Source organism: Haliotis rubra, unplaced genomic scaffold, assembly GCF_003918875.1.
Source record: "Haliotis rubra isolate DU_JTF1 unplaced genomic scaffold, ASM391887v1 Scf354, whole genome shotgun sequence".
Lineage (NCBI taxonomy): Eukaryota > Metazoa > Mollusca > Gastropoda > Lepetellida > Haliotidae > Haliotis > Haliotis rubra.
The window spans coordinates 251,664-323,752 of NW_025767029.1; the positions used below are offsets into that span (position 1 = coordinate 251,664).

Consider the following 72,089-nt stretch of genomic DNA (forward strand, 5'->3'; position numbering starts at 1 on the left):
CCATGACAGGATTTACACCCGTTTTTGTCATTTAGGGTTTTACCCAAGATGTTACCCATGACAGGATTTACACCCGTTTTTTGTCATTTAGGGTTTTACCCACGATGTTACCCATGACAGGATTTACACCCGTTTTTGTCATTTAGGGATTTAGCCAAGATATTACCCATGACAGGATTTACACCCGTTTTTGTCATTTAGGGTTTTACCCAATATGTTACCCATGACAGGATTTACACCCGATTTTGTCATTTAGGGTTTTACCCAAGATGTTACCCATGACAGGATTTACCCCCGTTTTTGTCATTTACGGCTTTCCACACAGTGTTACACAAGGCGGGATCCATGAATGGATTGTCTCGCTCTATAATCCATGTCAGCAACATGAACACAGAAATGTCTGTATGGCTGATACAGTCATCCTAACGTTTTCATCAATGTTTCATTAGATAACCTAACTGAGTTAACACTAACCTTAAGACAATGAGAAGAAACACATTCTACTAAGCAACGAAAAACTTTATTGATAGTATTGATAGTAATCATACCACCTCGCTTAAGTCAGAGGCCGTGTTCCGATTGATGCGTTCGTTTTATATGGGATTGTTGGGCGCACTCCTGAAGTCAATACCAGCCTAACCGAACAAATATGAATAATGAAACTGTTGGAAAATAATTTATTAAATACAGTTGTGTGGTGTGTATACCAAAAGGGGAATGACATGAAATAACCAATGAAATGTTGCAATCGACAGGTACGAAGCTCATTGATTTAAATCAATTATATGCTGGAAATAAAATAGGCCTACACTATTGCGTATATTTGCAAAGGCACATTCTGTAAGGACTAACAATGTATTTGTATTATAAGCTGGACACACAGAGACAGACGGGGGCACTTCTGTCGAGCTACTTAACCAATCACAAGAACGGTTCCAGTAGCTCCGTAAAGCAATCCACCAATTATTGTCAATGCAAAAGACCAGCTCAAGTCATATCCCGTCGACACTTCTGTCGCCTTGGCAGCAAAGACGATGATTCCAACAATGGTAAATCCAGCTGCAAGACACGAACGTAAAACCACAAAACACGTAAATCAAAGAATCAAAGATAACATACCGACTATTCTATACAATAATACAACTTTCCACACAGATTCCCACTTACAGGCATCCAGTAACAATTATAAAGGTTCAAGATAAATCCTTCGAAATTCCTTTACATTTTTTTATTATATTTCATTCATATATAAATAAAATCACAAGTTACATGAATATTAGTCCTTTTGTATAATATTAAATGTGACGCAACGCAACCACCGCTTTGAAATCGTCGGTAAGAATAATTTGTTAAAACACTTTGAACACCTGGCACATGACTGTTTGGTAATGACGCATAAACAAATGCTAATGATATCCTATGAAAAACGGACCATGGACTGTTTCAGCAGATATTCCTCATGATTATGAAATGGGTCTTGTTGCGTATATATGAGTATAAGGGGCAGTGTGTTCCGTGTTTGATTCATAAAAACAAACAAACAGATATTGTAGAGCAATCAAAATCATATTTTGCGCTTTTCAGACTTTCTTTTCTTTTCTTCAATTGTCTTACCCGCAGCAAAAGCCAGAACAAACGATATGGTTTTAAACAACATTTGGTCTGTCTTGAAAAACAGGTAGATGATGATGAGAGCCAGAGATCCCAGGCCTAGCAGGAATCCCAGAATCACCAGAGCCTTGGTAGCAGTCTGCCAGTCCGCTGAAACATCAGTGGTAGCTGATATATTATCTACATGTACAATTGCCTTAGCTATGCAAGGATTACACGAAACTATAGTGTGACTTTAAGATTTAAGTAAAGTATTCACATGGATCACTAATTGTGGTTGAGAGCGGTGTGGACGATGCTTCCATTTATTGGAGAACTGCAGTTACCTTCCAATATTCAATCCCATTCATTCACATAACAGTTTCAATCTATTGCAATGATATACCCGACGAAAGCCACTGTACAAATGTTTCTTTCATGGCAGTGATTTTGGTGTTTGGGATGAAGAAGCTATTGTAGTTCAGTGCAAAGACTGCTCTGCGCTCACCTTTTCACGAACACTTAGCCTTGGTATCATCACTATCTGGTAATGAGTCAAAAACTCATGAAATGCTCATTAAACAGACGGGTGTCTTATGTATACTCTAGGAGTGATGGCTTGGATCGATCAATGTTAATGTGTTTGTCCTCTTTGAAACCTCTTTGCAGGGGCAGCTTTTTGAGTGTGTGTGTGCGTGTGTGAGTGCGTGCGTGCGTGCGTGCGCACTTAATTTTCACCCGTTTTCGCGAGCGTTTCAGGACAAAAGGAGGGGGTGGGGGCTGCGCACCTCTGGATCCGCCTATGCTTTGCTGAATACTACTTGGCAGTGCAACAACACAGGATTTCATATCAAATTTTATTATCAAATTCCAATTATGTAGCAGTACATAACGCTTCTATCACCCAACTGTACATATACTGAACCACCTTCCCAGCGAAGTGTTTATCATTTTTAAAGATAATTATTTAAAAATTATCAACAAAATGCCTCCTTCTAAAGTGCCAACGAATCCACGCGCAAATGTAAACATAGAATATCACTTCCTGCATACCAGAACATTGTTGCGGCCAAACACAGAGAGCGCAGACATGTTTGAGAAACCAGCAGTTTTTATCACGAATTTTCCTGTTTTGACAAGTACCATATGTTTCGTACTATTCAGGTGAATGTGTTACCTTTGCCAGCAGTCGGACAGATTTATTTTAAAGGGGATTATGTTACCTTGTTAGAAGTTGAACAATGCAAACGGAAGCGATAAACTTTTGTGGGAGTATATAACGATCTGATGATAGGAACAGACATAGTTAACAGTATACTGGACTCAGGATGTCTGTTTAATATACCTCTGCAGAAGAATAATTTACTCTTTTCATTAGTTTTGACAGTTGGTGTTTACACCTTTGAGGTAAAATCGAACATCTTAGTTCTAAAATGTCAAAGAGCGTCATACGACGCTTGCTCTGACTTGCACCATAGGTTTACCATATTTTTCAGATGTACAACTAACTAGACTTTTCTCATGTTTATGACGGGTGCCACCGGTGGGGCAGGATACGCCCACTTTTTCTCGAATACTGGGTATCATCACTATTTGACAGTGATTATAAACACTTGCTCTGTCATCGTATCTAATGTGCATCACTAGATTGTCTGGTCCAGGATTATTTACGTGCCGCCGTCATACAGTAATATAGAATGCAACATTAAACAAATAAACAAACACATTCTCATAATTGGAATTGTACAAATAACTCTGTTTTTTAGCGGTGATTTTTGACGGATGTGGAAAGGATTGTGTCCCTTCTCTGTGCTCTGATCATCCACCTGTGTACTTATGGCAGATATTATTAGATACTAATGCTTTGTGGGATGTCTGTTATCTTCAACCTGATTTGGGATGTACACTTTGTATTTAAACATGGATGTGGAACTGTAGGTGCTGTGGTTAGTTTGGACAGATAATTAGAGCCTGACGTTAAGGGAAAGGAAAAGCTGTATTATTTTCTGACTATTCACAGCAAAAATAACTTCGTTTCCATTTTTGCGGAAACCTAATGGATACTGGGTAATGTACGTTTCCGCTAGGTTTCAGCATCCGGAAACAGACAATGTGAGTTTCCGCGTAGTTTACAAAACTGAAACTAACAAATCTAGGTTTCCGTCTGATTTCTACAACTGAAACTGTCATTATGAGTTTCCATTTAGTTTCAGGTCGCTGAAAGATTCATAGCAAAATGACTTAATTTCCGTTGTTGCGGAAACCTATTGGATACTGGGTAATGTAGGTTTCAGCTAGGTTTCTGTACCCGGAAACTAACAATTCTGTTGATTTCAGCTTAGATGAAATGGCAAACTTAGCTTTGTGTTGTTCCATTGGGGGCTATATTAATTTACTGTTACACTTGTAAAATAATTTCTATATACAGTATCCAGCTTGGGTCCATGCAGGGAGGAAAAGCAATAGCCCATTTTTATACTGTACTGTTAAAGTGTTTATGGTTATATGTTTTTAGTGTACATTTGTGATAGACTTAGTTATTTTACTGTCTTTCGAAGCGACTGGAAACTACCGGAAACCAACAAAGTTAGTTTCCAGAAACGGAAATTTAAAGTAAAGTATCATTGGTAGTTTCCATTGCATAAAGCAGCTGGAAACCATCATTGATGGGAACGTCAATGAAACGAACGAACGAAATTACTCCATATATACCAGTATATACAGCATATAACCGACATTAACCTACGCTAAACTGTCTATGTATTCCATGTATATAAGTTTCAGTTTAGTGATCTCAGTGTTTTTGTACACCAGAATTCAAATAAAAGATACTGTCACATGAAAGAAGAATAATTTCAGGAAAAGTTAAACCATATTACGGAAACTTAAGATTCTACTTTGTCTCCTTAACGATTTGTTAGGTACACTCACAGATGCCTTAAACTTTTAAATTACTGAAGAACCGGTAAGGCTCCATTAGGTTTCAGGTACCCATTGGCTTTTCATTTGTTTTTCTCAAAGTGATACATACTAACACAACTAACTGGGAGTGGTTATGCACATTACACATATCTGTACTAAAAAGGACAATTATTTCGTAAATGTCCAATAAAGAACATAATACAGGCTTCAACAAATTACACAGTAGACTTATAGATATAAAATATGTTTAAGTTTAACGTCATCTGCCAGTGGTGAAAAATGTTGGGATTGAAAGAAAATGAAGTCAATGAACGTTTTGCCTTTTAATTATAGCATTATCATTATTGATCCATTATCATATTTATAAGCACTTTGGAACCTCATAAATTTATTAAATGGCTTTCTAGATATGTCATAGAGTACCTAAAATATAAGGGAATCAGTTTACGACCTGAAAAACTAAGAGATCTTGTTGGGTACGCCCTGGATTGTCAGAAGAGGAGAGGTGGGGCTTATAACTCACATGAACAATGTTGTTTGTGGAATAATTTTGTTGAATGCTACAAGAAAAATGAAAACAAAATACAGATATCAAACTTAAAACCAACTAACGTTATAACAAAACTAATGGGCTATTACCTTGTTCGAGAAAAGTATCCATCAGTATCCACATAATGGAACGATATGCCATTCATCGGCAGCTGCCCCAAAAACTGTTCCATGTCACGTGACCGGGTTTCACTGGACACCAAAGATAATACACCTGACAAGTTTTACATAATGTCACAATTCTTTAAAAACGGTGCATGTTGTTTTAAGGGATTAGCTTTCTGAAATACCTAGCGAAATAGGTGACACGAACTCACCCCTTGTTCACTTACATGATGAAAATCAATGAAATTGAACTCACTTAGCTTGTTTTGATTGATATGAGTAAGCACCAACTCATCAATTTTGGTACATAATATGCTGGCCATACTGGTCATCACTTTTATTATGGCAAAACAGCAGTTACATGTGTAAAGTAAAAGTTCATTCCGACTTCACGAGGCTGTATGTATGGATGGTACATCTTGGATGTCCTGGGTATGTTGTAGAGTCTCAGCTGTCTCCACTGTCGATGATATAGTCACCAAACATCCTGACATACGTAACCACGAACGTGTCAACAATGATATAAAGGTATAATTTATAAATATCCGCTGTGACAATGAATACAACATGTAAGATAAATATATTTTACAATACCACTGATGATTTGTCAACAGGAAGAATAAATGTACTTGCGTTCGCAGAAACAGTTTCATACTTAATGAAACTGCAGTGTAGACTGGATGTGTACTATGTACATGTATTATGAAGTTGTTTTATCATTATGATGATTAAAATAATTTGTCCCAAGATGTCATTTTAATGGATTTTATTGTTGTTGCCATGTCATGAATATGTAAAATATTATCTAACATCTGGTATTTTCTACGGATATCACTTCGTTGTACAATTTATTTTGTTTTCAACTTGGGAATTTAGTGTTACCTGCATGCCTATCATCACAGATTATGTCCATTGTTCTCCAAGTGCGGTCAACCTGAAAATCCCTGTGTGTCGCCCATATTGTTGTTACAAACATCACAAATACTAAAGCTTTTCAGTATACGTTAGTAACTCTACAAACATAAAGACTATCTTTTGACGGGCCCTTTTGACAAAGACGTCGTGCAAGATGAAAGTAATAAATCAATTAGCGTGTTATCGGTTAATCCTTTCATCTGTGTTTGTTTTTTTAACTCAGCTGATAATTCCTTTTGCTGCTCCTGCATGCATATATTACATAACATGTAGTTCACTAGATGACCATCAAGTGAATGATGACAAATAAACGGGTAAAATCGTTGTATTGCATGCAATATTAATTGCCTACAGAATCTTAGGGAACTACGCTGTGTGGTTTTAAAATAATAGGTCATCAACCATCACATTGTTCTTGATATGATTAAATATCAGGTAATAGACAGAAATACACAGAAATAGGATCAAATTGGATCGGTCATATACGATCAACGCATCGGAAAATCTGAAAAAAAGCTTATACTGACTGCTGGAGTACTTTATTACGGGAAATACATCCACTGTTCTTATTGTTTCATTCTTTAGGTTGAGGAAATTCTGCCATGGTTGACAGCTGCCCAGTCCCTGGGTCCGTCACGGTCGAGGTAGCATGTGCTGCAGTCAGACCACATACTAAAATTGTTGTCCCGAAACCGGAAGCGCTTGATTTGGAATGAATGAGGTGTCGCGAGATGTGACGGACATTGTAAAAACAAACAATTTACATAAACACATATTGCAGTTATCAGTGTTTTTCCAAGCTTATGAAGGGTAAGCAGACTATTGGCATGTTAACAATAGAAATGAAAAAGCAACCTAATTGACTACCCATAAGTCTTTGTTTGAAATGCCGCCATCTTTGTTTAAACGTACACGCGCGAGATTGGAAAAAAACTTCGTTGTTGTTTCCAAGTAAGTCTATGAGAGTAAGGTAGTAGAAATGGCAGTCTGTATACTTGCTATAGTTTTCTTGACACATGGCAACAAACTTGACAATCGAAGCTTTGGAAACAAGGATCCGGGAACTCAAGCGATCTCAACGGAAACCCAAGACAGAGAAATTGGCAGGTAGGTTTCAGATAAAATTAATTATTTTCTTCTTATCATAGCAGTCAGTTTGCATCGAATTAAACGTTTTCGGTAGGACCCGGAACCTTTATCGTACATTAACTGTGCGCTCGCATTTCGATTTCTCCCACGGTTATTAATGTGGACATTGCATTTTGGTGTGAAATTTGTTAAAAAACAACATTATTGTTGATACCAACTGAACATTCCGTTAAAATATAACCATAAGACAAGTATACCCTTGTGTTCCTGTACGTTGAGTCTGATGTTTATATAATTTTGATTTCCTGCGGCAGCTCATTTTGTTGCTGGGCACAACCAACACCATAACCAAATATTTATTCTTCAGTCATTTTTCTGAGTGTAATTTTGTCTCAGTATTATTCTTTTCTTGTCGGACTATTTCAATTATGTATCCAGCTATATTGGAACCGTGTACTGGAGCGGCGTTTATATAAGACACTTGGCTTGTTCACCTTTCCAGGTTATTGATGGAATAAAAATATATTTTAAGAAATTGTTATACATGTATCCAGCAAGGCAACAAATATAGATGAAACCAGTAGTTCATGATATTCCGGTGGAAAATATTACCAATCGACATATGTTCATGATCCAAATGTGTGTCTCTTTTTGTTTTAGGCTATTGTGAGAAGGGGCCCGTGAGAAGAATCATGGAAAAGTTCCTGGAGTACCTTGAAAATCCATTAAAAGTTACTTATTTAAGGTAAAAAAACTTACCCCAAGTTTTATTATTGCTCGTCATCATAATCAAGATATATGTTGGGTTTTATAAGATTAGAGACGTCAGTATTACAAAATACAATTAATTCGTTTCTTGTTCACCATTGGGTAAATCTAGCATCTAGTTTTTTCATTGTCAGGTATCTAGTACTAGCAGTAGAATTGACATAGCATACTATTATGTAGTGCATATTTGCTGCATAATCATGTCTGTCATGTTAATAGAAAACTTCTCACGCCCGGGCTGTAATGCATATACATGTAGTTGATATACCACAATTACTTATTACTTGGTTTGATACATGATAATAATCAAACTTATGAATGTTTGTGTCGGATTGTAATAATCTATTATTGGACGAATGAAAATTAATTCATTTGCTTTTCTTAATAGAAACCTTTTGGATAATCTGGAGGAGCAAGACGGACGATCGACGTCGGCAGACTACAGGAAAGAAAAACACAGGAAAGATGCTAAAAGAAACAAAAGAATCTGATCTGTAAGTTCCTGAAACTGGATAATATAATATAATTTGTACCGGTTTATACACTTCCTGACACCAGTTTAAAACACTCTGAGTCACTGACATGATGTGCTACATATTATCACATCGCTATATACCTGTAATAGAATAACTTTCCTTATCACATGTCATTACCCATCACCGTAATGTGCCATTATCTAATTAGAACAAGTGCCGCACTCAAGAATAAATGTTGGACATAACTTTCGCAGTGCAAGAATTTCATTTTTTTCCCCAGAAACTCCAACACCTCCTGAAGAATCTAGCTGGGCAGAGAAAAGAACACAGAAGGTGGCTGCAGTCCTAACCCTAGAATTGACATCGCCAGTGGTGTCTGAAGCTCCAGCGGCAAAATGAAGAACTTGCGACACCATCCAACAAGATTCTTTCCAACCACCTAAAGGTCTTAGGAATAGGATGGAATGTCTAAATGTACATTCAATTATCTCCTGTAGTCACCCTGTTTAGGACAAGAACATCTGTCTCTCTCTCTCTGTCCCTCTGTGTGCTTTGTGTCAATGTTTAATTGTAACATTGAAACATAGATATGATATATATGTTTATGATGAATAAAGAGAAATCGACTGACATGCCTGATTTTGTATTTATTTATTTCTATGTCCATGTGGTGTTGAGGTAACTGTAGTTGAAATGAGTTTATTTTATATTTCAATGTATCATGAATAAAATATATGACCTAATACATTCAAATATATAATACACTCATTTCACCTACAGTTAATTTAGTTGAATAATCATAATTTAATATGGACATATGGTAATCACTGAATACTAATGATTGAAACCAAATGGAGCCATACAGATTCTGATTTACTGAAACTTATGGAACATGGTAAATGTGTTTAATAGAATCGAAATTCACAGGGAATCATAATTGAACTAAGTAAATACAATGTATATGAAACCATCTAAAAGTAGAGGATAAGGGAAACCCAATGGAACCTCATAGGAATCTGCGTAACGGAAACGCACTGGAACCATACAGGAATCTGGGTTACGGAAACGCACTGGAGCCCTACAGGAAAAAGGGTAACGGAAACGCACTGGAGCCTTACTGGAAAGTGGGTAACGGAAACGCACTGGAGCCCTTACTGGAAACTGGGTAACGGAAACGCACTGGAGCCATGCCGGTTTCTGGGTAATTTGTACGTTTCCGTTTTCCGGAAACTTGAAGGAAATGTAGAGAAACGTTCCGGAAACCTAGTTGAAACGTAAGTTTCCATTTTGTTTCCGTTAGGTTTCCGGGGTCCGGAAACCAAGTTATTTTTGCTGTGATTATTACTGTTTGTGTTAACGGGTTAAAAATAAATCAGAAATCCTTGGTGTATGGAGTACATATATTGGCATTTAACTCGCTATGTATAGTGGTGTAAAATCATGTAGTAAATATATAAACGAATACCTTCGTCACAGATTATATTTTTTCAATTTCAGAGGTTTAATTCCCTTAGCCACGACAAGCATGGGTTGCTGAAGACCAATTCTAACCCGGATTAAAACAGCCAAGGCTTTACAGTAATAGTTGGATAGTGTGTTGGGATGTTGTAAATCCTGTAAACTTACAGTCAATATTGAAAGGAATCCAAGTAATCATATTTTTACAAAAACAAAGGCGGCTGACTTTGTGTGCTAGCGATTAGGAGCCTGACTCTGAGGGTGTGCGTTCGAATCCCAAATGGGACTAAACCCCCAAAAGTACTAGAATCTGTACTTTACTAAGAAAGTGTAACCCCAAATATAACATATGTTACATTTGATCACTTTCAAAATGACATTGTGTATTCTTAAAATACATAATTTTGGAATACCGTTAGAATGCGTCAACGGATTTTCCTACTCTGGTCTATTATTCATACTAAATGGTAATTCTCGTACAACTATAGAATTCTTAGCAGAAAACGGACTCCAGACAAGTTATGCACTACGTAAGGACTACGTAAGGTAAAGCTCGGAGGAGGAAAGACATCCTTGGATTTGTTTGATACTTTTGTTGTCCCAGTACTGCATTCTGAAATACCCGAAGACGTCGGATGTTTTAATATTATTTCGACGCAGATCTTGCACAAATGTGTTGTGAGTGAAGAATGGTTCTTGTAATCTATTGGTGTGCGCCAGGTTTGCCTGGATGTCTGCACTGGATGGAAATGTAGGTTTCTTTATGCCACTATTAAAACAACGTACACAGGCTCGGTATTTTAACTCACGATGTGAAGCAATTTAAGGGGATTTAAAGGGTTAAGAAAATGATAAGTATACTCTATGTATACTATATTGAACCGTAAACATACAATTGCTTATTGGATTACGACACCAAGGATCACAGGAAAATTCAAGCGTTCCTTTATTATTTTCCAGTTTTCACCACCACAGCGCTATTCAAAGCTGGTGATGAAAACTGGAAAATATAGGAACGCTTGAATTTTCCCGTGATCCTTTATTTGTTTTTCTCAGTATATAATGAGACCAGTAGATACAGTAGCAACAAGATTACTCGAGAATGAATGTGCACAAAGAGAAGATAAGATTGATTTGGTATTTAAATGTCAATTTTATGCCCACCTTGGATCACGTGACATTTAGAAATATTACAGTAGGAAAATGCGTTCGTTCAGGTGATGGCAGTATGAAAATTTGCGATTCTGAGACGATTGAGTAAATATGTACATTACGCAGTCCAGCTGAAAAAACTAATAAGTGTAACATATGTTATCTTTGGGATTACACTTTCTCCGTAAAGTACAGATTCTAGTACTTTTTTTAGGTTGAGTCCCATCCGGGATTCGAACCCACACCCTCAGAGTCAGGCACCTAATGGTTTAAACATATATTTATTCCGTCAATGCAGAAACCTGGATAGGTGAACAAGCCTAGTGGCTTATATAAATGCCGCTCCAGTACACGGTTCTAATATAGCTGGATGCATAATTGAAATAATCTGACAAGAATAGAATAATACTGAGACAAAATTATACTAACAAAATGATTGAATAATAAATATTTGGTTATGGTGTTGGTTGTGCCTAGCAACGAAATGAACTGCCGCAGAAAATGGGGTATGTAGCTACTTATGTCTACATTAACTATAGAACTGAACTTTGGTCTATGTGTTTTATTTCATGAGGCATGTAGCTACTTATGTCTACATTAACTATAGAACTGAATATTGGTCTATGTGTTTTATTTCATGAAGCATGTAGCTACTTATGTCTACATTAACTATAGAACTGAACTTTGGTCTGTGTGTTTTATTTCATGAAGCATGTATGTGTTTTATTTCTTATGTCTACATTAACTATAGAACTGAACTTTGGTCTGTGTGTTTTATTTCATGAAGCATGTATCTTCTTATGTCTACATTAACTATAGAACTGAACTTTGGTCTGTGTGTTTTATTTCATGAAGCATGTAGCTACTTATGTCTACATTAACTATAGAACTGAACTTTGGTCTATGTGTTTTATTTCATGAAGCATGTAGCTTCTTATGTCTACATTAACTATAGAACTGAACTTTGGTCTGTGTGTTTTATTTCATGAAGCATGTAGCTTCTTATGTCTACATTAACTATAGAACTGAACTTTGGTCTGTGTGTTTTATTTCATGAAGCATGTAGCTACTTATGTCTACATTAACTATAGAACTGAACTTTGGTCTGTGTGTTTTATTTCATGAAGCATGTAGCTTCTTATGTCTACATTAACATTAACTATAGAACTGAACTATTGGTCTGTGTGTTTTATTTCATGAAGCATGTAGCTTCTTATGTCTACATTAACTATAGAACTGAACTTTGGTCTGTGTGTTTTATTTCATGAAGCATGTAGCTACTTATGTCTACATTAACTATAGAACTGAACTTTGGTCTGTGTGTTTTATTTCATGAAGCATGTAGCTACTTATGTCTACATTAACTATAGAACTGAACTTTGGTCTGTGTGTTTTATTTCATGAAGCATGTAGCTACTTATGTCTACATTAACTATAGAACTGAACTTTGGTCTGTGTGTTTTATTTCATGAAGCATGTAGCTTCTTATGTCTACATTAACTATAGAACTGAACTTTGGTCTGTGTGTTTTATTTCATGAAGCATGTAGCTATGTCTAATTAACTATAGAACTGAACTTTGGTCTGTGTGTTTTATTTCATGAAGCATGTAGCTACTTATGTCTACATTAACTATAGAACTGAACTTTGGTCTGTGTGTTTTATTTCATGAAGCATGTAGCTACTTATGTCTACATTAACTATAGAACTGAACTTTGGTCTGTGTGTTTTATTTCATGAAGCATGTAGCTACTTATGTCTACATTAACTATAGAACTGAACTTTGAATTTCATGAAGCATGTAGGTCTACATCTATAGAACTGAATTTTCTGTGTGTTTTATTCATGAAGCATGTAGCTACTTATGTCTACATAAACTATAGAACTGAATATTGGTCTGTGTGTTTTATTTCATGAAGCATGTAGCTTCTTATGTCTACATTAACTATAGAACTGAATATTGGTCTGTGTGTTTTATTTCATGAAGCATGTAGCTTCTTATGTCTACATTAACTATAGAACTGAACTTTGGTCTGTGTGTTTTATTTCATGAAGCATGTAGCTTCTTATGTCTACATTAACTATAGAACTGAACATTGGTCTGTGTGTTTTATTTCATGAAGCATGTAGCTACTTATGTCTACATTAACTATAGAACTGAACATTGGTCTGTGTGTTTTATTTCATGAAGCATGTAGCTTCTTATGTCTTCATTAACTATAGAACTGAATATTGGTCTATGTGTTTTATTTCATGAAGCATGTAGCTTCTTATGTCTACATTAACTATAGAACTGAACTTTGGTCTGTGTGTTTTATTTCATGTACAGTGCAACCAGAAATTATTGAGAATTTAAAGATTGTATTTTTTTCATTTTTTTTCACTCATTACTCACGTATTAAATGTGAATATTAGCAGAACATAACTCCAGATTCAAAGACAGGTGAACAGTTAGTATTTTGTCAAGTCACCATAGGCAGCAATGCAGGTTCAATGCGGCGGGGCATACTACTGATCAAAGAAGTTAGAAAGTCGTGGTCCATGCTGTCCCAATATCGGACCACCTCTTCTTTCATTTCAGCAATATTTGTCGAATTTTTCTTATTGACACTTTCCTTCATAAGTCCCCAAACATTTTCTATTGGATTAAGGTCAGGGCCATAGCTTGGCCAATCTAATAATGTCATATTTGGGGTCCGAAACCAGGCCTGTGAATGCTTTGGACGATGTTTTGGGTCGTTGTCCTGCTGGAAAATCCAAACATTTTCATAGAACACGTGAGCAGATGGAAGTAAATGTCCCTCGAGAATATCTATGTACCGCTCACTGTTCATATTCCCTTCAAATACACAGAGGGGTGTTGCCCCTAACACAGATATGCCACCCCACACGTTAAATTTCGGACTGTACTTTGGGCACTGATACTAAGGTATCACACAGAACTTTCATCTGAGAAAATCACATTGTCCCAGTTAAACTTTCTATGCTGTAAGCACCAGTTCAACCTTCGCTCCTTTTGTTCAGGTTTTATGATCGGTGATGGAATTCCTCGACTTTTCTGCCAACCCATTGCATGCATCTCAGTTTTAATTGTCTCCTTACAGACAGCCACAGTTCCTCTATCAATCATATCCAGCCTTAAGTTTTCTAAACTCCTTCGTTTGCTTTTAGAAACAAGAACACCAAGCCGCCTCCTGTCACCGACAGTCAATTTTCTGGGCCTACCTGCGCCTCCCTGGTGCTCAATGCCATATCCATTTGCAATATTTTTCAAAACACGATAAACAGTGGACAAAGGGATGCCTGTTCTACTTGAAATCACTTTAGCTGATCTGATGTCCTTGTTATAATACTCTAAAATCAACTTCCTCTTCCCTAAATCATCCATACTGAGGGTCACTGAAAATGTCGTCTGCTAGACAGTAAACAAAAGGGAATAACTCTTCACAAACTAATCAAAAAGGGATTAACGGAATTGTCTCTCTTGAATGAAACCAAGCACTTGATAGCTGGTCAAGGTTGTTTATACTAGATATCCAATTAAACATATTCCTAAAATTCTCAATAATTTCTGGTCATACTGTATATGTAGAGGTGATACTCACTGGAAGCGCTTACTAGAAATGAACTGGTGTAATGAGTTGAGAATGTCACAATTTGTTGAGTTATCCAATGCGCCGTTACCGTATAAGGTAGTTTTCACATCGTACTCTTGAATATGAAAATACAACGTTGTTCTTAAATTTTGATAGTTCCGACATGTAAAGAGGTAGTGAATGACGTCTTCGTTATAATGACCACATGAACACTTAGCTGTTTCTGATATATGTCGATTATATCTGTCTGCGTTCAGATCACTACAGCCGAGCTTGAGGCGACAATGGATGATTTGACAAAATCTAGTCCCAAAATTTAAATCATAGTAGTTGTGAGTTTCTGTTGTGTTTATCATGGTTTTAAACTGCCTCACGGAAATAGCATTAACAGCTCCATCGGGCAATGAATTCCACGACATAATTGCGCTCGGTGAAAATGATTTAGAATATCGTTCCGTTCTACAGTTAGTAGTTTGAATGGAAGTACTATTTCTAAGATTATAGTTGCTTTGTTGAAATACTCTACCTGGTACACGATCATTCAGATAATCAGGAGTCAGACGATGATACATTTTATAGAAAGTTATCAGTTTAGAGCGATCTCGTCTTTGTTTCAATGTGCTTTAATTGGTTTCCTTGTATATTTTATCATGACTGGTGCCACGAACCGCACCGCATATAGTTCTTAATGCGTCTAAGTGTAAATTTTCCAGTAAAATTGCCTGTTCAATCGTACAATTATCCCATATGTGACAGCAGTATTAAAAAAAAATTGGTAAGATAAAGGAGTTATATAAAGTATTTATCGTTTTCCGAGATAAACGATATTTCAAACTTCTCAGACAATTGATCTTTGGACTAATTTTTTTTATCATGTCACCTATATGAACTTTCCAAGAACAATCGCTTTAAAGTGTTATAACTAAGTGTTTGTGGTTATCAACTTCTTTAATTTCGCCATTCATTAGTAAGTTCGGCCTGGCATAATTTTTCGTTTTACGAGGGAATGTTATACTCTCAGTCTTACTAGGATTAAAGCTAACTTGCCACTTTCTGGCCCAGTCTGAATGTTTTGCCAAATCATTGTTTATAATTGCGGCTGCTGTAATATGATCATCTATTATAGCATATATTGATGTATCATCAGCAAAAAGGCGAATGTTACTGTCTATACCATCTACAATGTCATTAATATAAATGATGAACAGAAGTGGTCCTAAAACGGAGCCCTGGGGTACACCAGCTTCCACAGATTTGATACCTGGGGCGGTATATGAAAACGAACTTAAGTTTCTGACTAAAGTCAATTTTTCAAAGCTTAAGACAAAACTTAAAGAAAAATCGAAGGTTTTTTAGAATACCGATCCTGAACTAAAGCCTTTTATTACCACTTTCTGCATTCTACTATCTAAATAACTTTCAAACCACTCCAAAAGTTCTCCCCGTATACCATAAGCGTAAAGTTTATGAATAATACCTTTGTGCCAAACTTTGTCAAAGGCTTTACTTACATCACAGAATACCGCTCTGATTTCCTTTCCTTGATCTACGGCACTTGCGATAAAATTATAAAGATAAGTTAGTTGATTTACTGTAGAATCACCAGACATAAATCCAGATTGTAAGTTTGATAACATATTGTTATCCCCGAGGAAGTTGAAGACGTATTTAAAAATGCATTTTTCAAAAACTTTAGCCACACAGTTTGTTAACGCTACAGCTCTATAGTTTGAGCAATCGTGTTCATCACCTTTCTTATGAAGCCGAATCACCGCAGCTAGTATTCCAAGAATTAGGATACGTTTTATTACGAAGGGAGATGTTGAACAACTTAGCTAACAACGGGGTTAGAGAGACTGAAGATAATTTCAATACAATGTTTCCAATGCCATCAGGCCCCGTGGCTTTCGATGTATCTAGACTCAGAAGAATATCGCGAACATCTCCATTACTAATTGTGATAGATGACATAGGATGATCGATTTCACGCGGTTCGAAATCAGGCAGATCGGCGTTAGGATCAGCAACTTGGGATTGTTCTGAGAAAAATGAGTTGAGTACATCAGCAATATCTTGCTCATTGTCATAAACTATGTTATTGCTGACAATTGATGGAAAGGACGATTTTATCGAATTTGTTTTAACATAATTCTTAACTAATCGCCACCACATTTTAGTACCATGAGTGTTATTTATAGATTCATCAACTCGTGGATCAAAAGCACGTTTTGTATTTCTAACTGTTGCTATTACTTTGTTCCGAAGTGTTCTGAACTTAGTCCAATCATCAGGAAGGTTTCTGTTTTTTACCATCTTATGAACACGATTTCGTTTTCTTATTAAGGATCGGATTTCGTTATTCATCCTCGCGGGATCGTTGGTTCTAATTGTTACAGTTTTATTTGGAATATATTCATTCATGATATTCAGTAACAAGGATGTAAGGTTTTCAGTGATATTATCTACGTTCCCCGAAGAGAAAAATAAATCTGAGTTTATCTCTTTGATAGTTTTATTCATACCATTAAAATCCATTGAAGAATAAACATAGATTTTCCTTTTGAATGAATTATTGTGCTGCATCATTTCTGCTATGTTAACAAATACGGGTCAGTGATCGCTGCATATGGGATCTAATACACCGGAATCTTTAACAACGTCGAAACAAATATCAAATCTATCAAAGTTTTACTACTGGCGGCTATTCTAGTAGCATCCGTGATTATGACAGTGTTCTTCAAATGTTAAAAATTGTAATATCTATGACTGGTTGGCGAGTTTTCGACGTATAGGGACGTTACAAATTCTAAAGTACAAAATCATCCTTACCTTCTAAAGAGCCAAATGAAACACATCTGCCGATAGTGCAAACTTTGAATAAGCCGAAATTTAGCAAATCTGCCTGCATCCAGTTATCAGTTGCAAATCCAATGACATCAAATAACAGGGCGGCTCCCGCCAGTCCCAGTCCAACCTTTGACAGCATAGATGCCTCTGAAAAACCCATGTTTACTCTTCATGCAGATTACAGGTGTATTCGTGACAGGTAAAATGTGCACACAGACAATGGGAGGGCAGCGGACACGTTTATACCCGAGCAGTGTGTTTTGGTCGTCATCTCTAAGTTACCTGGTTGTCTTTGTATAAACATTTCTCGAAATCATCCAATCGGAGAAGCACTGGCAATGATGAAATCACGCGCCTACGTGTTATCCAATCGTAGTGTTCAGTACATTACACTGCAAAGTTGCATGTTGTTAAAATGTTAAAGGTGGACAAGGGGTTTAGACGATACACCTGTTAGGTGTTGGTAGTCCAGTCATCACGCATATCATGGTTGTCCTTAATTTTAACCATAACAGTAAATGAAACCAAATAATAAAACAGTGGACTCCGGACCGGTGACGAATGTCGGTTTTGAGGGATGTCGGTTTAGATTGGAGTTTTTAAGAAACTCAATCCAAACTTAAACCACACAAAAAATTAAACAAACACAATGAAATGGATATTTATATCAGTGCCGCTTTATTCAAAATATCATTATAATATTCAATGATGAAAAAAGAAGTCAGTGATGGTGGTTTGAAGGGTGGTCACAAGTGTTGGCTCAAGAGCAAAGATCAGTAGCCTTCATATTATAATATAATCTATGTGTTGGTGACACTGACTGGCGGGGCGGTGGGGTAGCCTAGTGGTTAAAGCGTTGGCTCGTCACGCCGAAGACCCGGGTTCGATTCCCCACATGGGCACAATGTATGAAGCCCATTTCTGGTGTCCCCCGCCGTGATATTGCTGGAATATTGCTAAAAGCGGCTTAAAACTAAACTCGGTCAGTCAGTCAGACACTGACTGGCAATACTCGTGTTAAATTGAGATGATCTCAATGTCAACGAATCATAGCAAGCACTTAACATGTGACTTCACCAATCTATGAATCCATTGAACAAGTTATTAACAAATAATCCTATTACGCCTTGGCAGGCCACCTCTCGCCCAAGCGTGTTGGCTGATGCAATCTCTTGTGAATTACAACGTCGGTTTAGAGCCCACTGTGCATTCTATAAATTAGAGCATTGACAAGCAGTAGGTTTCCCGGCATGCCTTATCTTTGATATGTGGTTTCTATGATGCTTTCGTCATTTTGGGAAATATATATGTAAATCAGTCGTGAGATCATGTTCATATCTTTTATCCCGGACTCACTCACACCTATGATAGCGTTCAACTCACTCATTCAAAGCCGCTTCATGACTTTAACGACGTTCGCTAATTTGTTTTTTAAAAGGCGTCTTAAACATGTATAAGCATAAGGGGAAAAAAGGCAAGCTAGAAACTATTCATATCTGCCTTTTATGTTATATAAACTTCTTTCTTTAGCGATAGAGTTTGGCAAAGTTTGTTGCATGTTGCACTCAAGAAGAGAATCGGACCGACCATGGGAACGGTACACTTCAGAGGCATGCACATACACAAAATATGTCCACTTTATATGTTTTGTAATTCAGGTCTTGGGGCGTTGGGGCAGCCTAGTGGTGAAAGGCCCGGGTTCGATTCCCCACATGGACACAATGTGTGAAGCCCATTTCAGGTGTTACCCGTCGTGATATTACTGGAATATTGCTAAAAGCGGCGTAAAACCATACTCACTCATTCATGTCTGTCTCTTTTGACATTACACTGTTGTTGATCGATTCAAGGTGGTTTTTTTTGTAATGTAGGACGGCCATGACGTAATCCCCCGGGAGCATCAATGCATTAGATATGTCGAAAGATCACCAGTGTCATGAAGAATGAAACAAAACAATATCAACAACAAAACACTGAGCCGTAACAATAACATTTCATCACGTCGAGCCCATTTCCCCATTACGGATGTATGAACCTACAACGATACGAGTGAGCGCAGTGATAATGCATTCTGGGAAATTCAAGTAGTTATAAACCAGGAAGACGTGTGTTGTGACCTTAACGCCCATTCTAGCTTTAAGGTCACAACATACGTGGCACGTGTATTTTGTGCACAATGAACTTACTCACTTTTTGCATGCTTTTGACACCTGAAGTTGTGAATATTGAAAATTGAAGAACGGTTGATTATTCTCTAGCCACTGAATGTTGAGGAAAACATATTATCTTGTCAACAGGTTAACACTGGTTAAGGAAGACACCACCAAAAAACACAAAACAAAACAAAGCGCCTGTGAGCAGCCTAGCTGGAACTCTATATAAATAGATTATAAAAGTAGATAAATCATGTCATTATCTTTCTGCATTAAAAAGGGCATAACATCAAATAATGCACTTTATTCCAGTAATTAGGAGATAAACCTACTGTGTTGGAAAATCAGAGGTATATAACGAAATTATAATAGCTCTAAATTTCATTTAAAACCGAACGCGTAGCGTGAGGTTTTAAATGAACAATTTAGAGCTATTATAATTTCGTTATATACCTCTGATTTTCCAACACAGTAGGTTTATCTCCATTCTACCATGACAATTTTATGAACAATTTCAGGTGGAGCTCTTTCTTTGGTTACGAGTCAATACGTGAAGCGGCCTCGCATTCCAATCTCAAGTGGTATCGCCCGAAACGGGGTGTTTGGTGGCAAACCGTCAATGACTAACAAACTCCAGATTCAGTAATAACAAATCACGTTTTGTTTTTTCAATGCATCAATCACCAATCATTAACTGATAAGTTGGAAAACATATATCAAATAAGTTTCAAAAGCTTGGTTCACATTTGAAAATTCCACCGTAGACCCTTTCCCCACCAGAATAGTGGCAGCAACCTCATGGCCTTGACCTTTCTCGAAGTCATTGTTTACATTTGGAAAGATGCGACAGGAGAGCCACTGACAGTTTGAGCAAGGTTAACCTGATTGTATGACTGAGATAGTCTTTGATATCTAATTACTGGTACTGGTACAAAATTTAAGAGTAGAGGCGCTTTTGCTGTAACGAGAAGTCCGGGTTGTACCGAATTAGATGCTGTTGAATATTGCGCCCTGTCAACTTGACGATTTCACGCACCTCTACGTCTGCGTGCGACAGCTGTGGTGACTTACACACTCATGTGTGTACTTTGTGCTCAAATTCGATTCTACGGATATTATTTTCTACATTTTGGAAAGTGTTTTGTGACCTAGTGGCTTCAAAGTGTAGTGAATTCAAATTGAATCGGATTCGCTGGCATGTTCGCGAGTCTGTTGACAAAGAGCCAGATTTGTGGTGATATTTCCGAAAGGATGGACCAGGACATGAGGGTGTACCTCTGGCATAAACACGGTAAGGTAATTAATTATACTTTAATAGACTACTTTAGATCAAGCAGTGTAACGGATAAGAGGGATCATGACTAAGCCAAATAACTTTTTCAACGATATTACACTGTTAGAAAAAAATATATGTTGGGCTAAACAGAACGGTTTGCAGATTCAGTAATTGTGTTTTACTACCGCTGAATTTGAAACAGTACAAATTTCAAAATATCATTTTTGTTTGAATTGATAACCCAACTGTTTATTTATGTGGACGGAAGGCATTAAAATTTCTTCGGCGTTCGATGTTAATACATCCTCCGTTACCGGATCAAGATCAGTGGCGATATCGTTGACGAAAGCTGATAATAAATTTAACACGGAAATTATGTAGCAGTCTATTGCTGGATCTATTCTGACGTAACATAGAATCAACGTAAACTGAATTTTTATTCGGAAAGCAGACGGTGTTTTGATCTTGTTCGACTGAATATTTGTTTCCATGCTTTCGAAGTACTTTTGTATGTATAAACACCTATTGCTGTGATTTACGCAAGTAGTGAGTCGAGCCCGTCATCGCTAAATCCATCTTTAAAGACATATGTGTAATTTCCGACAGTAAATCGCCGTAATTTATCGATGCATCGGTAGGTTGTTTGGTGTCCGCCATGTTAGATATCTAGTGGGCAGACAAAAATAGTGCATTACCGTAAACCATGTATGATTGCGCACGGAAAACAGAGACCTGTATAACGTGATTATATACCTCTGAATGACTTTAATTAACCAATCACAATCCAGTGTTTACTGAAGTCATGGTAGAATAATGCATAACGCGTATAAACTCTTCAAAACAAGAAACGCACAGGCAAAAAATACGGAAATGTATTAAACGTATTTAAGTTACACAAGTCGATTAAGCTTGAACACAGATGAAGGAAATTCGACACACGGATGAACATATGCATTGTTGTCATTGTCAGCATTAATTCAGTTCACCCACTGTACGTGTGTGGACACAAGGGGGCGTTCAGGTCACCTGGTGACACCACCCCTTGCAGCCGTCACTGCTCGACACCGCCTTGGCAGGGATTGCAGGTTCTGCAAGTGTCTGAGGTGACCTTTACGGATGCGTCCATCAAGTTCGTCCCACAGATGCTCGATCGGTTTCAGATCGCGCTAAGGAAGGCCAGGGGAGGACATTGACGTTTCCATTGGCGAGCCAGGCACTTTAAAATTACACGAGCTGTATGGGGTCGAGCATTGTCGTTTTGGATTTGGTCGATGTAGCAATTTGCTGTAAGATTGCCTTGAACCAACAGTAGTTCTGATCTACCTGTTTAGGACATGGCTCCCCACGCCATGACGCTTTCTCCTCCAAATATGTCCACCTGTCGAAGCATTGGACACCGTTGTCGGTGTAGCCGTACCAGGACATTTCCAACTCTTTTCTGATTCCCACTTCTCTTGGACAATTTCTGATGGTTTGTTGGAAATTCTTCGAAGACAAGGCAGCTGCCCTGCAGTGTCCGTTGCTGTAGAGACTCGGCGACGTAGATGAGTCGGTCCCGGAAACTTCGTTTGTGTCCTAAATTTCGTAATGAAGTGATGAATTCGGTTTGGCCTTTTATACTCGATGTTGCACGTGCATAACGTAGAAAACATTTTTCTGCAAGCACGTTTCATGTATCGTTTTTAATTTTTTTATGACAAACGTTTACAAACACATTTTGGGATGCAATACACAACAACCACGACATGATTAACGGGATTCAAACATAGGAGCTGTCTTAATGACGGTTGCTGTCAAAATATATTGAAATGAACTGAAAACGCCTGTGCGTTTCTTTTTTTCTTCTTCTTTTTTTGAAGCGTGTACATAACAACAAGTATCCTGGGATATCAATATGAGCCCGAGGTAGGTGAACACAGTATTGACAGTAGAAGACGAGGGAGCTCCATCCAAGGTAACACGATCAGTCAGATTTCAACATGGAACACTATCCTGACATATCTGAATAAAATGGAAATCTACATTATAAGCAATGGTAGAGTCAGTCTTGTGTAAAATGCCCAAGGTGTAGACTGACGCTTACCATCATCAAAAGATTGTTCATATTGCTTTGCTTTTATTTCAAACACTTAGAATGGGTCTGAAGCTATATAATCCTATACAGATGATAGTTATCTATAATTGTATTGTATAGCAATGTTTATTGTAGTTAATATTATCGGGGGTATGTCTTTGTCGTTGTAACGTCTGCCCAGAACACCCCTAGTGCGTTCGACGTGTGAGGCTTCTGTGGACAAAGCATGCCAGTATGTGGATTCTTTGGTCAGATGGTCCACGTGAGTTCTGGTATTGTCATCCCTGAAACTCCAGAACACGTGTTGTGATGAGTGAGTGAGTGAGTTTAGTTTTACGCCGCAATCAGCAATATTCCAGCCATGTGGCGGCGGTGTTGTGATGACGTCATCAAGGTAATGTCACTCGTGACTCGCCCGGTGCCACGTGGAGATATTCGCCAGTCAGTGTGATCTCTACCCAATCCCCCGTCGTAACACTGAAGACTGATGACTGACGACACAAAAACCTTGCCCTGAACATCATCAGTGACACAAGGGATTCATCCATCGAAGTTTGTTAAACGCCACACTCAGCAGCATTTCAGCTATACCACGTCGGACTGCAGATGCTACTGGAATCTTGTACAGACAATCCAGTGATTGACTCCATGATCATCTGATCATCAGTACAAGCAGTTGGGATGCGATAGCATGCATTAACCAAATCAGCGAGCGTGACCACCGGAGCTCTTTAGTCACCTCTTACACGACAGATTGCTGAAGGTCATTTCTAACCCAGGTAGTTCTGGAGTTGTGCAGCTGACTCTCATGGAGGGTACGGGTGACGGAGGGTACGGGTGGCGGAGGGGTCGGACTGCTGGGTCTGTACGACCCACTTAGAACGCAGTTGGCTAATCACGGACTGTGATTATCTGTTGTTCGGGGTGTAGTCTCGGTTCTTCCCACCTCGATCATCCCAGTGGCGCTCAAACATTCTTCTAGACGGGTGTACAAATATTGTGTTTTTATCATAAAAGAGCTCGCTTTCACGGGAGATAACTTGTCCGTGACATCAAGCAGAATCTCCAAAGATATATCGCCGCAATGAAACTGTTTTTCATGCAATTACCTATCACCATGACGTCGACGTTATGATTTAATGACTAACCTCTCAGCGACCGAAACTGGTTTTGAATTATGAATATATAGAATGTCACCCGAGTCTCATCAGTGGAAGTTAAAGAAAGTAAACTCCCCAAGGCTTGCTGTATGTCTACATGCTGTGACTGGTTATATTTGACTGTTGTACAACACTGCTTTGCCGTCAGTACATGTGTACTTGTAGCTGTACAGTATCTGTATTTGTAGCTCCGGTACTGGATATTATATCTGTCTTGTTCTTACATAATCGGAATTGTCGTCTTTGCTGACAAAGTAAAGCAGAGAAAAGTAAAGTGTTTAAGAACATTTAGATGGACATATGGAGGACATTTTCAAATTAATAGAGATTCATTAAGACAATCTTTGACACTTGTGTATCGTACAATGGTCTCTGTTATTAGCAAACGTTTCGTGATTATTGAAACGGTTATGTCGGGTGTTTTCAAATAGGAACATATTCGTTAATCATACATAAATACACTGCATACACATACATCTACACATATGCAGACTATTTGTGTTTATTTATAAATTTTTCGATTGTCATTTTTGAAAATGTTTGTTACACTTTCGTATCAGTAAGTAAGTCTCAGAGAGTTGTAGGGCTGGGACATGTCCACATTTTCTACCCGGGTACCCCATATTACCCTACCCTACCCTGATACCCGTTATGTTAATTCCTAACATCAAATTTGTAGGAAATGGCAATACATTCTTCTGCTCGGAGGCTAAGATTTCGAGTTTTTCAATATCTTAACCATGTATAATATTCAAAACAGGTGACTGTAAGTTATGTCTAAATCTTCAAAGACAATACAACCTTTTAATCATAAAAGAATAACATTGTTTAATCTATTAGTCACATGATCATAATGGGTCCGGGTATTGAGACGGTTACCGGGGTCCAACTCCACTCACCCGTCCCGGGTATCCGGTTGCCCGTCCCAGCCCTAGAGTTGTGTGTTGTCATGGTGACGGGCAACTGCTATAGACACTGACGGTTCAAGTAGAAACACGTATCATGAATGTCCTTTGTTTGTTACTACAGCTTGAACGGCTGCATTATCATATTAGTTGGAAGCTAAACATTTCTTGTGTCAATACCAAGCCCCGAGTTCTAAGAAACAGTTGAGTCTTCTAAGAAAAATGTTTCGGTGTTAACGTTGTCCAATCAGATCTTTACATCAAGCTTAGTGCAAATCTCTAGGCCGCTCGATAATTTTATATCTTCAAACATAAACAAATCGCCATAAATAACAATAACCATAAATCTTTCCTAACCCTCTACAAGATCGTCACTCAAATTAGAGATTTCAGAGCACAACCTACTCATATTGGGTAATCCTTTTCATAGATCCCCATTGCAAACATAAACATGTTACAATTTCGTTCAAAATGCCATCACAAGCAATTTTTTTAAACAGGTTGTCATTAATGAGTGAAATACGCTTCCGTGTGTATTATTAAACGGTCACATCTGTTTCGGCAGACAATCGGGACACTAATGTTTGCTATCCAAGTCGTTCTTATACGCATATTTCGAAATTTGAAAGGAGTTGCTCTTTGAAGATTGTCTTGGAGCTAGAAACCTACGGAATGGTCATTTACATATAGCCAAGTACGAACGCACCATTTGCAAGTATTATTACTCACCTTACTGACAGCCTGCAATATATCTTTACAAGATCAAGAGTTACAGGGCTCCGATATTTGTACATGGACAGAGAAGGACCACCAGTGGGATTATATTTGAAATTGTATATCGCAGTTTCGTCCCTTTAATGTGCCAGGATTCAATGATTGTGAGTTGAAATCCAAGGTCACGCCTGATTCAGTTTCTTGTTTTGTCGTGACTTTGGTATCACGTGGTGTTCCCATCAACTGGGTCCGTTAGTGAATCCGTATGGTGATACATTGGAAGTCGTGGGGTGTAAACTTGTATAGTCTACGTATTGATACGTATTTTAAATATAGCATCCTGATTGTGTAGCATGAAGTGAGAGCCTGACAGCTTATCGCTGGCAGTACTGCTGACTTCAGACAATGAACAAGACAGAAACTGTTTGGGCCGAAACAGAAACCCACGGATAACGGATCCTGAATTCAGATCTAATTTTACTGCTAAAGCATACTGCACAAAATCGTTTGAAGACCTGTCATGTCAGACAAAAAAAACCTCATATATGGTATTGAATGTTCTCTTTGTGGATTGATTTATGTTGTAGAGACGCAACAGATACTTGTCGACACGAGTCGGCCAGCATAGGTCAGGCATGAATAGAAATGATTTCAACGGTGTCTACAAACATTATAATTCTAAAAATCACTCCATTCTGTATATGTAGATTAAAATATTAGAAAACATATACCACCATTCAAAAGCCTTAAATGCAGGCGACCTTATAAAATGTCAAGAGAAAATGATTGGATTTGATTACACTTTGTATTCGTACAGCAATACCACTTAAATGTGACGACAAAATACCTAGGCAGTCAGAAGAACTGACAATCTCAATGTATTGAGTCTGCTTCCAGCTTCCTAAAGACGTCGACGCAGCCATTTTCACAAGCTGGACGAAGGCCACATGGTACCATTCACTTGGACGAGCTGCACAAAGTGAGGACCAGGCTATTCTCTCAGTCGTTGAAAGAAATTAAACGACTCCAACATTTTTTGTTGATGGGTGGATCTACAGAAAGCAAAAGCCCACAGTATCGACTAGAGAGTATAGGTCGGAAACGTTTGACGAAGCCAGAAACAGACTCACCTGATCAGACAAACACCGCATGTTCCTGAATCTGACGTTTGAAACAATCAATACAAATCTCTGTTTTCCAAATTACTCCAAATGCACTGTAACTGAGAAACTGTTAGACTGAGAACTTATATTAGATGAAATATTCCAAATGGACAGCGACTTCAGAACTAATTAGATTGCAAACCTAACACATTTCTCTCAATAATAAACCAAATTTAAACAGATAAATTTAATATAGTAAGTTCAATATCCACTGAGAGGGTTAAAATGAGCAGCAAGTATCTACTGATGACTATACATGGTGGGGGCCGTGAGTCAGCCCCTCCAATGTATATGTAACAGTAGACACGGCTGCTCGGGTTACACACACATTCCCGAGAGGCGACTACTAACATGAGGGGCGGCATGTCCAGCGTGCGCAAGGTTTGTCACGTGCGAGGACTGCACCTGCTGCATGCTGCCCATCCCGAACGTCGACTCCCCCGACCCCCGTCACGAGGCACTGCGGGGATCGCCACAGACCCAGACTGGGGGTGGGACACGTTGGACGACTGGTGCTGGATGATGGTTGCCCTGGAAACGTAGGAAGACAGTTAGGCATGTGGTATGAATGATGTTGTGGTGTAGGTGTGATGTATGCTTATTGTTGGAGAGTTGTAGACATGGCATGGTGTAAGGGTGGCATGGTGTTGGAGAGTTGTAGGCATGGCATGGTGTTGGAGAGGTATAGGCATGGTGTAGGGGTGGCATGGTGTTGGAGCAGTGTAGGCGTGGTGTAGGAGTGGTGTAGGCATGGTGTTGGAGTGGTGTAGGCATGGCATGGTGTTGGAGAGGTATAGGCATGGTGTAGGGGTGGCATGGTGTTGGAGCAGTGTAGGCGTGGTGTAGGAGTGGTGTAGGCATGGTGTTGGAGTGGTGTAGGCATGGTTTGGTGTTGGAGTGGTGTAGGAGTGGTGTATAGTTCTGGTGTAGGCATGGTGTAGGTGTGATCTATGCTTATTGTTGGAGAGTTGTAGGCATGGCATGGTGTAGGTGTGGCATGGAGTTGGAGCGTTGTAAGCATGGTGTATATGTGGTGTATGTATAGCGTTGGGGTGGTGTAGGCATCACAGGACCCAAAACCGGATAGTAAACCATTGAAATAAACGTAAATACAGTAGGAAATACATGCCATGACTGGATTTACGTATGTTTTCAGATATTTCCTAACTTCGGGCATATATTTCATATGAATCTATACCTTTGAAACATATGCTCACCGTACATTTTCGTATGCACAAGAACCTCGTTCATGTATGCCATGATCGGATTGTCAGGTATTTCTAAACATGAATTGCAAAACAGATACCCCGATAAATACATGATCATACAGTATTTCCAATGCATTCCTTTGAATTTCAATGGGTGCTGAAATTTCCGATTTCGTTCTAAGTTTACCCAGGCTGGAAACATGTAAATTTACTTAGGTGGGGAAACACTTGTAAATTTTCACATGTGCAAATGTTTACACACCTTAGATATTTATGTATCATACCGGATTTCAGGGGTATGTATATGAACGGTTCATACACCTTCATGTTACCTGTGCTCAAGCAAGATGATCATTTGTTTCCATCATGTGAATTACTTGGTTCATGTAATTTCATTTTCACACATTTTAGTACGTTTGAAATCAACGTTCACGTGACCTCATAATTCTTATCATCAAAAGAGCCTGACTAAGAAAGCGGTATTACGCAAGCTAACATGGCTTATTAAGCTGCGGGGGCGGTGGGGTAGCCTAATGTTTAAAGCGTTGGCTCGTCACGCCGAAGACCCGGGTTTGAATCCCCACATGGGCACACACAATGTGTGAAGCCCATTTCTGGTGTCCCCCGCCGTGATGTTGCTGGAATATTGCTAAAAGCGGCGTAAAACCAAACTCAGTCAGTCAGTCAGTATTAAGCTGCGCTCGCACTTGTTGCCAGTATCAGTTACGCTTTGTCTACGGTGTTGGCAAATCTTGTGAGTGGTGAACTGCCCCTTCGTCCTTGCAAGTGTCCCTAACCGTCCCAACAGAATAGCACTTTATCTCTCTTGTAGTCTGTCTCACAGTCCCTGAACCACATTATTTTCCCTGCTGCCAAGCCCTCTCTGCAGTGCTAAAGCCCTAAATAAAGCAAGTCTAGATTTCCACAGGTTCTGAATCTCTAGTCTCCCTGGGGCTCCTTTCCAATTTAAATGGGCTTGTTTGTTACTATCAAAATTATATATATTCAGAGACTAAGCATTAGTCTATCTCTCTTTGAGCACGGCCAAATACGCTACACGAACCAACTCGTAATTTCTTAAGTCTCTTCAGCTCGTGCATGAGTACTGTAAAATAAGTTTTGACAGTACATAATTGGAATATTAATGCACTGCATGTGACCTTTCTTAATAGTCTCACAGTGCCTGAACCATGTTATTTCTCCTTCCGCTCAGCCTTTGCAGTAATAACGCCACACAAAAAATAGTTTTTATCGTGTAGTGATTATGTCCGGATAGCACAGGCGGGTGCGTTCTCTGAGTATACCATTGGCATGTTGGGCCTCTGTGCCTTTTGTAAAATTTGTCTTGATTGTCCTGTTTAAATTGACGATACATAAACCCAGAGTCCGAAAGCAAATGTCACACAAGTAAATGTGATGTTGCATTGCTGCAATTTTCCATGTCGGAGAAGTCCTTCTAACAAGATATATATTCGGTTGTTTGGAGCAGGCCTATGACTATTACGCCCCAGTGTTGCTAAACATCTTGCAGACCTTTAACCTGACATAGACGCAGACCTCGCATGTTCAAGTTCAGAACTGACAGGTGCCGAAAATATTGATTCCGGCAAGAATGCAATATCTCAGTGGGTTATTGTTTTCCTAAGTAAGTGGAGTGCTTTCTACAACATTGGAGATAATGGTATCGTTGTCTTCCTGATATTCCCCCGAACGGAAGCCCTACCCATTTATGGTACAATGTGTAAGTTACAGATTTGTAGGGAATAGTCTTAAGACTCTTCTACTTTGACCAGGATTCTTCGAACTTGCAACAGTCGTTTGAGAAGATCAAGAGAGAAAGGGGTAGTGTGCAATGTATCTGGCGGGCGTATATGGAGAAAGTTCGAAGAATGTTTCTGTATAAATACAATAATAGAAATACCGGTTATGTTTGAAACGTACCCTCAATCTGATAGCCAGTGAGATTACTGTGAAAGATCGCAATATGTATCATCATAAACGGGCCCAGATAAAAGTACATGTCATTCATTCCCACATTATATCCCCTATAGACACGGGACATGGTTGTTACAGGTAGGGCAAACACTTTCTTCTATAGGTATCTTCCTGTTTCACGCTACAGACATGTTTTCAGATTACTGAGAAAAGTAGCGACGCAGGTTCTCCTCCATCACACATATAATTGTATAGATATCCAGTGATTAGGGATAGCACTGCAGCAACTTATTGAAATTTACGACATACACTATCATCTGCAGTAATACTGCTATACCCAGCATCGTATTTATTTCTCTCTTACATAAGGTGAAATGTCACAGGGTTGTCATGGTAACGATAATTTGGCATACTATTTATTGTCTTATTCTTTTATCTGCGATTAGAATTTAAATCAGTTTTGAGCATCTTTAGAGAAAAGAAGCTGTAAAACGAATATTAATGTGATCGAACCTATAGGCCTTTGTCAAAGCGCGTTTCAAGCCACCTACATAAAAAACCTTCATGATAAATATCTGCTAATCCACGGCACGATTCCAACCATATCATGAGCATGTGTTTGTGAATCATAATCAAATAGTGATGTTACGAGGCGTCCATGCCGCGTCAACAACACACGGAAACGCACGAGAATTGCAATACGGGCCCCTAAACCACTGATGCTCCGTGACCTGATGCTCCGTGACATGTGATTGAGCGTATGTAGGCAAAAGACAAAATGGATACTCGTGCCGTTATGCTTTTGAATTATTAAGTATTCGTTCTTGTCAGGGGAAACAAGTATACTTTCCAGTTTCAACCAAATGTACATTCGGAGGATATCGAAATCTAGGTTAAGCTATTGGAATCATATTTACAATTAAAAGACTCAAACAATGGTCTGTTGTCCAAATATTTTGTTTTCCATATCTTGTCCCAATCTGTATCCAGAGACCATACAATAGTCTATTATATAGTCTCTGTTTTATCATAGTCAGAGAACGATATTATTTTCCCTTCCGCCCAGCCCTTACTGTAATGCTTACGCCCTAAATGAAGCATATCTAGATATTCCCAGGTTCAGCGTCTGTTAAAACTCACTTCAGGGTTCGCGTTACAGAGTAAACAATACCAAACACGGGCGGCTGGCGGGGACCAACATCTTCAGTAACAATTTACATCTGCCAACGCTTAATTCGCAAGTGGTGAGGCAATACGCTAATGAGGCAAAGGGTCCTGTGCCATGCTTGTGAAATATCTATGATGCCTTATATGAAGTCTATAATCTAAGCAAGTCTAGCTATGTATGGCTTTAAGTCACTGCTTGGAGAAAAGCTCCTTTAGAATTTGATTTGGTAAATATTAGTATTTCACTGACTCAATCACATTCGAAAACGCATAGCAGCCTATAATTCATTGTGACTATGATTAAGCCATCACTGTAAAACACAAGGGTTATTTTTTTTGAGTTAACTGACAGGCTTTCGGTATCAAATATTGAGAACTCCAGCCAAAGGTGGAAATATGGCGTTTTTGTAATGCTTTGGTTGCACTTAATGATAAGTGATTGTTACATGTACATATGATGTTTTTGAAGGATAATCTCAGCTGACTCAGAGACTTTGCACGTGTTTTCCCCCACTCTTTCCACACCCATCCTTCAGTTTTTATGTTTGTGACATGATCTGCACACTGATAATTTAAAGCAGGTATATAAATAATAACTGTTTGCAATCTTTACCCAATGTAGTTTTCCATTTATTTAGCAATTTTCAGTTTCTATTAATTTCTGGAAATTTTGTACGGAGGTACATTTAATTAACAGTTTCACCCAATAACAGTAAAGCATAGTTATAAAACGTTTAGGTACTTTGATAAATTAATAAGTTCACATTATATTCCATGATATTGGGATGCCTAAATGATTAACATTATTATATAATGTATAACAAATCAGACAGCAAAAATTAAAAACGCATCAGCAACATAAATGATGTCAGGTAGTAAGCTTTCAATAATTACAGAAACTGCTTAGTTATCTAACTTTATGAACTAATTGCAATCACTACAGTTTTCTATAATCTACCCAAGAGATGGAATCAAAATAGGTGTACAGTATATTCCGTTGGGTAACTGAAATTTGAGAAAACGTCCGTATGGGACAACATCTGTAACGATTCATCGATAGTATCGTTGTTGGCATAGTCAACTGTGCGATACGAATGCATCAATACAAAACACATTTAGGCAATACATCAGGGTATTAATATCGCAAAGGCTGTGATACATCGATGTATCGCCACAAGAGACGATATATCCCGATACTACTTAAATTCTACTGAAAGTTGTAAGGAGTATTGCATTAGGAAAAGGAAGGGAGTCTCTTTGAAATTCTTCTGAAGTGAACCTTGTGCTGTGAGACGAACTTAAGAATAATGTCGACCTGTCATTTGAACCCGTGCATCTGAATAGCGGTGCAGTCCATTTTACCATTAAGGTGCCGAGGGTATGTAAAGCGATAAACTGTCAGTGTTGGCATTGTCTTGGTTACTGTGTAACAGTGTTGAATGTACTGGCGAATTGCGCATTTGTCAAAATCATCAAATTCAATTTTCCCTTCGGTACGAGTACGCACTTTCCCTGGGCGGGAACGCATTTACCAGGCGCGTAGCAAGCCAATTTTTGTCGTGTAAGCCCGATAGGCTGCAAAGCTGTATATTTAGTTAGTGTTGAGGCCTTGCCCAACTTTCATTTTCAAAATCATGTCTAAGCCCGGGGCTTTTTTCATGGTGATAATTTCAAAAACCCAAATCACTTTATTAGGCATTGGGCTAGAAATGGAATTTTAACAATTAAGGACCTTTGTTATGAAGATATTTTGAGTCTTTTGAAGATCTGAAACTCAAATTTGATATTGGAGGTACATATATGTTTTTTGTAATGTTGATAGTGCAACTTTATGTCATGTATTTGGGAATGTGTTGTAACGCAAACCTTCTAGAAAGATCTTGAAAACTGGATAATCCAAAACAAACAGAAATTTGAAAAAAGAAAGACTTTGGTTTGGTTTGGTTTTTGGTAATAAGCCATTGCTAAATCATATAATCTTTTATGCTAAAAGTCATATATATATATATACTTGCACTTTAAAGAATAGAATTCCAAAAGTTAATAATGTCTTAAAATTTTTTAAAGACACTTACACGGTTGAAAAATTCATATCCAGAAGGAACAATAATTTTGATAATTTTCAGAGAAATGGTTTCCTTTATCCTCAGTTTTCAATCTCTGACTTAATCTGTAATCAAACTTGAATAACTTTATTGCATTTTAATTTCTTTATGCTACCAGTTGATGAACTTTGATCATGCATATGTACACTTTTTGCTTTACTTTATATGCTTGTATTCAATTATGGTAACCAATGAAAAAAAAAATCACAAAGAGTTTAAGGTAGCTGGTCACGTGATCCATAACATGGACTCGTTGCTCCAAGGCTACAAGACAGGAGAAAGCCTCCATAACATTGACTAGTTGCTCCAAGGCTACAAGACAGGAGAAAGCCTCCATAACATTGACTAGTTGCTCCAAGGCTACAAGACAGGAGAAAGCCTCCATAACATGGACTAGTTGCTCCGAGGCTACAAGACAGGAGAAAGCCTCCATAACATTGACTAGTTGCTCCAAGGCTACAAGACAGGAGAAAGCCTCCATAACATTGACTAGTTGCTCCGAGGCTACGAGACAGGAGAAAGCCTCCATAACATGGACTAGTTGCTCCGAGGCTACAAGACAGGAGAAAGCCTCCATAACATTGACTAGTTGCTCTGAGGCTACCAGACAGGAGAAAGCCTCCATAACATGGACTAGTTGCTCCGAGGCTACAAGACAGGAGAAAGCCTCCATAACATGGACTCGTTGCTCCAAGGCTACAAGACAGGAGAAAGCCTCCATAACATGGACTAGTTGCTCCGAGGCTACAAGACAGGAGAAAGCCTCCATAACATGGACTAGTTGCTCCGAGGCTACGAGACAGGAGAAAGCCTCCATAACATTGACTAGTTGCTCCAAGGCTACAAGACAGGAGAAAGCCTCCATAACATTGACTAGTTGCTCTGAGGCTACCAGACAGGAGAAAGCCTCCATAACATGGACTCGTTGCTCAAAGGCTACAAGACAGGAGAAAGCCTCCATAACATGGACTCGTTGCTCCAAGGCTACAAGACAGGAGAAAGCCTCCATAACATTGACTAGTTGCTCCAAGGCTACAAGACAGGAGAAAGCCTCCATAACATGGACTCGTTGCTCCAAGGCTACAAGACAGGAGAAAGCCTCCATAACATTGACTAGTTGCTCCAAGGCTACAAGACAGGAGAAAGCCTCCATAACATGGACTAGTTGCTCCGAGGCTACGAGACAGGAGAAAGCCTCCATAACATTGACTAGTTGCTCCAAGGCTACAAGACAGGAGAAAGCCTCCATAACATTGACTAATTGCTCCGAGGCTACAAGACAGGAGAAAGCCTCCATAACATGGACTCGTTGCTCCAAGGCTACAAGACAGGAGAAAGCCTCCATAACATGGACTCGTTGCTCCAAGGCTACAAGACAGGAGAAAGCCTCCATAACATTGACTAGTTGCTCCAAGGCTACAAGACAGGAGAAAGCCTCCATAACATGGACTAGTTGCTCCGAGGCTACGAGACAGGAGAAAGCCTCCATAACATTGACTAGTTGCTCCAAGGCTACAAGACAGGAGAAAGCCTCCATAACATGGACTAGTTGCTCCTGAGGCTACAGAGACAGGAGAAAGCCTCCATAACATTGACTAGTTGCTCCAAGGCTACAAGACAGGAGAAAGCCTCCATAACATGGACTAGTTGCTCCAAGGCTACAAGACAGGAGAAAGCCTCCATAACATTGACTAGTTGCTCCAAGGCTACAAGACAGGAGAAAGCCAAAATTGACTAGTTGCTCCAAGGCTACAAGACAGGAGAAAGCCTCCATAACATTGACTAGTTGCTCTGAGGCTACAAGACAGGAGAAAGCCTCCATAACATTGACTAGTTGCTCTGAGGCTACAAGACAGGAGAAAGCCTCCATAACATTGACTAGTTGCTCCAAGGCTACAAGACAGGAGAAAGCCTCCATAACATTGACTAGTTGCTCTGAGGCTACAAGACAGGAGAAAGCCTCCATAACATGGACTCGTTGCTCCAAGGCTACAAGACAGGAGAAAGCCTCCATAACATGGACTCGTTGCTCCAAGGCTACAAGACAGGAGAAAGCCTCCATAACATTGACTAGTTGCTCCAAGGCTACAAGACAGGAGAAAGCCTCCATAACATGGACTCGTTGCTCCAAGGCTACAAGACAGGAGAAAGCCTCCATAACATTGACTAGTTGCTCCAAGGCTACAAGACAGGAGAAAGCCTCCATAACATGGACTAGTTGCTCCGAGGCTACGAGACAGGAGAAAGCCTCCATAACATTGACTAGTTGCTCCGAGGCTACAAAACAGGAGAAAGCCTCCATAACATTGACTAGTTGCTCCAAGGCTACAAGACAGGAGAAAGCCTCCATAACATGGACTCGTTGCTCCAAGGCTACAAGAGAGGAGAAAGCCTCCATAACATTGACTAGTTGCTCCAAGGCTACAAGACAGGAGAAAGCCTCCATAACATGGACTAGTTGCTCCAAGGCTACGAGACAGGAGAAAGCCTCCATAACATTGACTAGTTGCTCCAAGGCTACAAGACAGGAGAAAGCCTCCATAACATGGACTAGTTGCTCCGAGGCTACAAGACAGGAGAAAGCCTCCATAACATTGACTAGTTGCTCCAAGGCTACAAGACAGGAGAAAGCCTCCATAACATGGACTAGTTGCTCCAAGGCTACAAGACAGGAGAAAGCCTCATAACATTGACTAGTTGCTCTGAGGCTACAAGACAGGAGAAAGCCGCTATAACATGGACTAGTTACTGACCAGGGTGAAGCTGTTGGGAGAGGCTGCCCATCTGCGGACAGTGGTCAGTGGCCAGGTCTTCATGATCTGAAACGCAACACAGTGAGTGAGAAGCTGAGTATGGACACATGACACAATGGAGTCTGAAGACAAGCTGTTATATCCAGTGTTACACTGTTCTCAGACACCAGACTACTGAGGTCCTGGACACCTACCTCCTTGGTCTTCTCGTCCACTCGCACCACGCTGTCCTTTGTGATGCCCAGCAGCCTCGGGACCAGCATGTTCTTCCCCCTCATCTACTCCTGCAACAACATCAACACAATTACAACCATCATTGGCACCATGACCATTAACACAATTACAACCATCATTGGCACCATGACCATCAACACAATTACAACCATCATTGGCACCATCCAGGTTGTTCAATTTTAGGAACGTGTTGCAGAACGTGGACTTGGGGATCACGATGTAAATTCCATCTCATGTGGCTGCCAAGTCTCAAAGTTTTGCTTGAACCATGAATGTCTATCAGAGTGAGTTAAGTCAGTGCGAGATGTTGTCATTGGTAGAATGCACAAACTGAAAAAGAGGAAGCAGAATTGGAATAAACCCATTCTGTCCCAGCCAGTAATCATTCAGTCTGCCTGCCCTGCATGAAACATTTGTAGCTATTCCCACTGACAAGGCTTCAGATAACACAACCATTATGTGTAAATATCATTACAAAATTGTTTGATCAAAGAGCCCGGTATACGTGACATATCAAATAATGCCACACATACGGCCAGGTGTTAACTGATTGAGAAATCTGCATAAACCATTTAACGGTGCTGTCAACGTTTGGCTTGACTCTTAAACCTGACATGTCAATCCCTCTTGTCAAAGCAACATTAAACTTCCGTACAACGAGAGATATATTGTTTGGGTCCAGTAAATGTACCACCAAATCCCTGTCTCAAAGATTAACCATAATCGTCAATACTATCAAGGAATGACTTTCCCGATATTCCCTGGAAGTATTTGAAGCAAGCGGTATCATCACCATGTGGATTCTTAAACATTCAAAGGATTTGCTCACTACGTTACAATCTCAGGAAAGGACCGAGTTCCGTTCTGTCAAAACATTTCATTTTTCAACGTTGTATACAACAAGCCCCTGACAAACTTAAGGAAAAATTTCATTCCTTGATCCATGGGGCATTTGTAAACAAACGTGGTGAACACAGATATACATACATATATTTATCTGCAGAGGTTCAGGACAATTTGTCAAAAAATGTGAAATACTGGACTTTTTCATTGATAACATCTTTGTTAAATTTGGGGGTAAAACATTTTGACAGGAAGCAGGCATACCCATGGGCCCCTCCTTAACGCATCTGTATCTTTGTGTATATGAATTAGAATTGGATTTCTGCTTGGGTTGGCAAAATCAAAACAAGGTAATTTGGTCTAAATGTTTCACTTATGCTTCAGGTATATCGATGATTTCATTTCGTTCAATAACCTATACATACAAAAAACAACAACAACAACAACCCCCCCCCCCAAAAAAAAAAACACAAAAAAAACAAACAAACAAACCCCAAACACACAAACTCTCCACAAGGCTGTATCACAAAATTACAAAGAGGATGATTTCAACTTCCCGTTAGTCAACTTTCCTTGAAAAATATTAGTGTGAGTTTTGAAATAAAATATACTCTTCAAAAAAAAGAAACTTGACATACTGTTTTTGAGTTAATTTACTGAGTGCATATAACTGATTTACTCATGACATCTTTGCTCAAGGACAGTCAAATCATCACTTTACAAAATTCCAAAACATGATTATCAAGAAAGTGATTGGTAAGACAACAGAGCATAGATGTTCAGTGGGTGACAAATCCGGTGATCGAGAAGGCCAAGGTAACACCCGAACATTGTTTTGCTGGTCCCGTCAAACACATGCAACGTGAGGTCGTACATTGTCATGCTCCAAAGATCAACCGTTGATGAAGGGAACGACGTGACGTTGAACTGGTCTTCTGTCAAAACATCTGGCTTCCTATAGCCAATTTCGCACTGTCTGGTCGGAGATTTGGATAGTTGTGGATGATGCGGCCGTGGTGTTTGAACGAAGATGTCTCAACCGGATGTAGCGTCCCAGGGCGGCGGTGGTAATTTTAGGTCGACCTGACCTGGGTCTGTCATTAACGCTCCCAGTATTGTTGTATCGGGTCTGAGATGGTTTGAGATGGTCTGTCTGGACACGCTGAAGTGCCTTGCCACATCATGCTGCGATGCCCTTCCTTGTAAACGGCCGATGGCATTGTGTCGTTGAGCTTCTGTCAGTCTTTTCATTCTCTTGTCGTCTATAGTGGCTTAAAGCAATGCATGTGGAGTACCATTGATGTGGCTTTTTATAGGCTACAGTCAAAGGATTCAGCTCAGGGTGATACACAATTTCATGATGCCCGTGCATTTCATGTAGGATGCGTTTCAGCGATTCACTACAGACGTGAGTGTAACGTTACGTTTTTGTTCAACGTACTACACGTGTTAATGTATGGGATGCTGTATAGGATACTACTTGGGTTAATGTATGGGATGTTATATAGGATACTGCATGGGTTAATGTATGGGATGCTATTTAGGATACTGCATGGGTTCATGTATGGGATAGTATATAAGATATTGCATGGGTTAATGTATGGCATGCTATATAGGATACTTCATAGGTTAATGTATGGGATACTGTTTAGGATGCTACATGGGTTAATGCATGGGATACCATGTACGATACTGCATGGGTTAATGCATGGGATGCTGTATAAGATATTGCATGTGTTAATGTATGGGATACTATATAGGATACTACATGGGTTAATGCATTGAGTACTATATAGGATACTGCATGGGTTAATGTACGGGATAATATTTAGGATACTGCATTTGTTAATTATGTGATACTACGTGGTACTGCATAGGGTACTGTATAGGATACAATTTTAAACCAGTCCTTTTTAAAGTCTTTCCAAAATGCCCTCAAATGAGTGAATAGAGGGGGAGATTTAGTACTGTTGTGTGAAACTCTCTATCCTCTATAAAGTCGAACTGTTATAAACGTATTACATGGGTTTTGAGATGGACTTTCAACATGAAAGGTAACAACCAACACCAGTACTGTATATTTCGACTTTCGAGTACCTATACTCTTATATACATGGATATACATGAAAACGAAACCTGACATTCATCATTCTAACCCCTGATATACCGCTCGCTCACATTTTCATTTTGTCATAATATTTGTGATTACGTTAAGTGGGCAGGTTATATTCATTATGTTATGGTGGAGGTACCACACTCCCGCCATAGAACGTCCATGTTAGGACAAGTGCACACCAGCTCGTATCTTGACACGTCTGTTGTGACCTTAAAGCTAGAATGAAAATTCTACACTTAAGACCATTCTAGCGTTAAGGCCACAACCCACGTACTTAACATCACATTTCACACAAAATGATTACATGTTAACTCTGGGTTATTTTTATAACTTTTCAAAGAAATTTCATTTTATGCAGTTTTATGTTATGCACAGTTACATTTTTCCGTGAGCTACTTGTTCCGAGTGAATATATTTGGACCTTTAACGATAAGTGTCACGTGATTGTATCCGGTCAAAGAGTCCTATAAGTTTGCCTTCTGCCTTCTGTTTGTATCTGTACATTATCTATTTAATGAATTATGCATGTTTATAAATATATTAATACAAAAATATCTCACCTGTACATCATGTAGCCATATTACTTTAAGCCGTACGTATCACGGCTTGGTATATCTGCAATATTGTAATCTTGGAAACCAATAAAAATAAAAATAAAAAAAAAAGTTTGCCTTGGCCTCCCACTCATGAACTTGTTGATAATGGCGGCCTGGGGTATGGCGTCGCTGGTGAGGGTGAAGGTCAGAGACCCAAGACCATTGGATCAGGTTGACTATTCACTGTTAAAACTCGTAAATTAGTAGCATGGATTGTTTGACTAAAAGAATGACACATATTTCTTTCATCGTATACAACGCGCTTAGATAACATGGAAAGCTTCGTACGTGTGTCATAGATTATTGACTAAAAGTGTGAATACAACCCGGTCTCCAATACTCGAAAGTTCATGGGAGCCCCATTTCTTATTTAGCCTGTTATCTATGACTGGCAACCCGAATCCGACAAGCAAATTACAATAAAACAGCGACAATAAAAAAAGGCAAAGTACATTGAGGGAAAGCCAAGCTAACAGCCCAACACACAAGTGTCGCGGTGCGCACGTAACACGAACCGAACGATTTTATTGGATAACGTTTTAACCATTCATCCCGCGATATGCACCTTCAGTACTCTACCCTTCCAGACATTTCTTAGAAACCTTTTGTCGCTGTTGTTATCAGAGTTCTAATGTAACACCAGGTTGGGTCAAGACACACGGAAGCATTCAACTATATACACAAAACAGCCGTCATAAGGAGGGGGGGCTGCAGGAGGGTGAGTTTGAGATCCGAGGATCTCTTTTGAGAATATTTTCCGTCACTCCGCGTCTTCGCGCATAAATCATACACTCTTCAAAAAACAGAAACGCATAGGCGTTTTCAGCAGTTCATTTCGATATATTTTGACAGCAATTGTCATTAAGTTATATCCTGTGTTTGAAGCCCGTTACTCATGTCAAAAATGTGTTTGAAAACGTTTGTCATAAAAAATGAAAACGATACATGAAAATTGCATGCAGAAATGGTTTTCTACGTAATGCACGTGCAATGTGTCGGAAACATGAGTAGAGATATCGACTATCGAAGGCCAAACCAAATTCATCATTTCATTACGAAATTTACGACGTAAACAAAGATAAAAACTGTCAAGATTTAATTCAGATGAAGATGAATTGCGAATGATTTTACGACCTCATCAAACAGGGACAGTCTGTGACGTCTTAATTAAAGTCATGCTGCCTAAACCTCGCCATAAAATATAGAAATACGATTTTATTAAAGTTTAAAATTCATTTGTAAATACAATTTTCTTATGAAACAAGGAATTGGAATTAATTGTAACCATAGTTGTTTGTGGTGTCTCTTTTCACTTTCACACGAGAAAAAAGGTAGGTCATTGTCTGAATTGGTTAATGAGACTCATGTTTCGGTTTGCGCTGTGAGAGTGAGTGAGTGGTTTGCTTTCACCCTGGTCCAGGGGACTCCTCTTGTCATGTTGTTCTCTGTTTACATTAATAGAAAGCATGAATTGTAGGGTTGATGTGAATGATTTAAATACTGAGCTTGGCTATTGGCGCCCTCGGAAGATTAATGATTCAAACGTTAATGGATGGTGTCAAAAGTGGCGACGGCGTTTAAATATACTCTCCCCAAAAAGAAACGCATCATGGAAATAGCAATTTCATGTAGCAATGACTTAAAACGTGATTAATTTTACACAAGGTTTTGCTCTGTTTATGAGTCCTATGGTGTTTATGTTTTGAAACATCACAACAAAACGCACCATCCGTAAAATACCCGTATTTAACAGCATGATTTTCAATTTCGGCGTGTAGTGTCACAGAATACACAATTCACATGCAATGCACGTGAAAGTTGGGGATCAGATAATCACAATGATGGGTATAAAAGGTTGATCGCTGTCTGTCAATTATTCACTGTATTTGGAATATTGTTGACGAACCCACGTCTAAGTGAAGCCAACCGTCATATCGCCATTGGTTTGCTTGAAGCTGGCAAGTCTCAACGCGCAGTTGCCCGACGCATGAATGTTCATCAAAGCACCATTTCACGGCTCTGGGAGAGATATCGCCTGCAGAATTCGGTAGCAGTTGCCCCTCGTAGTGGGCGACCTCGAGCAACCACTGCGGCGCAGGATCGCTACATCCGGGTACATCACCTGCGTCATCGAACAGCTACGGCGACCAGTACCACTCGACAAATACCGGGATTGAGGAGGCTTTCTGCACAGACCGTCAGGAACAGGTTGAGAGAGGCTGGTTTACGTGCCAGAAGACCTTATTTTGGCCCTGTGCTTCGACAACAACATCGTCGACATCGAGTTCAATGGTGCACCAACGTTCAGGCCTGGAACCTACCGAATTGGCGTAGAATCTGGTTCAGTGATAAATCACGATTTCTATTGGAACGACGCGATGGAAGAATGCGGGTGTACAGACGTCGAAGATCACCTACCGTAGTAGAAGTGATTTGGTGATGATCCAGGGCAACCTGACAGCTCAACGGTACTGTGACGAAATCCTACGCCCACACCTCCTTCCAATCATTGATCGCTAGAGGGAGTTGTTTCAACAGGACAACGCCAGGCCCCACACAGCACGTCACACTAGAGACTTCCCCCAGAACCACAACATCAATGTGCTCCCCTGGCCCTCAAGATCACCGGACTTAAGCCCGATCGAACATCTGTGGGATGCCCTGGACAGACGGGTGCGACGCCGTAACCCTCAGCCCCAGACACTTCAGCAACTCTTGGTGCATTGTGTACATAAGCCATCTGTTTTGTTTGTAGAGTGAGTGGTTGAGATTTCTGTTGCCTGTAATTAGTCTCGTTATGCAAGTGTCTATGTTTTTGAATGTTTGAGAATGTATGAATTTTTCTTATTGGGGATATTATAATAGAGGTGACCCAGGGTGACTTGTTTGTATTTATGTTATGTTGAAAGTTTGTCTTGAGTGTGTTTAGTTTAATGAGTTTTCTGCTTTGGATGTATGGAAGCTGATGTTTGGTGATGTCTGTGATGTTGCGAGTTTGGCTGCTGTGTCATTTAATGGAATATTGGAGTGGCTGGGTATATTAAGGTGATATTTTTGTTGAAGCGTTTGAGTGAGTCGGTTTGGATTGTGATTTTGTGAATTAGGTCTGGGCGTGATTTGGAATGCATGATGTGTAGTTGTCTGATGGAGCTGAGTGAATCGGAAACAATAAGGAAGTTTGTTTGATGTAGAGAGGGTATTAAGTGCAGTGCAGTGAGGATTGCTGTTAGTTCTGCAGTGTTGATGGTAGTATGGTTGGTGTGGTGTAGGTTTGTTGTTAAAGGGGGTGGGGGTGTTGATGTACATGTATGCCTTTGCCTGTGATTTTGTTTGTATTAATGGATGCAACTGTGTAGATGTGGGTGTGGGATGGTAGTTTGTGTTTAAGTGGGTGTTGATGATGTTTGTTTTGGTGTGAGTGTCAATATTGTTGGGTAGATTTTGTAGTGTGTTGACTAGGGTGGTGTCTGTGTTTAGTTGGGGCTTGTCGTGAATATAGCTTGTAATGGCAGGTGTGTGGTGAATAGTGTTTAGCTGTTGTGCTTGTAGCAGACTGTTGAGCTGTGTGAGACATGGAGCTTTGGTTTAGTTTGAACTTTTTAAGGGTAGATTTTTTAATATTGTTGTACATGTACTTATTTGTAATTAGTTTGAAGATGGGGTTTTGTTAGGCCCCAGCCCAGTAAGTGAGTGTAGTTTGGTTAATTCTGTGTGTGATTGAAGAGGTGCCTGTGATAAGAAGCAGTGTGTTGAGGGAGGTACCACTCCTCGTACCCAGGGCAAGTTTAAGGGCCTTGCACTGTACTGAATTAAGTTTTTGTAGGCTACAGGGGGGAGAGGTTGTGGAAGACAGGGGCAGCGTAATCCAGTCTTGACAGATTAAGGGTTTTATAAATATTAATTGGTGTGTGTTTGTCGGCACCCAAGCTAGTACCGGTGATGGCTCGCATTAAGTTTAAATCCTTTTGACATGAGTTGACCAAATTATGAATGTGGGGTGTCCATGTCATGTGGTGGTCGAAGGTTACTCCTAAAAAACTGGCTTCCTTTTGTAATTCAATTTCTTGGTTATTTAGGTGCAGTTTGGGGATATAATTTTGCATTCGCTGTGTTTTGAATAGTATGGCCACGTTTTTTTTACATTAGTTGGACCTCCCATTTTTGAGCCCATTTTTGAATATGATTTAACATTGTTTGGGTTTTGATGATAGTTTGTTTTACACAGACGTAGAGGAGGTCCAAAATGAAATGTCGTCTGCAAATTTAGCAGTTGCAATTTTGGGATTTTGTTTTTCTGGGAAAATGTCGTTTATCATAAAATTGAATAAAGTTGGGGACAGTATGCTCCGCTGGGGTGTGTGGTGTGTGTGTGTGTGTGTGTGTGTGTGTGTGTGTGTGTGTGTGTGTGTGTGTGTTGTTATATTTTCTAGAGGATAAGAGTCGGAAATGGTGTTGTAGGGTTTGTTATGTGGCTGAGGTGCTAGTAGTATGGGTTGAGTGATTTTGATGGGGCAATGGCCACTGCCCCAGTCACCAACCTCCCATATATAGTATGATCAGTTATTATTGAGAATTTTAGGAATATGTTTAATTGGATTTCTAGTATAAACAACCTTGACCAGCTATCAAGTGCTTGGGTTCATTCAAGAGAGACAACTCCGTTAATCCTTCTTCATTAGTTTGCGAAGAGTTATCCCCCTTTGTTTACTTGCTAGCAGACGACATTTTCAGTGACCCTCAGTATGGATGATTTAGAGAAGAGGAAGTTGATTTTAGAGTATTATAACAAGGACATCAGATCAGCTAAAGTTATTTCAAGTAGAACAGGCATCCCTTTGTCCACTGTTTATCGTGTTTTGAAAAATATTGCAAATGGATATGGCATTGAGCACCAGGGAGGCACAGGTAGGCCCAGAAAATTGACTGTCGGTGACAGGAGGCGACTTGGTATTCTTGTTTCTTAAAACAAACGAAGGCGTTTAGAAAACTTAAGGCTGGATATGATTGATAGAGGAACTGTGGCTGTCTGTAAGGAGACAATTAGAACTAAGCTGCATGCAATGGGTTGGCAGAAACGTCGAGGAATTCCATCACCGATCATGAAACCTGACCAAAAGGAGCGAAGGTTGAACTGGTGCTTACAGTATAGAAATTTTAACTGGAACAATGTGATTTTCTCAGATGAAAGTTCTGTGTTTCCTAATACACTGAAATTCTGGACCAAACAAACTGAAAAACCTTGGTATCAGCGCACAAAGTACAGTCCGAAATTTAACGTGTGGGGTGGCATATCTGTGTTAGGGGCAACGCCTGTCTGTGTATTTGAAGGGAATATGAACAGTGAGCGGTACACAGATATTCTCGAGGGACATTTACTTCCATCTGCTCACATGCGAACGTTTTGGATTTTCCAGCAGGACAACGACCCAAAACATCGTCTATTCAACTGCTGTCATTGTAAACAACCTTCAATCAGTATATTTGTTCTCACTGTAAATGACAAGACTCTGGTGAGTTAATATTTTATATTTTTGACCCACTATTTTATATTTGTGACTCAATTGCATTGTACTAGAAGTCCGTATTGTCATTCGTTGTAGCTTGCTCATTGTTTGTTCAAATATATTATTGAATATTTTAGACTTGTCTGTGTTCTATTTTGCTGGTTCCAAGGGGGGACTCTTAAACCTTTTGTCACGGCAAATTATTAACCGCAACAATCAGTTGTATTCGAAGACACATCTTATACTACATTTATGGTTAGTAACAAATGCCTAATGATCAAGGAATGAACATTGTCCGACAGTTCATGGCGAGATGTACACACAGTTTACTCACTTGAGATGTACACACATTGCTATTCATGTCGATATTTTAACACGTTACTCATGTGGAGATCACACACATTGTTACTCATGTCGTGATGTACACAGATTGTTACTCATGTCGAGATGTACACAGATTGTTACTCATGTCATGATGTACACAGATTGTTACTCATGTCGATGATGTACACAGATTGTTACTCATGTCGAGATCTACACAGATTGTTACTCATGTCGTGATGTACACAGATTGTTACTCATGTCGTGATGTACACACATTGTTACTCATGTCGAGATGTACACACATTGTTACTCATGTCATGATGTACACACATTGTTACTCATGTCGAGATGTACACACATTGTTACTCATGTCGTGATGTACACACATTGTTACTCATGTCGTGATGTACACACATTGTTACTCATGTCGAGACCTACACATTGTTACTCATGTCACACAGATTGTTACTCATGTCGTGATGTACACACATTGTTACTCATGTCGAGATGTACACACATTGTTACTCATGTCGTGATGTACACACATTGTTACTCATGTCGTGATGTACACACATTGTTACTCATGTCGTGATGTACACACATTGTTACTCATGTCGTGATGTACACACATTGTTACTCATGTCGTGATGTACACACATTGTTACTCATGTCATGATGTACACAGATTGTTACTCATGTCGTGATGTACACACATTGTTACTCATGTCGTGATGTACACACATTGTTACTCATGTCGTGATGTACACACATTGTTACTTATGTCATGTCGATGTACACACATTGTTACTCATGTCGTGATGTACACACATTGTTACTCATGTCGTGATGTACACAGATTGTTACTCATGTCGTGATGTACACACATTTACTCATGTTATGTACACATTTGTTACTCATGTCGTGATGTACACACATTGTTACTCATGTCGCTGATGTACACACATTGTTACTCATGTGATGTACACATTTGTTACTCATGTCGTGATGTACACACATTGTTACTCATGATCGATTGTTACTCATGATGTACACAGATTGTTACTCATGTCGTGATGTACACACATTGTTACTCATGTCGTGATGTACACAGATTGTTACTCATGTCGTGATGTACACACATTGTTACTCATGTCGTGATGTACACACATTGTTACTCATGTCATGATGTACACACATTGTTACTCATGTCGTGATGTACACATTGTTACTCATGTCGTGATGTACACAGATTGTTACTCATGTCGTGATGTACACATTGTTACTCATGTCGTGATGTACACACATTGTTACTCATGTCGTGATGTACACACATTGTTACTCATGTCGTGATGTACACAGATTGTTACTCATGTCGTGATTACACATTTACTCATGTCGTGATGTACACACATTGTTACTCATGTCGTGATGTACACAGATTGTTACTCATGTCGTGATGTACACAGATTGTTACTCATGTCGTGATGTACACACATTGTTACTCATGTCGTGATGTACACACATTGTTACTCATGTCGTGATGTACACAGATTGTTACTCATGTCGTGATGTACACATTGTTGTTACTCATGTCGTGATGTACACACATTGTTACTCATGTCATGATGTACACAGATTGTTACTCATGTCGTGATGTATGTGTTACATGTCGATTGTTACTCATGTCGTGATGTACACACATTGTTACTCATGTCGTGATGTACACACATTGTTACTCATGTCGTGATGTCAGATTGTTACTCATGTCGTGATGTACACAGATTGTTACTCATGTCATGATGTACACAGATTGTTACTCATGTCGTGATGTACACAGATTGTTACTCATGTCGTGATGTACACACATTGTTACTCATGTCGTGATGTACACACATTGTTACTCATGTCGTGATGTACACACATTGTTACTCATGTCGTGATGTACACAGATTGTTACTCATGTCGTGATGTACACAGATTGTTACTCATGTCATGATGTACATGTACAGATTGTTACTCATGTCGTGATGTACACACATTGTTACTCATGTCGTGATGTACACACATTGTTACTCATGTCGTGATGTACACACATTGTTACTCATGTCGTGATGTACACACATTGTTACTCATGTCATGATGTACACAGATTGTTACTCATGTCGTGATGTACACAGATTGTTACTCATGTCGTGATGTACACACATTGTTATTGTTACTCATGTCGTGATGTACACACATTGTTACTCATGTCGTGATGTACACAGATTGTTACTCATGTCGTGATGTACACACATTGTTACTCATGTCATGATGTACACACATTGTTACTCATGTCATGATGTACACAGATTGTTACTCATGTCGTGATGTACACAGATTGTTACTCATGTCATGATGTACACAGATTGTTACTCATGTCGTGATGTACACAGATTGTTACTCATGTCATGTTACTCATGTGATGTACACACATTGTTACTCATGTCGTGATGTACATTTGTTACTCATGTCGTGATGTACACAGATTGTTACTCATGTCGTGATGTACACAGATTGTTACTCATGTCATGATGTACACAGATTGTTACTCATGTCATGATGTACACAGATTGTTACTCATGTCGTGATGTACACACATTGTTACTCATGTCGTGATGTACACAGATTGTTACTCATGTCATGATGTACACACATGTTACTATGTGATGTTACTCATGTCGAGTGATGTACACATTGTTACTCATGTCATGATGTACACACATTGTTACTCATGTCGTGATGATGTACACAGATTGTTACTCATGTCGTGATGTACACACATTGTTACTCATGTCGTGATGTACACACATTGTTACTCATGTCGTGATGTACACACATTGTTACTTGTTATCATGTCGTGATGTACACACATTGTTACTCATGTCGTGATGTACACACATTGTTACTCATGTCATGATGTACACACATTGTTACTCATGTCATGATGTACACATTGTTACTCATGTCGTGATGTACACATTGTTACTCATGTCGTGATGTACACACATTGTTACTCATGTCGTGATGTACACACATTGTTACTCATGTCGTGATGTACACAGATTGTTACTCATGTCATGATGTGTACACAGATTGTTACTCATGTCATGATGTACACACATTGTTACTCATGTCGTGATGTACACACATTGTTACTCATGTCGTGATGTACACAGATTGTTACTCATGTCGTGATGTACACAGATTGTTACTCATGTCGTGATGTACACACATTGTTACTCATGTCATGATGTACACAGATTGTTACTCATGTCGTGATGTACACAGATTGTTACTCATGTCGTGATGTACACATGTTACTCATGTATTGTTACTCATGTCGTGATGTACACACATTGTTACTCATGTCGTGATGTACACACATTGTTACTCATGTCGTGATGTACACATATTGTTACTCATGTCGTGATGTACACACATTGTTACTCATGTCGTGATGTACACAGATTGTTACTCATGTCATGATGTACACACATTGTTACTCATGTCGTGATGTACACACATTGTTACTCATGTCGTGATGTACACAGATTGTTACTCATGTCGTGATGTACACAGATTGTTACTCATGTCGTGATGTACACAGATTGTTACTCATGTCGTGATGTACACAGATTGTTACTCATGTCGTGATGTACACACATTGTTACTCATGTCGTGATGTACACACATTGTTACTCATGTCGTGATGTACACACATTGTTACTCATGTCATGATGTACACAGATTGTTACTCATGTCGTGATGTACACACATTGTTACTCATGTCGAGATGTACACAGATTGTTACTCATGTCGTGATGTACACAGATTGTTACTCATGTCATGATGTACACACATTGTTACTCATGTCGTGATGTACACAGATTGTTACTCATGTCGTGATGTACACAGATGTACATGTACACACATTGTTACTCATGTCGTGATGTACACAGATTGTTACTCATGTCGTGATGTACACAGATTGTTACTCATGTCGTGATGTACACACATTGTTACTCATGTCGTGATGTACACAGATTGTTACTCATGTCGTGATGTACACAGATTGTTACTCATGTCGTGATGTACACAGATTGTTACTCATGTCGTGATGTACACACAGATTGTTACTCATGTCGTGATGTACACAGATTGTTACTCATGTCGTGATGTACACACATTGTTACTCATGATGTGTACACACACATTGTTACTCATGTCATGATGTACACAGATTGTTACTCATGTCGTGATGTACACACATTGTTACTCATGTCGTGATGTACACACATTGTTACTCATGTCGTGATGTACACATATTGTTACTCATGTCGTGATGTACACAGATTGTTACTCATGTCGTGATGTACACACATTGTTACTCATGTCATGATGTACACACATTGTTACTCATGTCGTGATGTACACACATTGTTACTCATGTCGTGATGTACACATTGTTACTCATGTCGTGATGTACACACATTGTTACTCATGTCGTGATGTACACACATTGTTACTCATGTCGTGATGTACACACATTGTTACTCATGTCGTGATGTACACACATTGTTACTCATGTCGTGATGTACACACATTGTTACTCATGTCTCATGTGATGTACACAGATTGTTACTCATGTCGTGATGTACACACATTGTTACTCATGTCGTGATGTACACACATTGTTACTCATGTCGTGATGTACACACAGATTGTTACTCATGTCGTGATGTACACACATTGTTACTCATGTCGTGATGTACACAGATTGTTACTCATGTCGTGATGTACACAGATTGTTACTCATGTCGTGATGTACACAGATTGTTACTCATGTCATGATGTACACAGATTGTTACTCATGTCATGATGTACACACATTGTTACTCATGTCGTGATGTACACAGATTGTTACTCATGTCGTGATGTACACAGATTGTTACTCATGTCGTGATGTACACACATTGTTACTCATGTCGTGATGTACACAGATTGTTACTCATGTCGATGATGTACACAGATTGTTACTCATGTCGTGATGTACACAGATTGTTACTCATGTCGTGATGTACACACATTGTTACTCATGTCGTGATGTACACACATTGTTACTCATGTCGTGATGTACACACATTGTTACTCATGTCGTTACTCATGTCGTGATGTACACACATTGTTACTCATGTCGTGATGTACACAGATTGTTACTCATGTCGTGATGTACACAGATTGTTACTCATGTCGTGATGTACACAGATTGTTACTCATGTCGTGATGTACACAGATTGTTACTCATGTCATGATGTACACAGATTGTTACTCATGTCGTGATGTACACACATTGTTACTCATGTCGTGATGTACACACATTGTTACTCATGTCGTGATGTACACAGATTGTTACTCATGTCGTGATGTACACACATTGTTACTCATGTCGTGATGTACACAGATTGTTACTCATGTCGTGATGTACACACATTGTTACTCATGTCATGATGTACACACATTGTTACTCATGTCGTGATGTACACAGATTGTTACTCATGTCGTGATGTACACAGATTGTTACTCATGTCGTGATGTACACACATTGTTACTCATGTCGTGATGTACACACATTGTTACTCATGTCGTGATGTACACATTGTTACTCATGATGTACACACATTGTTACTCATGTCGTGATGTACACACATTGTTACTCATGTCGTGATTGTACACACATTGTTACTCATGTCGTGATGATGTACACAGATTGTTACTCATGTCGAGATGTACACACATTGTTACTCATGTCAGATTGTTACTCATGTCGTGATGTACACATTGTTACTCATGTTGTACACACATTGTTACTCATGTCATGATGTACACAGATTGTTACTCATGTCGTGATGTACACAGATTGTTACTCATGTCATGATGTACACACATTGTTACTCATGTCGTGATGTACACACATTGTTACTCATGTCGTGATGTACACAGATTGTTACTCATGTCGTGATGTACACAGATTGTTACTCATGTCGTGATGTACACACATTGTTACTCATGTCGTGATGTACACACATTGTTACTCATGTCGTGATGTACACAGATTGTTACTCATGTCATGATGTACACAGATTGTTACTCATGTCGTGATGTACACAGATTGTTACTCATGTCGTGATGTACACAGATTGTTACTCATGTCGTGATGTACACACATTGTTACTCATGTCATGATGTACACAGATTGTTACTCATGTCATGATGTACACAGATTGTTACTCATGTCGTGATGTACACAGATTGTTACTCATGTCGTGATGTACACAGATTGTTACTCATGTCGTGATGTACACAGATTGTTACTCATGTCATGTGATGTACACAGATGTACATGTCGTGATGTACATTGTTACTCATGTCGTGATGTACACAGATTGTTACTCATGTCGTGATGTACACAGATTGTTACTCATGTCGTGATGTACACAGATTGTTACTCATGTCGTGATGTACACAGATTGTTACTCATGTCGTGATGTACACAGATTGTTACTCATGTCGTGATGTACACAGATTGTTACTCATGTCGTGATGTACACAGATTGTTACTCATGTCGTGATGTACACACATTGTTACTCATGTCGTGATGTACACAGATTGTTACTCATGTCGTGATGTACACAGATTGTTACTCATGTCGTGATGTACACAGATTGTTACTCATGTCGTGATGTACACAGATTGTTACTCATGTCGTGATGTACACACATTGTTACTCATGTCGTGATGTACACACATTGTTACTCATGTCGTGATGTACACAGATTGTTACTCATGTCGTGATGTACACAGATTGTTACTCATGTCGTGATGTACACAGATTGTTACTCATGTCGATGTACACATGATGTACACACATTGTTACTCATGTCGTGATGTACACATGTACACACATTGTTACTCATGTCGTGATGTACACACATTGTTACTCATGTCGTGATGTACACAGATTGTTACTCATGTCGTGATGTACACAGATTGTTACTCATGTCGTGATGTACACAGATTGTTACTCATGTCATGATGTACACAGATTGTTACTCATGTCGTGATGTACACAGATTGTTACTCATGTCGTGATGTACACACATTGTTACTCATGTCGTGATGTACACAGATTGTTACTCATGTCGTGATGTACACATTGTTGTTACTCATGTCGTGATGTACACAGATTGTTACTCATGTCGTGATGTACACACATTGTTACTCATGTCGTGATGTACACAGATTGTTACTCATGTCATGATGTACACACATTGTTACTCATGTCGTGATGTACACAGATTGTTACTCATGTCGTGATGTACACACATTGTTACTCATGTCGTGATGTACACACATTGTTACTCATGTCGTGATGTACACAGATTGTTACTCATGTCGTGATGTACACACATTGTTACTCATGTCATGATGTACACACATTGTTACTCATGTCGAGATGTACACACATTGTTACTCATGTCGTGATGTACACACATTGTTACTCATGTCATGATGTACACAGATTGTTACTCATGTCGTGATGTACACAGATTGTTACTCATGTCGTGATGTACACAGATTGTTACTCATGTCGTGATGTACACAGATTGTTACTCATCATGTCACACATTGTACACATGATGTATTGTTACTCATGTCGTGATGTACACACATTGTTACTCATGTCGTGATGTACACACATTGTTACTCATGTCGTGATGTACACAGATTGTTACTCATGTCGTGATGTACACACATTGTTACTCATGTCGTGATGTACACAGATTGTTACTCATGTCGTGATGTACACAGATTGTTACTCATGTCGTGATGTACACAGATTGTTACTCATGTCATGATGTACACACATTGTTACTCATGTCGTGATGTACACAGATTGTTACTCATGTCGTGATGTACACACATTGTTACTCATGTCATGATGTACACACATTGTTACTCATGTCGTGATGTACACAGATTGTTACTCATGTCGTGATGTACACAGATTGTTACTCATGTCGTGATGTACACAGATTGTTACTCATGTCATGATGTACACAGATTGTTACTCATGTCGTGATGTACACACATTGTTACTCATGTCGTGATGTACACAGATTGTTACTCATGTCGTGATGTACACAGATTGTTACTCATGTCGTGATGTACACAGATTGTTACTCATGTCATGATGTACACAGATTGTTACTCATGTCGTGATGTACACAGATTGTTACTCATGTCGTGATGTACACACATTGTTACTCATGTCGTGATGTACACACATTGTTACTCATGTCGTGATGTACACAGATTGTTACTCATGTCGTGATGTACACACATTGTTACTCATGTCGTGATGTACACAGATTGTTACTCATGTCATGATGTACACATTGTTACACACAGATTGTTACTCATGTCGTGATGTACACAGATTGTTACTCATGTCGTGATGTACACACATTGTTACTCATGTCGTGATGTACACACATTGTTACTCATGTCGTGATGTACACACATTGTTACTCATGTCGTGATGTACACAGATTGTTACTCATGTCGTGATGTACACACATTGTTACTCATGTCATGATGTACACAGATTGTTACTCATGTCGAGATGTACACACATTGTTACTCATGTCGTGATGTACACACATTGTTACTCATGTCGTGATGTACACAGATTGTTACTCATGTCGTGATGTACACAGATTGTTACTCATGTCATGATGTACACAGATTGTTACTCATGTCGTGATGTACACAGATTGTTACTCATGTCGTGATGTACACACATTGTTACTCATGTCGTGATGTACACACATTGTTACTCATGTCGTGATGTACACACATTGTTACTTACTCATGTCGTGATGTACACACATTGTTACTCATGTCATGATGTACACATAATATTGTTACTCATGTCGTGATGTACACACATTGTTACTCATGTCGAGATGTACACACATTGTTACTCATGTCGTGATGTACACACATTGTTACTCATGTCGTGATGTACACAGATTGTTACTCACTGTGTCGTGATGTACACACATTGTTACTCATGTCATGATGTACACAGATTGTTACTCATGTCGTGATGTACACACATTGTTACTCATGTCGTCGTGATGTACACACATTGTTACTCATGTCGTGATGTACACACATTGTTACTCATGTCGTGATGTACACACATTGTTACTCATGTCGTGATGTACACACATTGTTACTCATGTCGTGATGTACACATTTGTTACTCATGTCGTGATGTACACAGATTGTTACTCATGTCGTGATGTACACAGATTGTTACTCATGTCGTGATGTACACATTGTTACTCATGTCATGATGTACACAGATTGTTACTCATGTCGTGATGTACACAGATTGTTACTCATGTCGTGATGTACACAGATTGTTACTCATGTCGTGATGTGTTACTCATGTCGTGATGTATCACAGATTGTTACTCATGTCGTGATGTACACAGATTGTTACTCACACAGATTGTTACTCATGATGTATGTACACATTGTTACTCATGTCGTGATGTACACAGATTGTTACTCATGTCGTGATGTACACAGATTGTTACTCATGTCGTGATGTACACAGATTGTTACTCATGTCGTGATGTACACAGATTGTTACTCATGTCGTGATGTACACAGATTGTTACTCATGTCGTGATGTACACACATTGTTACTCATGTCGTGATGTACACAGATTGTTACTCATGTCGTGATGTACACATGTCATGATGTTATTGTTACTCATGTCGTGATGTACACACATTGTTACTCATGTCGTGATGTACACACATTGTTACTCATGTCGTGATGTACACACATTGTTACTCATGTCGTGATGTACACACATTGTTACTCATGTCATGATGTACACACATTGTTACTCATGTCGTGATGTACACACATTGTTACTGTGTCGATGATGTACACACATTGTTACTCATGTCGTGATGTACACACATTGTTACTCATGTCGTGATGTACACACATTGTTACTCATGTCGTGATGTACACAGATTGTTACTCATGTCGTGATGTACACACATTGTTACTCATGTCGTGATGTACACACATTGTTACTCATGTCGTGATGTACACACATTGTTACTCATGTCGTGATGTACACATTGTTACTCATGTCGTGATGTACACACATTGTTACTCATGTCATGATGTACACACATTGTTACTCATGTCGTGATGTACACACATTGTTACTCATGTCGTGATGTACACAGATTGTTACTCATGTCGTGATGTACACACATTGTTACTCATGTCGTGATGTACACAGATTGTTACTCATGTCGTGATGTACACAGATTGTTACTCATGTCATGATGTACACAGATTGTTACTCATGTCGTGATGTACACAGATTGTTACTCATGTCGTGATGTACACACATTGTTACTCATGTCGTGATGTACACAGATTGTTACTCATGTCGTGATGTACACAGATTGTTACTCATGTCATGATGTACACAGATTGTTACTCATGTCGTGATGTACACACATTGTTACTCATGTCGATGATGTACACACATTGTTACTCATGTCGTGATGTACACACATTGTTATTGTTACTCATGTCGTGATGTACACACATTGTTACTCATGTCGTGATGTACACAGATTGTTACTCATGTCGTGATGTACACAGATTGTTACTCATGTCGTGATGTACACAGATTGTTACTCATGTCATGATGTACACACATTGTTACTCATGTCATGATGTACACACATTGTTACTCATGTCGTGATGTACACATATTGTTACTCATGTCGTGATGTACACAGATTGTTACTCATGTCATGATGTACACAGATTGTTACTCATGTCATGTCATGATGTACACAGTTGTTACTCATGTCGTGATGTACACATTTGTTACTCATGTCGTGATGTACACAGATTGTTACTCATGTCATGATGTACACACATTCATGTTACACACATTGTTACATGTCGTGATGTACACACATTGTTACTCATGTCATGATGTACACAGATTGTTACTCATGTCGTGATGTACACAGATTGTTACTCATGTCATGATGTACACACATTGTTACTCATGTCGTGATGTACACATTGTTACTCATGTCGTGATGTACACACATTGTTACTCATGTCGTGATGTACACACATTGTTACTCATGTCATGATGTACACATTGTTACTCATGTCGTGATGTACACATGTATTGTTACTCATGTCGTGATGTACACAGATTGTTACTCATGTCGTGATGTACACAGATTGTTACTCATGTCATGATGTACACAGATTGTTACTCATGTCATGATGTACACACATTGTTACTCATGTCGTGATGTACACAGATTGTTACTCATGTCATGATGTACACACATTGTTACTCATGTCGTGATGTACACACATTGTTACTCATGTCGTGATGTACACACATTGTTACTCATGTCATGATGTACACACATTGTTACTCATGTCATGATGTACACACATTGTTACTCATGTCATGATGTACACAGATTGTTACTCATGTCGTGATGTACACACATTGTTACTCATGTCGTGATGTACACAGATTGTTACTCATGTCATGATGTACACAGATTGTTACTCATGTCATGATGTACACACATTGTTACTCATGTCGTGATGTACACACATTGTTACTCATGTCGTGATGTACACAGATTGTTACTCATGTCGTGATGTACACACATTGTTACTCATGTCATGATGTACACACATTGTTACTCATGTCGTGATGTACACACATTGTTACTCATGTCGTGATGTACACACATTGTTACTCATGTCGTGATGTACACACATTGTTACTCATGTCGTGATGTACACACATTGTTACTCATGTCGTGATGTACACACATTGTTACTCATGTCGTGATGTACACACATTGTTACTCATGTCATGATGTACACACATTGTTACTCATGTCGTGATGTACACACATTGTTACTCATGTCGTGATGTACACACATTGTTACTCATGTCGTGATGTACACACATTGTTACTCATGTCGTGATGTACACAGATTGTTACTCATGTCATGATGTACACAGATTGTTACTCATGTCATGATGTACACACATTGTTACTCATGTCATGATGTACACACATTGTTACTCATGTCGTGATGTACACACATTGTTACTCATGTCGTGATGTACACAGATTGTTACTCATGTCATGATGTACACACATTGTTACTCATGTCATGATGTACACAGATTGTTACTCATGTCGTGATGTACACACATTGTTACTCATGTCGTGATGTACACACTTGTTACTCATGTCGTGATGTACACACATTGTTACTCATGTCATGATGTACACACACTCACTCATTCGTGATGTACACAGATTGTTACTCATGTCGTGATGTACACATTTGTTACTCATGTCGTGATGTACACACATTGTTACTCATGTCGTGATGTACACACATTGTTACTCATGTCATGTCGTGATGTACACACATTGTTACTCATGTCATGATGTACACACATTGTTACTCATGTCGTGATGTACACAGATTGTTACTCATGTCATGATGTACACAGATTGTTACTCATGTCATGATGTACACAGATTGTTACTCATGTCGAGATGTACACACATTGTTACTCATGTCGTGATGTACACACATTGTTACTCATGTCGTGATGTACACACATTGTTACTCATGTCATGATGTACACACATTGTTACTCATGTCGTGATGTACACATTGTTACTCATGTCGTGATGTACACATTGTTACTCATGTCGTGATGTACACACATTGTTACTCATGTCGTGATGATGTACACACATTGTTACTCATGTCGTGATGTACACACATTGTTACTCATGTCATGATGTACACACATTGTTACTCATGTCATGATGTACACAGATTGTTACTCATGTCATGATGTACACACATTGTTACTCATGTCGTGATGTACACACATTGTTACTCATGTCGTGATGTACACAGATTGTTACTCATGTCGTGATGTACACAGATTGTTACTCATGTCATGATGTACACAGATTGTTACTCATGTCATGATGTACACACATTGTTACTCATGTCATGATGTACACAGATTGTTACTCATGTCGTGATGTACACAGATTGTTACTCATGTCGTGATGTACACAGATTGTTACTCATGTCATGATGTACACAGATTTACTCATGTTACTACACATTGTCATGATGTACACATTTGTTACTCATGTCGTGATGTACACACATTGTTACTCATGTCGTGATGTACACACATTGTTACTCTCATGTCATGATGTACACACATTGTTACTCATGTCGTGATGTACACACATTGTTACTCATGTCATGATGTACACATTTGTTACTCATGTCATGATGTTACTCACATGTCATGATACACACATTGTTACTCATGTCGTGATGTACACACATTGTTACTCATGTCGTGATGTACACACATTGTTACTCATGTCGTGATGTACACACATTGTTACTCATGTCGTGATGTACACACACATTGTTACTCATGTCGTGATGTACACACATTGTTACTCATGTCATGATGTACACAGATTGTTACTCATGTCATGTCGATGTCGTGATGTACACATTGTTACTCATGTCGTGATGTACACACATTGTTACTCATGTCGTGATGTACACACATTGTTACTCATGTCGTGATGTACACACATTGTTACTCATGTCATGATGTACACAGATTGTTACTCATGTCATGATGTACACATTGTTACTCATGTCGTGATGTACACACATTGTTACTCATGTCGTGATGTACACAGATTGTTACTCATGTCGTGATGTACACAGTTGTTACTCTCATGTCATGATGTACACAGATTGTTACTCATGTCGTGATGTACACAGATTGTTACTCATGTCGTGATGTACACACATTGTTACTCATGTCGTGATGTCACAGATTGTCATATGTACACACATTGTTACTCATGTCGTGATGTACACACATTGTTACTCATGTCATGATGTACACACATTGTTACTCATGTCATGTCACACATGTACACACATTGTTACTCATGTCGTGATGTACACAGATTGTTACTCATGTCGTGATGTACACACATTGTTACTCATGTCGAGATGTACACACATTGTTACTCATGTCGTGATGTACACACATTGTTACTCATGTCGTGATGTACACACATTGTTACTCATGTCATGATGTACACACATTGTTACTCATGTCATGATGTACACAGATTGTTACTCATGTCGTGATGTACACACATTGTTACTCATGTCGAGATGTACACACATTGTTACTCATGTCATGATGTACACATTGTTACTCTCATGTCGTGATGTACACAGATTGTTACTCATGTCATGATGTACACAGATTGTTACTCATGTCGTGTAGGCACATTGTTACTCATGTCGTGATGTTACTCATGTCAGATTGTTACTCATGTCATGATGTACACACATTGTTACTCATGTCGTGATGTACACACATTGTTACTCATGTCGTGATGTACACAGATTGTTACTCATGTCATGATGTACACACATTGTTACTCATGTCATGATGTACACACATTGTTACTCATGTCGTGATGTACACACATTGTTACTCATGTCGTGATGTACACACATTGTTACTCATGTCGTGATGTACACACATTGTTACTCATGTCATGATGTACACACATTGTTACTCATGTCGTGATGTACACACATTGTTACTCATGTCGAGATGTACACACATTGTTACTCATGTCATGATGTACACACATTGTTACTCATGTCATGATGTACACACATTGTTACTCATGTCGTGATGTACACACATTGTTACTCATGTCGTGATGTACACATTGTTACTCATGTCGTGATGTACACACATTGTTACTCATGTCGTGATGTACACAGATTGTTACTCATGTCATGATGTACACACATTGTTACTCATGTCATGATGTACACACATTGTTACTCATGTCATGATGTACACAGATTGTTACTCATGTCATGATGTACACTCATGTCATTGTTACTCATGTCATGATGTACACACATTGTTACTCATGTCATGATGTACACACATTGTTACTCATGTCATGATGTACACACATTGTTACTCATGTCATGATGTACACACATTGTTACTCATGTCGTGATGTACACACATTGTTACTCATGTCGTGATGTACACACATTGTTACTCATGTCGAGATGTACACACATTGTTACTCATGTCGTGATGTACACACATTGTTACTCATGTCGTGATGTACACACATTGTTACTCATGTCGTGATGTTCACACAGATTGTTACTCATGTCGTGATGTACACACATTGTTACTCATGTCGTGATGTACACACATTGTTACTCATGTCGAGATGTACACACATTGTTACTCATGTCGTGATGTACACACATTGTTACTCATGTCATGATGTACACACATTGTTACTCATGTCATGATGTACACAGATTGTTACTCATGTCATGATGTACACAGATTGTTACTCATGTCATGATGTACACACATTGTTACTCATGTCATGATGTACACACATTGTTACTCATGTCGTGATGTACACAGATTGTTACTCATGTCATGATGTACACAGATTGTTACTCATGTCGTGATGTACACAGATTGTTACTCATGTCATGATGTACACACATTGTTACTCATGTCATGATGTACACACATTGTTACTCATGTCGTGATGTACACACATTGTTACTCATGTCATGATGTACACACATTGTTACTCATGTCGTGATGTACACACATTGCTACTCATGTCGTGATGTACACACATTGTTACTCATGTCATGATGTACACACATTGCTACTCATGTCATGATGTACACACATTGCTACTCATGTCATGATGTACACACATTGTTACTCATGTCATGATGTACTTTACATTGTTACTCATGTCATGATGTACACACATTGTTAACTGTTTCGAGATGTACACACAGATTGTTACTCATGTCATGATGTACACAGATTGTTACTCATGTCGTGATGTACACACATTGTTACTCATGTCATGATGTACACACATTGCTACTCATGTCATGATGTACACACATTGCTACTCATGTCATGATGTACACACATTGTTACTCATGTCATGATGTACACACATTGTTACTCATGTCATGATGTAGACACATTGTAACCGTTTTCGAGACCTACACAGATTGCTACTCATGTCGAGATCTACACACATTGTTACTCATGTCATGATGTACACACATTGTTACTCATGTCATGATGTACACAGATTGTTACTCATGTCGAGATGTACACACATTGTTACTCATGTCATGATGTACACACATTGTTACTCATGTCATGATGTACACACATTGTTACTCATGTCATGATGTACACACATTGTTACTCATGTCATGATGTACACACATTGTTACTCATGTCATGATGTACACATATTGTTACTCATGTCGTGATGTACACAGATTGCTACTCATGTCGAGATGTACACACATTGTTACTCATGTCATGATGTACACACATTGTTACTCATGTCATGATGTACACAGATTGTTACTCATGTCATGATGTACACACATTGCTACTCATGTCATGATGTACACACATTGCTACTCATGTCATGATGTACACACATTGCTACTCATGTCATGATGTACACACATTGTTACTCATGTCATGATGTACACACATTGTTACTCATGTCGTGATGTACACAGATTGTTACTCATGTCATGATGTACACACATTGTTACTCATGTCATGATGTACACACATTGTTACTCATGTCGTGATGTACACACATTGTTACTCATGTCGTGATGTACACATTGTTACTCATGTCGTGATGTACACACATTGTTACTCATGTCTTGATGTACACACAATGTTACTCATGTCGTGATGTACACACATTGTTACTCATGTCGTGATGTACACACATTGTTACTCATGTCGTGATGTACACACATTGTTACTCATGTCGTGATGTACACAGATTGTTACTCATGTCATGATGTACACACATTGTTACTCATGTCGTGATGTACACACATTGTTACTCATGTCGTGATGTACACAGATTGTTACTCATGTCGTGATGTACACAGATTGTTACTCATGTCGAGACCTACAAACATTGCTACTCATGTCGAGACCTACACACATTGTTACTCATGTCGTGATGTACACAGATTGTTACTCATGTCGAGACCTACAAACATTGCTACTCATGTCGAGACCTACACACATTGTTACTCATGTCATGATGTACACACACTGTTACTACTATTATGATGGGATTAACACATATGTTACCAGCTGCGGAAATGAAAAATGGTATTGCCCATGGCATGATGTACACACAGTTTTATCTGTTGTGTGATTTAAGAAAGATGCTACTTACTTCGGTATTTACATCCCGGTGTAACACATGGCGATATTTACACACGATGTTACTTACTTCGGTATTTCCACCCCTGGGTAACACATGACGATATTTACACACGATGCTACTCACTATCGGGATTTACGCACGATGTTACTCACTTCGGTATTTACACCCCTGTGTAACACATGGCGATATTTACACACATGCTACCCACTATCGATTTGCCCGGTGTAACACATGGCGATATTTACACACGATGCTACCCACTATCGGGATTTAAGCACGATGTTACTTACTTCGGTATTTACATCCCGGTGTAACACATGGCGATATTTACACACGATGCTACCCACTATCGGGATTTAAGCACAATGTTACTCACTTCGGTATTTACCTTCGGTGTACTCATGGCTATTTACACATGATGCTATTTTACACAAGGTGTTACTCACTTCACATCCTGGTGTAACACATGGCGATATTTACACATGATGCTACCCACTATCGGGATTTACACACAGTGTTACTTACTTCAGTATTTACATCCCGGTGTAACACATGGCGATATTTACACACGATGCTACCCACCATCGGGATTTACACAAGATGTTACTCACTTCGGTATTTACACCCCGGTGTAACACATGGCGATATTTACACACGATGCTACCCATTATCGGGATTTACACAAGATGTTACTCACTTTGGTATTTACACCCTGGTGTAACACATGGGGATATTTACACATGAAGCTACCCACTATGGGGATTTACACACAGTGTTACTCACTTCAGTATTTACTCCCCGGTGTAACACATGGCGATAGTTACACACAATATTACTCACTTCGGTATTTACACCTCGATGAAACACATGGCGATATTTACACAGGATGCTACCTCTTCGGTATTTACGGGAAATCCGGTGTAACACGTGGCGATACTTACACACGATGTTACTTACTTCGGTATTTACACCCCGGTGTAGCATACATGGCAATATTTACACACGATATTACCCACTTCGGTATTTACATACGGTGTAACACTCATGGCGATATTTACACACGATGTTACCCACTTCAGTATTTACAAACCGGTGTAACACATGGCGATACTTTACACATGATGTTACTTCTTCACTTCGGTATTTACATACGGAGTTACTCATGGCCATATTAACACACGATGTTACTCACTCCACTATTTACAAACCGGTGTAACACATGGCATATTTACACACGATGTTACTCACTTCGGTATTTTACAACTTCGGTGTAACACCCTGGTGTATGGCGATATTTACACAATGATGCTACCCACTATCGGGATTTGCACACAGTGTTACTCACTTCGGTATTTACAACCCGGTGTAACACATGGCGATATTTACACACGATGTTACTGATGTTACTCTTCGGTATTTACACCCCGGTGTAACACATGGCAATATTTACACATGATGCTACCCACTATCGGGATTTACACACAATGTTACTTACTTCGGTATTTACACCCGGTGTAACACATGGCGATATTTACACACGATGCTACCCACTATCGGGATTTAAGCACGATGTTACTCACTTCGGTATTTACACCCCGGTGTAACACATGGCGATATTTACACACGATGCTACCCACTATCGGGATTTACACAAGATGTTACTCACTTCGGTATTTACACCCCGGTGTAACACATGGCGATATTTACACACGATGCTACCCACTATCGGGATTTACAGCACGATGTTACTTTACTTCGGTATTTACACCCCGGTGTAACACATGGCGATATTTACACACGATGCTACCCACTATCTTTACACACGGTTACTCACTTCAGTATTTACACCCGGTGTAACACATGGCGATATTTACACACGATGCTACCCACTATCGGGATTTACACAAGATGTTACTCACTTCGGTATTTACACCCCGGTGTAACACATGGCGATATTTACACACGATGCTACCCATTATCGGGATTTACACACGATGTTACTCACTTTGGTATTTACACCCGGTGTAACACATGCTACTACCACTATGGGGATTTACACACAGTGTTACTCACTTCAGTATTTACTCCCCGGTGTAACACATGGCGATAGTTACACACAATATTACTCACTTCGGTATTTCCACCCCGGTGTAACACATGGCGATACTTACACACGATGTTACTCTCTTCGGTATTTACACCCCGGTATAAGCCCATAAATCTGCAAAAGCCCATTTTGTAAGCACTTATCAGTAGTGCATGTTAGACATACAGAGACAGACGGGGGCACTTCTGTCGAGCTTCTTAACCAATCGCAAGAATGATTCCAGTAGTTCCGTAAAACAATCCACCAATTATTGTCAATGCAAAAGACCAGCTCAAGTTTAGTGTATGAAACACTTTTGTTGCCTTGGCAGCAAAGACGATGTTTCCAAAAATGGTAAATCCAGCTACAAACCATGTAAAGCGAAGAAAACATACCCAATATTCTACTCAATCACGCATCTTATTACATGTTCACACATATACAGTTTCTAACTTGCATATATGAAATATAAAGAAATGGGGGAAATCAAGTTTCTAGTAAAAATCTTATTCTATTTTTTTGTAGAATATTAAACATGACGCATCTGTAGGAATAGCTTGTCTAAAAACATGGAACACCTGGAAAATTTGGTAATGATTCATAAACATATACTATCGGGATTTGCACACAGTGTTAGTCACTTCGGTATTTACATATGGAGTTACTCATGGCGATATTTACACATGATGCTACCCACTATCGGGATTTACACACAGTGTTACTCACTTCAGTATTTACAACCCGGTGTAACACATGGCGATATTTACACACGATGTTACTCTCTTCGGTATTTACACCCCGGTGTAACACATGGCGATTTTTACACACGATGCTACCCGCTATCGGGATTTATGCACGATGTTACTCTCTTCGGTATTTACACCCCGGTTTAACACATGGCGATTTTTACACACGATGCTACCCACTATCGGGATTTAAGCACGATGTTACTCACTTCGGTATTTACACCCCGGTGTAACACGTGGCGATATTTACACACGATGCTACCCACTATCGGGATTTACACACAGTGTTACTTACTTCAGTATTTACATCCCGGTGTAACACATGGCGATATTTACACACGATGCTACACACCATCGGGATTTAAGAAAGATGTTACTTACTTCGGTATTTATACCCCGGTGTAACACATGGCGATATTTAAACACGATGCTACCCACCATCGGGATTTAAGCACGATGTTACTCACTTCGGTATTTACATCCCGGTGTAACACATGGCGATATTTACACACGATGCTACCCACTATCGGGATTTACGCACTATGTTACTAACTTTGGTATTTACACCTCGGTGTAAAACATGGCGATATTTACACACGATGTTACTCACTTCGGTATTTACATACGGAGTTACTCATGGCGATATTTACACACTATGCTACCCACTATCGGGATTTACGCACGATGTTACTAACTTCGGTATTTACACCTCGGTGTAACACATGGCAATATTTACACACGATGTTACTCTCTTCGGTATTTACACCCCGGTATAAGCCCATAAATCTGCAAAAGCCCATTTTGTAAGCACTTATCAGTAGTGCATGTTAGACATACAGAGACAGACGGGGGCACTTCTGTCGAGCTTCTTAACCAATCGCAAGAATGATTCCAGTAGTTCCGTAAAACAATCCACCAATTATTGTCAATGCAAAAGACCAGCTCAAGTTTAGTGTATGAAACACTTTTGTTGCCTTGGCAGCAAAGACGATGTTTCCAAAAATGGTAAATCCAGCTACAAACCATGTAAAGCGAAGAAAACATACCCAATATTCTACTCAATCACGCATCTTATTACATGTTCACACATATACAGTTTCTAACTTGCATATATGAAATATAAAGAAATGGGGGAAATCAAGTTTCTAGTAAAAATCTTATTCTATTTTTTTGTAGAATATTAAACATGACGCATCTGTAGGAATAGCTTGTCTAAAAACATGGAACACCTGGAAAATTTGGTAATGATTCATAAACATATACTATCGGGATTTGCACACAGTGTTAGTCACTTCGGTATTTACACCTCGGTGTAACACATGGCGATATCTAAACACGATGTTACTCACTTCGGTATTTACATACGGAGTTACTCATGAATGGAGTGTCTCGCTGTATAATCCACCTCAGCAACATGGACACAGAAATGTCTGTTTGGCTGACACAGTCATCCTTAATGTTTCATCAGATAACCATACAGAGTTAACTAAACTTAAGACAATGAAAACAAAGACATTTTCTCAGCACAGCACCTGGCTTAGTTCAGAGACGTTTCACTTTCTAGATACAGATTGATGCGTTATGGGATTGTCGGACGGATATCGGGTAACAATCTCATCAAGTCAATACTAGTCTACCAAGCAGAGGTGAAAACTGTAAAAAAACAGCGACAAATAATTTTTGAAATGAAATTCATGTATATTATGTGTTACCAATGACATGTATATGACATGTATATATACACATAATAAATATATATGTGTGTATTACCAATGACATGTATATGAATGACATGCATATATTCACATAATATATATATATGTGTGTGCGCGTGCGTGCGTGTGTGTATATATGTTTGATATCAAATGGATCTACACTGTCGCATATATCTGCAAAAGCCCATTTTGTAAGCACTTATCAGTAGTGCATGTTAGACATACAGAGACAGACGGGGGCACTTCTGTCGAGCTTCTTAACCAATCGCAAGAATGATTCCAGTAGTTCCGTAAAACAATCCACCAATTATTGTCAATGCAAAAGACCAGCTCAAGTTTAGTGTATGAAACACTTCTGTTGCCTTGGCAGCAAAGACGATGATTCCAAAAATGGTAAATCCAGCTACAAACCATGTAAAGCGAAGGAAACATACCCAATATTCTACTCAATCACGCATCTTATTACATGTTCACACATATACAGTTTCTAACTTGCATATATGAAATATAAAGAAATGGGGGAAATCAAGTCTCTAGTAAAAATCTTATTCTATTTTTTTGTAGAATATTAAACATGACGCATCTGTAGGAATAGCTTGTCTAAAAACATGGAACACCTGGTAAATTTGGTAATGATTCATAAACATATACCACGAGAAACGTACAGTGGGCTGTTTCAGCAGATATTTCTCATGATTATGGAATGGTAAATCAGTGAGAATTATTGGAGGTGCGTTTCATGTCTAATTCATTTAAAACACAGATAATGAATAGCAATCAAAATAATCATTTGCGTTTTCAGAATTTCTTTCTTCAGTCGTCTTAGTTCTTTGTCCAAGTTCACTGCACGTTTCTGTACCCGCAACTAGGTTTTTGCACGTATTCATGTGGCCACCATCTTGTAATATACCAACGGATATTAAGTGCACAGGGTTGTGTATTGTACACTAGGGTTTGTGACAACACTGAAAGAGTCTGCACACAAAGTTGACTCCAAGGTTTTTACACCCGGTCACATGTGTGCTTGATCCCAGCACCTCAAACTAGCTGGGTCACTAGCCTGGCGCTTTAGCCAACTCGCCCACCGCGCCCCTGCCATCACCGATGTCTAGAAATGTCCACATTTTGTAACCTTGATCAAACAACCCTTGAGGTAGGGTTAATAAAAACAGCATGCTTCCAGACAGAGGATGGAACTGCAGAAATATTGCTCGACATAAAGGGTAAGTAGACGACTGGAATGTTGAAGTCAGCCCTCGTCATGCGGTGCCAAGAATTCAAAGAGCGTCGTACGACTCATCTTAAAACATTCAAGGCTTCAGTAAAATATTCAAACAGTTTAGAGTACACATGTAGAACACATTTTGAAATTTGACCCATCAGTAACAAAAATGGTGTCCGATTCATTTCACGTTTTTCAAGTCAGCTGAACAATTGACTAGGCTTTGCATTTGTTTGTGACAGTTGACACCTCTAGGGTAGAATACGCTCACCTTTACACCTGCTTTTTTCACTGTTTGATGATGATCAATAAACAAATGCTCTTGATATAGCCGGAATCGTAAAATTGATTTTTCATGAATACGGAAAGGGTTTATTAGCTTTCATTGTGTTTAATTTTATAGTGGAGTAAAGACAAGGAGATCGACTGGTGTTAGCTTGTTTATCCTCTTTGAAATCAAGGCATTGGCAAATACCACTTTGTGTATGTAAACATTTAATTGGAAAATGTCACCAGACCCATTTGGATTATGTAAGCGTACAAGAGATGATTCTAAGGTATAGTAAGTTCAGCCCATGATACTTTTAAGATATAAAATATGTATAGTAATAATTTTACAGATAATTATAATAACAACAAAGAGGAAATACTTTTCGGTAGTTTTGGAAATTATTTACAAAGGTGCTATCATCCACGTGTGTAATTACGATGGTTTAAATATGCTTTGTAAGATATTTGATATCTTCAATCTAATTTCGGATGCGCCCTCTGGTTTTAAATACATGTATTATTGTGGGACTAACAGATTAATATAGTCTTTAAGGGAAAGGAATAGCTTCATTTTCTTTTCTGCTTTACTGAGTATAAAAAATATTTGATGCGGTTTGTTGATATAGGAGAAATATCTTTTCATTTAACTCGCAATGGATAATAATGTAAGATAATGCATAAAATATATAACAATTACAGTGAAAATGTATGCTATGTCACATGACTCACGAAAAGAATCAAAATGATGGCATTTGTTAATATTGAAAAAAATGTTGCACAGTCAATAATGAAAGGAATGAAAATGATAACATTGGAAAATGTCTCATATTTCACAGAAATCTCTTTGTCATTTCTGAGGAATACCATAAGAATGAGTTTATTTTGTTACTTGGATATATGACTGACACCAAATGGTAATTTTCGTACAACTATCAAATTATTAGCTGAAAAGAGACTAAAGGCAGGTAATGCACTAATAAAACTGCGATTTTTCTATGTTCATGTCATATATGCTGTTTAAAGGACTATTAGGGTACGAAAATTATATCAGTCACATTTTAAACCATAAACAAGGAGTTGCTTTCGTTGGATCACGACAGTCATCCCCTGCACTAGATACTGAGACTGGCAGACACAATAGCATGGGATTTCTAAACAGGAAAGTCTATATTCAAATCACGAGAACGATGATCTAGAAGAAGAGATTCATTTTGTTATTTAATGTCAATTATATTGCCAACTCAAAACACATGACATTAAGAAACATCATCATAATAATAAGTCGGTGCATGTCAGCAGAATATACCACGGATCAGAGACGATTAAGAAAATCTACTCAAAGGCAAAAGTTATTATGACATGGAATTTTGTCATTGGTACTATTGTCAATGGGGATTTGGATATAAACCAGAGAAAGATTGCCACTAAAGTTGAAGTAACGCAACCAATCCGGTGTTCATCGAATGGCACGGAATTTGCTAGAAGCATGGCATATTCCAGGAAAAAGGGGGGCAATGTTCACCTTAAGAAAACCAGACGCGTATCACTTCCATCCAACGATTTTACGACGTGTCCAGCTAAACAATCAAGTTTATATACGGTCCCCGTAGTGGCTGCCCACCAGAACGCCGACGTCTCAGTGGCGCTCGAGTTGCCCAGCAATATGTAATCAGAGCAATGTTAACAGGTTACGCTGGCCCTCAAAATCCCCAGATTTGTTAACCATTGTACAATGGAATGAAATGAATGAGTGAGTGAGTGAATTAACATTTAACGCCACAGGAATGAAATGAAGCGACTTTTACCATGTCCTTTATCAATGCTACAGGAGTGGCGCGAAATCCTTCCTTCGATATAAAATGATCTTCCCCCAAACTTTCATGATTTAATAGCTCAGTGAAGTGAGGTGCAGGGCCTGCATTAATGAGCAAGGTGAACACACTCTTGTGTTAGGGCGTATTTGCATACCTTGAAAGATTTGTCTTTCATTCGGGGCAGTAGAGGTTTAACACTGATTCCGTTTGTTTTGTGTGTGTCACAATAACTATTGCCTTTGAGGAAATATTACACCATTTCAAATGAAAAACAACACCATGCAAACTATATATGCCAATCCTTGCCCCACAACACATATTGTAACACGATGTATGACCCCAGCATATACAATCAGTCTGTCTGTGTTAAGATTGCATCACGTTTGGTGGTATGTGCACTCAGTGAACGTCCTAAAGGAACCTCTAACCTTGGTTAGAATACTGATCTTCAGTAACCCATGCTTGTCGTAAGAGGTGACTAACGGGATCGGGTGGTCAGGCTCGCGGACTCGGTTGACACATGTCATCGGTTCCCAATTGTGCAGATCGATGCTCATGCTGTTGCTCACTGGATTGTCTGGTCCAGACACGATTATTTACAGACCGCCGCCAAATAGCTGGAATATTGATGAGTGCGGCGTAAAACTAAACTCACTCACTCTTCCCTTTAAACAAACTAAATGAAAATGTTTTTCAAATGTTAAATATTGGAATATCATTTAGGAGTTTGCGAATTTTCGGCACACAGGAACGCTACAAATTCGGAAATATAAAAAGATCCTTACCTGCTGACCCGAAAACCCCATGTTTACTCTTCGTGCAGATTACAGGTGTTTCGGTGGCAGTGCCAGTATTTATACCTGTATACCACTATACGCGGTGTGTTTTGGGTGTCATGTGTCTCCAGCTTACAGCCCTGTAATTGTTCAAACATTTCTCGAAATCCG

The 72,089-nt window shown here is 39.0% G+C and overlaps 1 protein-coding gene across 1 annotated transcript; it reads right to left on the minus strand.

The window, feature by feature from the left end:
• Positions 1–504: 504 nt before the first annotated feature.
• On the minus strand, positions 505–17,741 carry LOC124285195. The gene is made up of 3 exons (XM_046721382.1): positions 17,449–17,741; positions 1,615–1,761; positions 505–1,059 (listed from the first exon to the last, which is right to left on the minus strand). The coding sequence occupies exons 1-3, from the start codon at positions 17,624–17,626 to the stop codon at positions 914–916; spliced, it is 471 nt and encodes a 156-aa protein (XP_046577338.1). The 5' UTR covers positions 17,627–17,741; the 3' UTR covers positions 505–913.
• Positions 17,742–72,089: the final 54,348 nt, after the last annotated feature.

What these genes read in the sequence shown, in the direction of transcription:
- LOC124285195 (XM_046721382.1), bottom strand. Translation starts at nt 17,626, where the DNA reads ATGGGTTTTTCAGAGGCATCTATGCTGTCAAAGGTTGGACTGGGACTG. An exon ending in TTCATTTGGCTCTTTAGAAG is followed by an intron (nt 1,762 to 17,448) that starts GTAAGGATGATT and finishes CTGATGTTTCAG; the next exon opens with CGGACTGGCAGACTGCTACC. An exon ending in TGTTCTGGCTTTTGCTGCGG is followed by an intron (nt 1,060 to 1,614) that starts GTAAGACAATTG and finishes CGTGTCTTGCAG; the next exon opens with CTGGATTTACCATTGTTGGA.